Source organism: Schistocerca americana, chromosome 5 (genome assembly GCF_021461395.2).
Source record: "Schistocerca americana isolate TAMUIC-IGC-003095 chromosome 5, iqSchAmer2.1, whole genome shotgun sequence".
Taxonomy (NCBI): Eukaryota; Metazoa; Arthropoda; class Insecta; order Orthoptera; family Acrididae; genus Schistocerca; species Schistocerca americana.
Window position 1 is genome coordinate 371242537 of NC_060123.1, and position 72089 is coordinate 371314625.

Here is a 72089-nt window from a genome sequence, read left to right on the forward strand (position 1 = left end):
TAGTAACTGAACATGGCGTCTTGCTAGGTCGTAGCAAATGACGTAGCTGAAGGCTATGCTAACTATCGTCTCGGCAAATGAGAGTGTATTTTGTCAGTGAACCATCGCTAGCAAAGTCGGTTGTACAACTGGGGCGAGTGCTAGGAAGTCTCTCTAGACCTGCTGTGTGGCGGCGCTCGATCTGCAATCACTGATAGTGGCGACACGCGGGTCCGACGTATAATAACGGACATGTAAGTGATAAGGGACGTAGGCTGCACGACTTCCTCCCTGACATAAGGGAGCGGTTGAGAATGAGACATATCGATCCCAGCCGCGGTATGGTACATTTCTTAACCGGGCACTGACCTTATCCCACGCACTTAAACCGCGTGAGTCTGAGCCAGACACCTACATGCACATGCGGGGAAGAAGGTTCCCCAGAACACACTGTCTTTTTCTGCGGGCAATACACGAACAATAGACATACACTACACGTAGATTACACAGATACAGACATAGATATATACACAGCAATAAGAGACGAAGAACAATGGGCACAATTAAATGCACTGACAAACAGTATTTCAAAAACAACACATGAAGAGTATATGCGGACACGACATCACAGACATGCCTATGTGCAGCGTAACAGAAATCTCCAGAGGATGGACAGCGATACTCACAGTGACAGCGAAAATAGTGAAAATGAGGAGGAACAGGAGGAGGAAGCTGAGATGTGACAGCAAATAAGCAAATTGCTGGCAATCTAGCCAAGAAAACACCAAATGCTGTACAAGGATGCGCACCTAATGTAGTTAATACATAGGATTAGTAACAAATATGATAAGAAACATTATTTCTCTACTAATAACCATTTGTGTGTGTGTGTGACTGGCGGTCATCGGCTCGATGAAACCATTCCGAGGTATTCACCGTCAATCACACTCAGTGATCGTACTAACATATCTCTCACCTATCCTATCTTCTTTTTATATTCTTCTTAAAAACAACAAAATTTTATTTGTATTTCAACCTCAAATTATTATTATTTTGAATCATTCTTTGTAAATGTTGTAGATAAAACAAAAGGAAAGAACTGTAAAAAGATGAAAAACGAAAATTGTAAGATGTACGACCTGTTTTAACATCAGGTAACAGGTCTATAATTTGGCAATAAATAAAAATAAAAAAAATAAAAAATAAAAAATACTAACGGACCGCGGCCGATTTAAAGGCTACTACCTAGCAAGTGTGGTGTCTGGCGGTGACCACATTCCTCCCCCCAAATCGGCGTACGGTTGTGGCATAAGGCTTCCGCCCACCTTGGGGAGGACCCCATGTTGACGTATGCGACGAGGTGGGGAGCCTAACAACAGGCGAGGCTGTGCCACCCGCACCCTGCCATTCGGACCGCGGGGAGCTAGGAAACGCCTGAAAACCTGCTCCAGGGTCCACGCCAACATGCGGTGTATGCGCCCGCAGAGAGACAGGAGGGGCCGAAGGGTCGACCTCCATCGGGCCGGGGCACCCGACGGGCGAAGACGACATATGGTCCGGAGCGGGCAAAAGTTCCATGTCGGAGGACAACCGGTCACGGGAAGCGATCGGCGGCGCGTGACCCAGGGAGGCGCCCGGCGGTTGCAGCGACGCGTCCACTACGGGCGTCGCCGGCGGGAGAACAGGCGGCAGCGGCGACGGCGGCGGCGGCTCGTCGCCATGGGACAAAATGGAAGGCAGCGTCAGTAACACCTGGGGCTGACACGAGCCAGTAGATGGGTCCCCAGAGCGCTGACCGGACGGCACCGTCGCTGAAAGCAGACGCGGAGCGGCAGATCCCGTGCGACGACAGAGGCGCAGCTGATCGAGATGCCGACGCACCTCACCAGAGGCCCCCAATACCAGATACATAGTGCGGCCGAGGCAGCGAAGAATGCGCCCTTCGAGCCAACGGTGGCGGTAGTAGACAACGTCACCTGGGGCAAAAGCAGGTGGCTGACGCTGCACAGGAACCTGATGCGGCGGATGTAGCAAAGACATCAAGGTTCGATGAGGGCGACCGTGGAGCAACTCAGCCGGCGAGCGACCATCTCGGGGCTGAGAGCGATCCGAGGACAAAAAGGGCAATAACACGTCCTCCCGAGAATGCGACGCTTTCGACTTCAACATCTGTGACTTGAAAGTCCTGACCAATCGTTCAGCGGCACCATCTGACTGTGGCGAAAACGCCGCGGACGTCAGATGTTGAATACCATTGGCCTTGCAGAATGACTGAAATTCTGCGGACATGAATTGTGGGCCATTGTCGGAAACAATAGTCTGTGGAAGACCTTCAATGCAAAAGATAGCAGATAACGCTTGGATGGTGGCAGATGACGTCGTGGAAGACATCCGGACAACAAAAGGAAAATGACTGAACGAATCTACCACAACCAACCATCGAGCATTCCAGAATGGACCAGAAAAATCGATGTGTAAGCGTTGCTAAGGGGAAGTGGGTTTTGGCCATGCAAAGAATTTCCGCAGTGGTGCTGATTGTTGTTCGGCACACACCATGCAAGAAGAGCACATATTCGTAATCGCGGCATCGATTCCGAACCAAGTACAGTGCTGACGAGCAAGTTGTTTCGTTCTCACTATACCCCAATGTCCTTGGTGGAGAAGCTGTAAGACAGAGGACTGTAACGAACGTGGGACCACGACCCTGGACTGATCATTATCAGAACGCAACAGCAAAACACCGCGTCGAACAAAAAGTTTCTCTTGGTGAGCAAAAAATCGGCGAACCAACAGGTCCCCGATCCGTGACTTTGACAAGGGCCATTGCGTAGCAACAAAACGCAGAACGGTAGCAAGGACAGGGTCGGCAGCTGTGGGTGTAGCTACACGACGAAAATCAATCGGAAACGATTCGACCACGTCATCGGTTTCCGAATCAATGAACATGCAAGCAAGTTCGGAGGAATCGAATGCTCTATCCTCAGCAACAGGCAAACGGGACAATGCATCGGCGTTTCCGTGCTTAGCAGTGGACCGATACAAAATATCGTAGCGGTACTGGAGACGAAAACAGACCAGCGAATGAATTTCTGCGCTGTACGTGGAGGTACAGGCTTGGTCGGATGAAAAAGCGATGTCAAAGGTTTGTGGTCTGTGAGGATGGTAAAGTGACGACCATACAAGAAATCATGAAACTTTGTAACACCAAATACGAGAGCCAATGCTTCTTTCTCGATCTGTGAATAATTTATTTGTGCAGACGAGAGCAATTTGGATGCAAAGGCAATAGGGCGATCGTGCGAACCATTTTTGTGCGCAAGCACAGCACCGATCCCAAAATCTGATGCATCCACCATCAACAAAAGGGGCTTCTGGGGATCGAATGGCGTAAGGCAAGTATTGGAAAGCAACGCCGATTTCAACTGGCGAAAGGCGCGTTCGTATTCCGTCGTCCAGACGAACGGAACACCTTTACGGCGTAAACGATGAAGCGGAGCTGAAATGGAAGAGGCATCATGGGGAACATAGCGATGATAATAATTAATTTTTCCCAGCACACTCTGTAGCTGCTTCAAATTCTGCGGCGAGGGGAAGTCTTGTATGGCATGGAGGTGCTCGGGACTGGGATGTATGCCTTGGGCATTGAGTACATGTCCCAGGTAGGGTAAGTCACGAGCAAAAAACACACATTTGTCCTTCCGCAAGCGAAGACCATTTTGTCGCAACACCTGAAATAATGTTCTGAGATTGGCTAAATATTCTTCTTCCGTCTTTCCGGAGATCACAATATCGTCCAGATAGTTTGCTGCAGTAGGGACTGACGCACAAATAGTTTGTAGATATTGCTGAAACAATGCAGGGGCGGATGCACACCCGAATGGCAGTCGTTTGAATCGATACAAACCAAGATGCGTGTTAACCACCAAAACGCGCTGGGATTCTTCGTCCACCGGTATTTGCAAGTACGCGTCTGCTAGGTCAAACTTCGAAAAATATTTACCTAGGCACAGTCTGTCAAAAAGATCTTCCGGGCGGGGTGAAGGAAAAGTTGCAGTCACTAGTTGTGGATTCACTGTTGCCTTGAAGTCCACACAAAGTCTCAATTTTCCGGAAGGTTTTTGCAAAATTACTAAGGGTGATGCCCAGAGAGAAGCCTGCACACATTCAATTACACCTTGTGATTCCAAATCGTGTAATGTTTTTGCGACCTCATCATGCAATGCGTGGGGAACATTGCGCGCTCTGAAAAATTTCGGTTGCGCGTTGACTTTCAGTTCCAAATGTGCTTTACAGTTCTTAGTGCAACCGAGGCCCGGTGCAAAAATGTCTGCAAATTCTTCACATAGACGAGAAACACTGTCTGAAGGCACAGTCTGGTTCACTGATAGGACCTGAGTTACGATAGACAAGTTAAACAACTGAAATAAATCGAAACCAAACAAGTTCACTGCAGAAGAAGAATGAAGGACGTAAAATGACACAAGTTTTGTTTGTCCCTTGCATGTTGCAAGAAGGCTGCACTGTCCTAACACAGGGATCTTGTGAGCTGAATAGCTAGTTAACTTAACAGTTGCGGCACGCAGCGGAGGTGTGCCCAGCAGTTTGTAAGCGTCTTGATTGATCAGTGAAACTGCAGCCCCGGTATCGAGCTGGAATGGTATCACTTTGCCGTTAATGTCCAAGTCCACAAAAAGTTTATTGCCCTGCTGACGACAAGAGCGACTGTCTCGTGCAACGTGAACTGACACTGGTGCAACATCACTTGCGACTGGACGGGAGTTCCGGCGATTTCGACTCACACTATTTGTGGGACGAACACAGTCACTGTTAGAGAGAGGGGCACTGGGCAGAGTGGAATGGACTATATGAATTTCCATGGGCGAAGTTTCGCGAGCCTGAGTATCCTTGGTTCGATTCCGATTCCGGCGCGAAGCAAAGGGCCTGGAACGATTTTGAGTTGCTGATCGGAGCTTTTTCTGTCAAACACTCTGAACATGTCCTTTTTTATTACAGAAAAAGCAAATAGCTTGGCGTCACGGGCAATTCTTACGCGAATGTCTAGTAGCACACCGCGGGCATGATTTTAGCACTGCATTTGCTTGCCGGCGCGGTACACGTGGCTGAGAGCCTGGCAGCAGCAGCGCGGCTGGGCGCGAGGACTGTTTACTGTTCCGTGCAGCTCGCCTGGCAGGCCGGTTAACCTGACACATGGGTGGTGAAGTTTCAAATGCTTCCTGAGCAAAGTCAAGTGTGTCCTGCCGATCCAATATGTCCATCACTTGTTGAAGGGAGCGATTGATTAGTTTCAAAATCTGTTCCCTTATAGAACATCAGAAAAGTTCTGTGCAATTGCATCACACACCATAGTATCTGAATAAGGGAGTCCACATTGACACTCAAAAGCATGATCCCTAGTAAGACCTAGCAAGGTTGCAACCCACTCCCGATTAGTCTGACCTGCCGTACGCTTTCCACGAAAGAAGGTATACCGTTTGGCAACTACATTGACTGATTCTTTCAAATATGCATCTAATGCAGACAAAATTTTGTTGTAGGACAGAGTTGCTACGTCGCGTCGGGGAAATAATTTGACTATCACACGGTACGTGGTCACCCCGAAAGAAGATAACAAAAAAGGCTGGTGCTCGTTACCTTGAATTCTGTAGGCGGCGAGATGGAATCCAAATTGGCGTGACCACTCCGTCCAGCTTTCCAGTGCAGCATCAAAAGGACGAAAAGTTGGTGCAACTGCGTGTTGTGGCTGCGTTAGCGGTGGGGCGTCGGCTGAAGCATCATTTTGCATTGCACGTTGACCCTGGACGAGCTGTCCAAGGGCATCCAGTAAGGCCTGCGTCTGCTGATTATGTATGCGATAAAATTCGGACAGTACATCTGGAGATGGTGGCGAAGCCATTACTCAAGTAAATCGGGGCAGTATACTTAAGAACGCAGTGTTGCCTCGTCGCCAATGTTGTAGGTTGGCAGGAGAGCCAACACCGTATTATTAGAGGAAGCCGAAAGGTACGCGTTTTAGCTCACGCAGGCTGGCGTGAGGTCTGGAACAGGACAAGGAAATTAGACTTTAGAGAAAACGGACGAAGCTGGTGGAATACTTAACTTTAATCCATAACTGGTGAACGTCGCTCTTGACTGTACATGATTCATAATATCAATAGTAACTGAACATGGCGCCTTGCTAGGTCGTAGCAAATGACGTAGCTGAAGGCTATGCTAACTATCGTCTCGGCAAATTTTGTTAGTGAACCATCGCTAGCAAAGTCGGTTGTACAACTGGGGCGAGTGCTAGGAAGTCTCTCTAGACCTGCCGTGTGGCGGCGCTCGGTCTGCAATCACTGATAGTGGCGACATGCGGGTCCGACGTATACTAACAGACCGCCGCCGATTTAAAGGCTACCACCTAGCAAGTGTGGTGTCTGGCGGTGACACCACACTTTTTACATACAAAATAACTAAGAACCTTAAGTGAGGATCAGCAATTACATAACAACAGCCAAATATATTAATTAAAACAGAACATTTGCACATATTGGTATTTCTACAAAAAATTATTTAAACAAAATTATTCAATCTCAAAGATAACCAAAGACATTAAGCGAGAAAGACAAACGTATCATTTCCTCATATCGTATATATTACATAGCTCAAACTTCCCACATTCCAAAAGACATCAAGTTGATAACAGAGAAAAGAATAAACACTCCCATGGTATGGATTCAATCCAACAACATTTACAAAAACTCAGTGATGTAATATTAAATAAAACAAAAAGGCAAAATAAATCAGTAGAGCAGTAGAGCTATGGTGTTAGAGGGTCAAGTATTTTATGCTATCGACAGATTAAAACGAGCTCCTCGTCCAAGGCTTGAAGGCCCAACGGATGTCGGCCGACAGCTGTGTCACCCTCTGCCATGCGGATGTGATATCGAGGGGCATTTGATCTACACGCCGCTCGCCGACTTTCCAGACCGTTGTCAATCGATTTCAAAAAAGAAACAGGAAGTGTACAGTACAGGTCATAACATAGCTTTTCAGTGAAGAGTATAGCTAGTTCGTAAACAGATGTTGTAACAATATTACAGTCAGATAACAAACAGATGGGCCAGTCGTTGAGTGACTGGGTAGTGGAGTGCTTTTGGATATCAAAGAACAATGAAAGAGGAACAGTGGAATGCGACATACTGCGGCGCTGAATGCAGGAAGCTTAAACGACAGACAAGCTTAGAAGTATTGCAAATAGCCTCTCGGAGTTGCCGACCTAGTATTGGGTGCTGATTGGATTACAATCAGAAACTTTCTTCGAGTCGAAGAAAATACATCCATCTAGGCCTCGGATCGAAGTTAGGAGTCGAACGTACCGCCCAATCATTAACTTTCACCCCAGGCCAAACATCAACGTCATCTTTGTGCGTTAGGCGAAGTAATCTGTCAATGCTTGCTGAGTCGTGGTTGTAACACAGTGGCGGCAGCGCTAATATGTCTGGCTTGCTACGAGCACCCATTGAATTTTTCGATCTCTCTTTTCGGTCTCGTGGTAAGGAGTAGTAACTTTCTTCAATGATTTTTTTGTTTATTATAAGATACCAGTTCGCTGACTGCAAGTTTCATGTTCTTCAAATAGAACTAGCAAGTCGTCCAACTGCCTCTCAAGTTTGCTCAGAATGTCCTGAACTCAGAATCCGATGGAATTACTTGTAAAGGGTTTAAGTTAGGTAATCTTCATTCCATTATAACCGGTTATGTACACTGAAGACCTGTTAAGCTTCGATGTGTGATAAAGGAGACAGCCCATGAAGCACATCGTCGTTTGTTGAATTCCGTCTGATTTCTCCTAGTCTGATTTAAAGTAGTTGTCACTTGAGAGGCAACGGGCTGCAGGGCTCCCGCCACCAATAAACCAATGGCAGCCGGCGCTGTCGGCTGCCACTGCGTTGCCACTTCGCTTTGCTGAGCTGACTAAGGCATTGTGCCAGCCAGTCCTCAGCGAGCCGTTGTAGACGTGCGGGTGAGAGATTTGAGTGACTTGTAGCTGCGCGTGTTTACGCTGTCTGATGAAAGCAGTCGCAAGAGAGGGAGGCCGAGGCTGCAAACTCATCGGAAAGCTCCAAAAAGTGGCGGACATGGCGTCGTTATACGCAGTCAGGCGCGTGAATACGTGTGTTTCTTATGGGAGTATTTTGAGAGAGAGAGGGATGCAGGAGGGCCTCTCGTTCCTTTGGATAAGGTGGTGGAGCGAACCGCAGCTGCTCTGCAAGTTGGCGAGCGATCAGTAATAAGAATCTGCAAGGAGAAATTCATGAAAGAAGGCTCAAGTGAATCATCTAAATTGGATACACCTGGGAAAAAGAGGCGACTAGAGAAGAGGGTCACAAAACTTGACTCTTTTCAGGAGGATGCCATTCGTCGTCAAATATACGCATTTTATTCCAGGAAGGAGTATCAAACACTCAAGAAACTACATGCTACCCTCACAGCGGCTGACCTGTTTCAGGGTAGTAAATCGTCTTTGTTACGAGTCGTGAAAATGTTAGGATTCCGCTATAAATCCATCTCTGGCAGAAAGTTACTAATGGAACGCCAAGATATTGCAGCCTGGCGATACCGCTTTCTTAGAGAATTAGTGGGGACAAATTTTGATGATATCGTTTGGCTTGATGAACCGTGGATGAATGCAGGACACAGTTTAAAAAAGGCTGGACAGACGGTACCATCAGCGGAAGTATGGCAGCTCCGATCGACAGAGGAAAGAGGATAATTGTAGCACATGCCGGAAATTCAAAAGGTTTCATTCCAAATTGTCTGCTGCTATTCAGTTCAAATAAGACCTCCGACTACCACGAAGAGATGAACCACAATACTTTTGTGAAATGGTTTGAAGACTGTGTGCTCCAGAACTTAACAAAAAACTCTATCATTGTTATGGATAACGCTCCTTATCATTCAGTAACACAAGACAAAGCACCCACAAAGGCAACGAGGAAAAACGACATTGTTAGCTGGTTACAGAAACATAAGGTGCAGTTCGACAGTAATTTTACAAGGGCAGAATTATTAGAACTTGTATCGGAACACAAGCCAAAGAACCCGATTTACATTGTGGGTGAAGTAGCAAAAAAATACGGGCATAAAGTGCTCAGATTGCCTCCTTACCATTGCCATTTCAACGCCATAGAGCTGATTTGGGCTCAGGTTAAACGGCATATTGCTGCAGAATATAAGAAATTCACCTTAACCGAAGTGGAACACCTTTTGAAAGAGGCAGTTGAAATTGTGACCTCGGAAGACTGGCAGAAGGTAGTACATCACGTGAAAGGAGTGATACAGGACGCATGGAACAATGAAGGTATCTTACAACAAAGTGTCGAAGACTTGATTATATCTGCCAATACGAGCAGCGAGACGGATAGTTCCACTGAGTCTGACTCTGAATTAAGCGGTGTTTTCGCATTGTCTGATTAGTGTGTAGTGTACTTACTGCCATTAAATATTGTGTTTGTGAATTTATTTCGATTAATTCTTATTTTTGTTGTGGGACTAAGAAATACTGTTTGGCCAGCTCTCGTCATTTCCTTACAGTAAGTTAGACTGAATTTTAATTCTATTTCATTTTGTATATACACCAAGATGTTATTCAATGTGTGTAATAGTTTTCGAGATTTGCAATCTAAAGAAGAAAACTTTTTCCGGACGCGAAAATTTCTCACACTTCAATAGTTAATGTAACAACGGCCCTAATTAAAATTAAGAAAAGATATTTTATTTCCTTATAGATACCACTGAGACCGATACTGTACGTAAATTTCAAAATATTTACATAATATTTATAGGAGATAGAGATTTTAAACGTCATACTTGTTTCTAGTTCAGTACTGATACGGTTGCTTAAAAATGCTGTTTTCAGAAATTTATATACAGGAAACGTGATGCACTACGAAAACTTTTAAGGATTCTTTGCCGAGTGCATTATTTTGGTAATGAATGGAAAAAAATATTTTGCTGTGACACCAATAGTTTTTCAGTAATGACGTGATAAGTTAGAAGCTGTTTGCGAAATCGAGAATTTCAATGGTTTCAAACAAATTAACATAACTCTTGTCCTAATTAAAATTAAGAATAGATATTTGACAGATCGAGAGACATTGTGGAGATATACATCATATGTGGGTTTGAAATTTTTTACTTACTTTTTGTAGAAGATACAGGCTTTAAAACGATTTTCTATCGCCGGGGGTAGCGATGCGCAGAGGCGGCTGCCTCCAGAACTACTTTGAATCAGTTGGAGCTATAATTTAGACGCACAGGGCCTTTCCATTTCGGAAATCGTTAAGGAATTCAATATTCCGGGATCTACAATGTAAAGAGTGTGCGAGAATACCAGCTTTCAGGCATTACCAATCAGCACGGACAATGCAGTGGTTGGCGGCCTTCACTTAAGTGTAAAGTCAATGAGTCGGATGCAAGTTTTGCAACTGTGAAATACTTTCCTGCCGCCGTTGGATAAGCAGCTGCAGCAGCAAGTCGTATACTACTAGCTCACTCATTTGCTACATAGTTTAATTCTTAATTCCTTTACGTGTTTTTGGTACTTGCATTGTGTAATTCATAAATTTCTGGTGTATTATAGTATTTGAGAGTTGTAGCATCGCGTTTTAGTACCTGAATAGTGTAAATTCGCGTAGTCTCCTTCCGCCGCCGAGCAGTGTGTCATCAGTGCGCAAGTAGCAGCATTACTGCATTTACTACGCAATCTTGTATTTTAATAACCGTTTAAATTTTGTGTCGATTTGTTTGCGCTCTCTGCAGATTAGTTCAGACGTTCTTTGCACAACAGTTTTTAGCATGGATAGGGACTGCAACTGCTGTGTTCGGATGCAGGCTGAGTTGGCATCCCTTCGCTCCCAGCTTCAGGCAGTGTTGGCTTTGGTCACACAGCTTGAGGCTGTTGCCAATGGGCATCACTGTGGGGTTCCGGATGGGGGTTTGTCGGGGACGGCCAGCTCGTCCCACGCATCCCCCAATCGGACTACGACTGTGGTTGCCCGGGATACTGCCCGCATTGAGGCTGATCCCTCACCTGTGGTAGAGTGGGAGGTCGACTCAAGGTGTGGCAGGGGGCAAAGACATTCCGGAGGGCTGAACGGAAGGCCTCTCCAGTTTGTCTGACGAACCGGTTTCAGGCTCTGTCTCAGGCTGATACTGATCTTTGGCCTGACATGGCTGCTTGTCCTGTTCCAGAGGTTGCCCCTCAGTCTGCAAGATCCGGGCAGTCGCAGAGGTTGGGCTTACTTGTAGTTGGGAGCTCCAACGTCAGGCAGGTAATGGGGCCCCTTAGGGATATGGCAGCAAGAGAGGGGAAGAAAACCAATGTGCACTCCGTGTGCATACCGGGGGGAGTCATTCCAGATGTGGAAAGGGTCCTTCCAGATGCCATGAAGGGTACAGGGTGCACCCATCTGCAGGTGGTCGCTCATGTCGGCACCAATGATGTGTGTCACTATGGATCCGAGGAAATCCTCTCTGGCTTCCGGCGGCTATCTGATTTGGTGAAGACTGCCAGTCTCGCTAGCAGGATGAAAGCAGAGCTCACCATCTGCAGCATCGTCGACAGGACTGACTGCGGACCTTTGGTACAGAGCCGAGTGGAGGGTCTGAACCAGAGGCTGAGACGGTTCTGCGACCGTGTGGGCTGCAGATTCCTCGACTTGCGCCATAGGGTGGTGTGGTTTCGAGTTCTGCTGGATAGGTCAGGAGTCCACTACAAGCAACAAGCGGGTACACGGGTAGCAGGGGTTGTGTGGCGTGGGCTGGGCGGTTTTTTAGGTTCGATGGCCTTGGGCAAGTACAGAAAGAGCAACAGCCTCAACGGGTGCAGGGCAAAGTCAGGACATGCGGGGACCAAGCAGCAATCGGTATTGTAATTGTAAACTGCCGAAGCTGCGTTGGTAAAGTACCGGAACTTCAAGCGCTGATAGAAAGCACCGAAGCCAAAATCGTTATAGGTACAGAAAGCTGGTTGAAGCCAGAGATAAATTCTGCCGAAATTTTTACAAAGGTACAGACAGTGTTTAGAAAGGATAGGTTGCATGCAACCGGTGGTGGAGTGTTCGTCGCTGTTAGTAGTAGTTTATCCTGTAGTGAAATAGAAGTGGATAGTTCCTGTGAATTATTATGGGTGGAGGTTACACGCAACAACCGAACTAGGTTAATAATTGGCTCCTTTTACCGACCTCCCGACTCAGCAGCATTAGTGGCAGAACAACTAAGAGAAAATTTGGAATACATTTCACATAAATGTTCTCAGCATGTTATAGTCTTAGGTAGAGATTTCAATTTACCAGATATAGACTGGGACACTCAGATGTTTAGGACGGGTGGTAGGGACAGAGCATCGAGTGACATTATACCGAGTGCACTATCCGAAAATTACCTCGAGCAATTAAACAGAGAACCGACTCGTGGAGATAACATCTTGGACCTACTGATAACAAACAGACCCGAACTTTTCGACTCTGTATGTACAGAACAGGAAATCAGTGATCATAAGGCCGTTGCAGCATCCCTGAATATGGAAGTTAGTAGGAATATAAAGAAAGGGAGGAAGGTTTATCTGTTTAGCAAGAGTAATAGAAGGCAGATTTCAGACTACCTAACAGATCAAAACGAAAATTTCTGTTCCGATACTGACAATGTTGAGTGTTTATGGAAAAAGTTCAAGGCAATCGTAAAATGCGTTTTAGACAGGTACGTGCCGAGTAAAACTGTGAGGGACGGGAAAAACCCACCGTGGTACAACAACAAAGTTAAGAAACTACTGCGAAAGCAAAGAGAGCTTCACTCCAAGTTTAAACGCAGCCAAAACCTCTCAGACAAACAGAAGCTAAACGATGTCAAAGTTAGCGTAAGGAGGGCTATGCGTGAAGCGTTCAGTGAATTCGAAAGTAAAATGCTATGTACCGACTTGACAGAAAATCCTAGGAACTTCTGGTCTTACGTTAAATCAGTAAGTGGCTCGAAACAGCATATCCAGACACTACGGGATGATGATGGCATTGAAACAGAGGATGACACGCGTAAAGCTGAAATACTAAACACCTTTTTCCAAAGCTGTTTCACAGAGGAAGACCGCACTGCAGTTCCTTCTCTAAATCCTCGCACCAACGAAAAAATGGCTGACATCGAAATAAGTGTCCAAGGAATAGAAAAGCAACTGGAATCACTCAACAGAGGAAAGTCCACTGGACCTGACGGGATACCAATTCGATTCTACACAGAGTACGCGAAAGAACTTGCCCCCCTTCTAACAGCCGTGTACCGCAAGTCTCTAGAGGAACGGAAGGTTCCAAATGATTGGAAAAGAGCACAGGTAGTCCCAGTCTTCAAGAAGGGTCGTCGAGCAGATGCGCAAAACTATAGACCTATATCTCTGACGTCGATCTGTTGTAGAATTTTAGAACATGTTTTTTGCTCGAGTATCATGTCGTTTTTGGAAACCCAGAATCTACTATGTAGGAATCAACATGGATTCCGGAAACAGCGATCGTGTGAGACCCAACTCGCTTTATTTGTTCATGAGACCCAGAAAATATTAGATACAGGCTCCCAGGTAGATGCTATTTTTCTTGACTTCCGGAAGGCGTTCGATACAGTTCCGCACTGTCGCCTGATAAACAAAGTAAGAGCCTACGGAATATCAGATTGAAGAGTTTTTAGCAAACAGAACACAGCATGTTGTTATCAATGGAGAGACGTCTACAGACGTTAAAGTAACCTCTGGCGTGCCACAGGGGAGTGTTATGGGACCATTGCTTTTCACAATATATATAAATGACCTAGTAGATAGTGTCGGAAGTCCCATGCGGCTTTTCGCGGATGGTGCTGTAGTATACAGAGAAGTTGCAGCATTAGAAAATTGTAGCGAAATGCAGGAAGATCTGCAGCGGATAGGCACTTGTTGCAGGGAGTGGCAACTGACCCTTAACATAGACAAATGTAATGTATTGCGAATACATAGAAAGAAGGATCCTTTATAGCATGATTATATGATAGCGGAACAAACACTGGTAGCAGTTACTTCTGTAAAATATCTGGGAGTATGCGTGCGGAACGATTCGAAGTGGAACGATCATATAAAATTAATTGTTGGTAAGGCGGGTACCAGGTTGAGATTCATTGGGAGAGTCCTCAGAAAATGTAGTCCATCAACAAAGGAGGTGACTTACAAAACACTCGTTCGACCTATACTTGAGTATTGCTCATCAGTGTGGGATCCGTACCAGATCGGGTTGACGGAGGAGATAGAGAAGATCCAAAGAAGAGCGGCGCGTTTCGTCACTGGGTTATTTGGTAACCGTGATGGCATTACGGAGATGTTTAACGAACTCAAGTGGCAGACTCTGCAAGAGAGGCGCTCTGCATCGCGGTGTAGCTTGCTCGCCAGGTTTCGAGAGGGTGCGTTTCTGGATGAGGTATCGAATATATTGCTTCCCCCTACTTATACCTCCCGAGGAGATCACGAATGTAAAATTAGAGAGATTAGAGCGCGCACGGAGGCTTTCAGACAGTCGTTCTTCCTGCGAACCATACGCGACTGGAATAGGAAAGGGAGGTAATGACAGTGGCACGTAAAGTGCCCTCCGCCACACACCGTTGGGTGGCTTGCGGAGTATAAATGTAGATGTAGATGTAGATTATAGGAGCGAATATTAAATTTGAACTAATACTGTGAAAATTTTGTGCTTGGATAGCTTAGAATGAAAATCTTTCTGTTTATTTCAAAGGAAAACAATTGTATTTCTAAAACATTGTCTATCCTACACAACTTGAAACAGGTCATGTCGATCAAATCGTATGGAAGAACTGACAGCGACGTATATCGGAAGGCAGAAAGATCTCTTGCCTTTTGGTTCAAAAAATGATTCAAATGGCTCTGAGCACTATGGGACTTAACATCTGTGGTCATCAGTCCCCTAGAACTTAGAACTACTTAAACCTAACTAACCTAAGGACATCACACACATCCATGCCCTAGGCAGGATTCGAACCTGCGACCGTAGCAGTCTCGCGGTTCCGGACTGAGCGCCTAGAACCGCTAGACCACCGCGGCCGGTTGCCTTTTGGTTTGGCAGTACTCGACAGCCATTTCTATGCGCAAGTAAATGAAGAAAGGCAGCACGTTTTTGCTATCAAGTAGCGTCTTCATCAATTACTTTAGTTTTAATGTAATCTACAAGTAATTGCTGATGTTTTATATTAACATGAAAAGGATTCCGTAGACAGGGAAAGAACCTGTTCTTGGGAAACTACTTCGGTTGTGACCAAAAGATATTAAATGATCTTCAAGCACGAGTATTCCAGCAGCTGTATGAATAAAATGATAGTAATAATGACGGTAATAATCGAATTATCCGGTAACTTCACACTTCACAGCGGATTTTCTCGAACTAAGAAATTTGCTCAATTTGTGAAAATTCAAAATGGCTTTACTTTCAGCCTATGATGCCTAGAAGAGTCTTTACATCCTGCTGACATGAGAATAGCATAATCTCCGCGTCAGAAGCTTACTTCTACTTAACCATTTAATAGACTCGCATTTTTTCCACCGTGACTAATTATGTAAGCTAAGCACATCATCCGTTTCAGCACACTCTTGAGGCTGGGAAATGTGGCCACAGTGGTCTGGTGGAATGAATTATCACAGGTGCACTGCGTGGGTTCAGGAATTTACTTTTAAGAGGCAGAAACAGATTTATTTTACCTCTGGTAACCTCAATAGAAAGACGTTATAATCCATAGTCCGCATTATACATCACGTTCCTTCATTACCAACTGGGCAGACCCGGTTTACGTTGGGAAATGACATAGCGGAAATCATAGCAAACAGAAATACAGTCGCCAGTAAACTCACTTACATTTGAAAATTTTATTTTATTTGATGAACCGATAGCCATTTAAAGGAACAGGTCTCTTATTTTACTTGTACTTGATTGAACTAGAGACGTTGAAAAATTTGGTGCTGGACATTGATTCGAATTCGTATCTCCTCTTTCGAGGATCTGAATCTCTCAGAACAGTATAGTTCAATCATTTCGCTCCTTTTCCCAAGACTGCAATCTTCTCTAGGTCTCCTCCAAAGGATCCAGTACAAAAATATTCATAATTTCATTTCAAGCCCTATCAAGTGCACACCCACCTGCTAGTGAAAATTAACGTGCATTTTTAATGTATGTTCATGTGTTGCCAACAATCGCAATAGGTGTCGTTATTTCTGGTCACACACGCACACATCTTACTGTTGGTGAGTAAGCAACTGATACTTAAGCTATATTCGTGGGTGCACCGTAGGTGTGCAGTTCCATTGTCGTTTAGGCACAAAACTTTGTATCCTTATTTTAGATTCAAACACCTAGCAGCTCGTAAGAAAAACCGATACGTAACATTTGATTTTTCTTAGTTAACAATCCGATTACGTGTTGGGTTCATATCTCCGTCACAGAACTTCACATCTTGCACTTCATCTTTAAATGCATGCACACTTTGTTACTTCAGAATGGAGGTATATCAGACATCTTTCGTCGTTAGCTAACAGGGACGAAAGGGTCTTGATAGGGGTCCCGATTTATTACAAAAATTGTCGTCTTTTATTTTCAAGTTTAGATTTGGTTACTGGTATTGGCAAAAATTGCGGTAATTCATGACTCTTCATGGCTAGTCATCAACATGATGTGATTAGATTAGATTAGATTAATTCTTGTTCCATAGATCATGAATACGACATTTCGTAATGATGTGGAACGTGACATTTTAAATGAAAGATTTCTTTGCCTATCATGATTCAATTTCTTTACAACAATTTTTTATACACACACTCTCTCTCTCTCACTCTTTTTTATTTCTCTCTCACTCCCCCCCCCCCCCCTCTCTCTCTCTCTCTCTCTCTCTCTCTCTCTCTCTCTGTCTCTCTCACACACACACACATACATTATTTTTTTTTTTTATTCGTTTGTTGTGCTCGACTATCGGCGAGGCACGATAACGCCTGTGAATGAGTTTCTTAGTTTTGAGTACACTTGCGAAAGAAATATAAAAACAACTATGAGAGTTACTGATTTATGATGCTTAGTTTACAGTCAATTCTGAGATTTTCAGTGACTTCGCTCCAGTCCCTAAACCTAGTTACAGAAATGCGAATCAGTCGCATTACGTATTCCAGGCCGTAGCAGCTGCGACTTGGAGACACCAGCTATGGTCACTTTCCAGCCCGCTGTAGGATCACATCGGTTCGTCTTCTTCCTGCTGGTACTGTAACTGAGATTTGGCAACAAGGCAACGTATGTTTGGCAACTCTGTGATCGACGAGTTACTTCCTTGTGTGCACGGAATTAAGCCTCAAAGTTCACTTGATTTTACTTGTCATTTCCATTGAATAATGTCAGTTATTATCACTTGAGGTGTAACAAAAGATTGTAAACTTACGGCTTTCAGCCCAGGAAAGTCGTTGCACATAGAAATCGCAACTAATCTCGTCCTTTAAATAGCGGTTTATGAGTTCTAGCCACTATTAGCTTCGTAAGAGGAAGCTCACGCACATACCTGTTCGCCAGCTCTGTGGTAACGTGCTGACCTGTCAAAAAGCGTCTGTTATGATTCGCAGTTCTAGTCTCACTGACTTAAACGTTATTTATCCCTTCTGTAAAAGAGCTACAAGCAGTCAGATCAAACATCAATAAGGAAACCGCAAGAAAATACTTTCGGATCATAGTGCAATGGTGGAAAACTTACAATGCTGCACAACAGGTAACGCCTCTTTCCGCTGCTGACAAGCAAATTTTGGGTTTCTAGAAATACATAACTATATTTATGAAATGCCACATTTGCATACCTCTTGAGTATGACACAGCATGCCAATTAAACACAGACCCAATAAAAATCTAAGTGAGTAGTATTTTACTAATTCGTGTCAATAGAGGCATGCTTGTGTACAGATACTCAGTTTTATTAAAACAGAATTTCGTCGTAAGGTTATCGTGGGTAGTTTTATTTCATTTCTTATAATACAGTGCACAGTTTTCGTAAGGTTTCCTTTAGTGTTGTTGAAACAATAGTAAACATGAGAGCGAAATTAATCATCAACGATATATGCGAATTCTCTGATGTTATCTATAACAGTCTGACGATGCACATGCAGTTTATTGGTTGGTTGGTTGTTTTGGGGAAGGAGACCAGACATCGAGGTCATCGGTCTCATCGGATTAGGGAAGGATGGCGAAGGAAGTCGGTCGTGCCCTTTGAAAGGAACCATCCCGGCATTTGCCTGAAGCGGTTTAGGGAAATCACGGAACACATAAATCAGGATGGCCGGACGCGGGATTGAACCGTCGTCCTCCCGAATGTGCAGTTTATTGATTACATGCATGTAGAAAACTTATTCTGAGTTAAAGCTGTTAAACAATGTTTGAAGAAGAATAAAATGCCACTACCACACGACAGCTAATGTAGAAAATACTTTCCTGACGTATTTGGGCACGATTCGCTCTCCCCATACATAATACAAAAGCTTCGAGATGCATCTGCTGCCTGGCTGTCTATTAAACCTGAAAAGAACAAAATGTCACAGAAGTTAGCCCTTTTTCCACATACGATTATTTTGGGTTGAGAAGTGAAGGGAATTATGTTCAAAGTTCCATTTGATTGGTAACTTCAGCAGACAGCAGAATTGCGTTTTTAAAAAATTTAGTAGTAAATGTATTCGAACTCGGGATATCTTACCTACGGCGCACAACACTTACCATTACGCTACTAGCTGACACATAGCTCCAATGCCTCCAGAGCTGAACAACAATTCCTCCAGAACTTCTGCATACCACAGTGCTGCGAGATAATGCAAATGGCCAGGTCTAGACTTCTGACAATGAGAGAAACAGTTACAGCTTTTCTTTTGCGCTGCACGACGTTTTTTACAAACAGATAGCGCAATAGAATAGCTCAAGTGGAAAGGAACACTTCCTATTTAAATTTCTGCATCCTACACTGTTGGCAGTTCTGTTTAGGTGGCAGTTACGTGATTTTATTTCGGTGATTACAAAATAGAGTCGAATGTATGCACTGGGTAGCCGAGGCAGCTAGTTCATGGTGATTTGGTCAACCAAGTAAATGAATTTACTGAACATGCTGCAATTTACTACAGGGAGCCTGTGTGTCAGAATTCTCATCCAGTGTGGCGCAACGGCGTTACAATAGAAAAATGAGTCACAGAAAAGAGGGTTTGGTGGTCTGTTGGACTGATGGTAGGTTCTCATAGCTATGATGTGGGTTCGATTCCCACTTCTGTCAATGATTTTAGATAGGGAGAGAAAGATTCCATTCTCTTCTGACTACACCAAGTGAAGAAGATATAATGGCAGTGTGGTCTGAAATTTACATTAAAGATGATATTCCTTCTCTGCCAAGTAGACGTTAGGTTGAACCACAATAAAGTCTGGAGTGGCGACATGTAGAAACTCTATCACCAGTAAACTTTCTTATACTAGTTATTTATTTCTAGTGACGAAACAAACGCTATGTAGAGTCACAGGACACTTATTCTATCTTCTATCTGAGCTTCTGTATGTCGATAAAATTGGTTCTGAACTGAGAATGCAACTCAGACCGCCCTTAATGCGGAATTTGATCCCTTCGTGGCAATACAGCTCGGCTACAATTTGTTGTTTGTTCAAAACCGCAGATTCCTCAACATCTCCACATATTACGTGTGAATGGGTTCGAATCCTGGCCCGGCACTAAAGATTTCGTTATGTATTATCAAGCTCTAGCATGAGAACACCTATCTGCTGGTGGATAATAATTTTGATTTTTAATGTTTTTTCATACGTTGTCAACACTAACGATATCTGACGTTTTTGACTCCCAGTGGGACACAGAACTATTTGCGAGATCACTGTAAGTTCAAGATGTTATTCCGAGCTGCTGGTGGGGAAAAATTCGGTAGCTGACGTCTCTTTGTGTGTAGTCAACAACGATATGTGTGGGGCTCTATTCCCAGTGAGCACTGAACTCTTCTTCATACTATTTCTAGTTCAAACATGCTCACATGTCGCTGCTGGTGCAACAAACTCATATTTAACGTTCGTTTTCTCTAGAATATAACAGCGATAGGTGCCGGGTTGGAGTCCTGGGAAGCAAAAAATTAATGTTTCTTCTCGTCATTTCAGTTAAAACATCTAGTTACTGGCAAGGAAATCCGATATGTCACAGTTGGTTGTGTTTCGATATCAATCCGATTAGGTTCTGGGTTCGAATCCCTGTCCAACACAAAGCTTTACCTCACGGCATTTCAAGTAAGTTACTTGTGAAGAAGCAATATTTAACATCTCTCGTAGTTCGTTAATAAGGACAAGAGATGCTGGGGAGGAATTCGCGTCCGTTAAAAAGTTTGTGTTATGCAATTTAAAGTTGATATTTGCTAACTGATACTTTCTAAAATCGAGGTATATCACTCTCTGTATGCCTAATCAGGAACGACTGTTAGTTTGCGTCAGTCACGAAATCTTTGCTTAGTCTGCCTGACCTGGGTTTGAATCCATATGCAGAACGAGACGGTTCGTCGTGTCATTTGAAGGTCATACATATTCTCAACTAGCTGCTCGTGGATAACCTAAATTTTCAATATCATTTTGTGTTAAATAATAAGTACTGTATGTTACTTTGAAGAGGAAATTATGAATACGAAGAACTTACTACGTGCATTACCTATCTGTCGTAATAATGAGAGTGGTAACATTTCAGGTATGTCAAATGGTTCAAATGGCTCTGAGCACTATGCGACTTAACTTCTGAGGTCATCAGTCGCCTAGAACTTAGAACTAATTAAACCTAACTAACCTAAGGACATCACACACGTCCATGCCCGAGGCAGGATTCGAACCTGCGACCGTAGCGGTCACGCGGTTCCAGACTGGACTCGACTAATGTCTGAAGTAGTGCTGGAGGAATTTGACACTATTAATCCCGCAGGGCTGTCCGTAAATCCGGAAGAGTACGAGGGGGTGGACATCTCTTCTGAACAGCACGTAGCAAGGCGTTCCAGATACGCTCAATAATGTTCATATCTGGGGAGCTTGGTGGCTAGCGGAAGTGTTCAAACTCAGAAGAGTGTTCCTGGAACGAATCTGTAGCAATTCTGGACGTGTGGGGTGTCGCATTGTCCTGCCAGAATTGCCCAAGTCCGTCGGAACGCACAATGGACGTGAATGGATGCAGATGATGAGACAGGATGCTTGCACATGTCACCTGTCACAGTCGTATCTAGACGTACCGGGGTTCCATGTGACTCCAACCGCACACACCCCACACTATTACACAGCCTCCACCAGCGTGAACAGTCCCCTGCTGACATGCAGGGTGCGTGGATTCATGAGCTCGATACAGTTTGAAACGACACTCCTCCGACCAGGCAACATGTTTCCAGTCATCAGCAGTCCAATGTCGGTGTGACGGGCCTAGGCGAGACATACAGCTTTGTGTCGTGAAGTCTTCAAGGGCACACGAATGGGACTTCGGCACCGAAAGCCCATATCGATGATGTTTCGATGAATGGTTCGCACACTCGCATTTGTTGACGGCCCAGCATTGAAATCTGCAGCAATTTGCGGAATGGTTGCACTTCTGTGACTCTGAACAATTCTCTTCAGTCGTCGTTGGTCCCGTTCTTGCAGGATCTTTTTCCGGCCGCAGCGATGTCGGAGATTTGATGTTTTACCGGATTCCTGATATTCACGGTACACTCGTGAAATGGTCATACGGGAAAAATCCCCACTTTATCGCTACCTCGGAACGAGATGTTCCTCATCTGTGTCATCTGTGCGCTTGTTTACTTCGCTCTTAAGCACACCCCATAACAGTAATCTAACTGAATGACATCGGGTGACGTCGTTGGCCAATAAAAGACTCCACGGCGACCGATCCAACGCCCAGGATACCTTTTATTGAGGTACAGTGTCACTGTGCGTATGGAATGTACAAGTGAAGTGCGCAGCCGGCCGCGGTGGCCAAGCGGCTCTAGGCGCTTCAGGCTGGAACCGCGCGACCGCTACGGTCGCAGGTTCAAATCCTGCCTCGGGCATGGATGTGTGTGATGTGCTTAGGTTAGTTAGGTTTAAGTAGTTTTTAAGTTCTAGGGGACTGATGACCTCAGATGTAAGTCTCATAGTGCTCAAAGCCATTTGAACCATAAAGTGCGCATTGAAACCGTCAGCGAAGACAACACTACACAGCCTAATGTTCCTTTGGCTGTATTCGCATTTGACTGCTGGTGAAAAAAGGCAGGCGACTGACGCCCGTGGTTTTCAAACAGCTGTATATCGGGTACAGTCAATAAAAGGGTATACACTGAGGCGACAAGTCATGGGATTCCTCCTAATATAGTGTCGGGCCTCCTATTGCCCGGCGTTGTGCAGTAGCTCGACGTGGCATGGACTCTGTAAGTCGTTGGAGGCCCCTGTAGAAACACTGAGCCATTCTTTTTCTATAGCCGTCCATAATCGCGAAAGTGTAGACGGTGCAGTATTTTGTGCACCAACTGGCCTCTCGGTTATGTCCCTTAAATGTTCGATGGGATCCATGTCGGGCGATCTTAGTGGCCATACCACTTGTTCAAATTGTCCAGAATGTTCTTCAATGCAATATGTTGACCTATGACATGGTGCAATGTAATCCATAAAAATTTCGTCGTTGTTTGGGAACATTACGTCCATGAATGGCTGCAGATGGTCTCCAAGTAGCCAAACGTAGCCATATCTAGTCAATGATGAGTCCATTCCATGTAAACACAACCCACACCATTACGTTGCTACCACCAGTTCGCACTGCACCTTGTTGACAACTTGGGTTCATGGTTTCGCGGGGTCTGTGACACACTCGAACCCTACCATCACCTCTTACCGTCTGAAATTGGATCTGACCAGGCCATGGTTTTCCAGTCGTCTAGAGTCCAACCAATATGGCCACGAGCCCAGGAGAGGCGCTGCAGGTGATGTCGTGCTGTTAGCAAATCACCCGCGTCTGTTGTCTGCTGCCACAGCCCATTAACGCCACATTTCGCCGGACTGTCCTAATAGGTACATTTACCGAACGTCTCACATTGATTTCTGCGGTTATTTCACGCAGTGTTGCTTGTCTGTTAGCACTGACAACTCTTCGCAAACAGCGCTGCTCTCGGTCGTTAAATGAAGGCCCTCAACCACTGCATTGTCCGTGCTGATTGGTAATGCCTGAAAGCTGGTATTCTCGGTACACTCTTTACATTGTAGATCCCGGAGTATTGAATTCCTTAACGATATCCGAAATGGAAAGGCCATGTGCGTCTAGCTCCAACTTCCACTCCGTGTTCAGAGTCTGTTAATTCTCGTCATGCGGATAGAATCACGTCGGATACCTTTTCACATGAATCACCTGAGTGCAAATGACAGCTCCGTCAGTAAATTGCCCTTTTATATCTTGTACATCGTTTACGGACGCGATACTACCGCCATCTATCTGTATATGTGCACATCGCTGTCACATGGCTTTTGTCACCTCACTATATGTCCATTTGAAGTTCTTTTTTCCAGAGTAGTCAGTAGTATCGCCCCCGAAAGTATGTACCTTAGCCCCGGGCTCACCTGTACTTTATTGTGAGCATCAATAAAACCACTTAGGAATGGAGCGTTGGGGGGCGGGGGGGGAGGGGGGGGGGAAGGAGACCCTCGCCCCCCAGCACTAGGTTCTGCATCCGTGCCTGAGTTCAGATACACGCGCGACGAGCCATTAGACAGCGCGTGTGAGGTTAGCGAGCGGCGTGAGGAGGGCGCAGTGACCTGCCCCGTGCCGCTGCTGGCCGCTGGCCGGCAACTCCGCAGACAACCCTGCAGGGCTGCCAGAAAGCGGCAGGTCGGGCACACTGCCACGTGCCGGCGCCATGCGACGCGAGTCTACTGGCAGCCGGGGCTGCGTTCCAGCCGGCAGCACGCGTTCTCGCTGCCGAAACCAGAAGCTCTAAGGACCAGCTAAGTCAACACTAAACCAACTTACGTTCGCGCACCGTTAGGTGATATCGACGTTTCGAAACGTACTTTTTATCTTATTTGATAGTACACTGAGTGATTAATGAGGGCCCTCATCAGCACACTATTAAATCCAAAAAAGACCATTATTGAGGCTCTAAAGAACACAACGGCATTGTAACGGAGGATGATACACAGAAGTAGCAATTCTTGTGTCAGTGAAGAAGATGTACTGCTGTTTCGCTTTTCAGTCGTCGAACGAACTTCGAAATGTTATACACCGAAATAAGCGTCCGCAGGATATAAAGTAAACAAAAATCGTTCAAAATGGTTCAAATGGCTCTAAGCACTATGGGACATCTGAGGTTATCAGTCACCTAGACTTAGGACTACTTAAACGTAACTAACCCAAGGACATCACACACATCCATGCCCGAGGCAAGATTCGAACCTGCGACTGTAGCAGCCGCGTGGTTCCGGACTGAAGCGCCTAGAACCGCTCGGCCACAGCGGCCGGCAAAAATCGCTCAAAAGAGAAAAATTCACTAGACCTGATGGGATACAGATACAACACCGCAATGAGTATGCTCGTCTAGAGCCATCTACGACGGGGCACTGAACAAAAGAAGCGTTCCTAATGACTGGAAAAATGTGCAAGTCACTCCCGTTTTCAGGAACGGTCGTCGAACAGATAAACACAGCTACACACAGGGTATTCACAGTTCTTGTTATACACTTTCAGAGGTCGCGGAGGGGACTTGAAGATCAAATTTTACACACGAACCCATGTCCGAAAACGTCATCCAATGACGCTACTGAACGTCAAAGCTATGGGCACCGGCCCCTGTAAATGTATGTATACACAGGGTCATTCCGTGATGATGTTATAAGCTTTCTACGATGATGCAGAAGAACAAACATATCAATTTGAGGTAAGAGTAACTGTATCGGAAACGAACGAATCCAAAGTTATAAGCGAAAACCGTTCTGAAGCCTCTGATTGTGTGTGTGTGAAATCTTACAGGACTTAACTGCTAAGGTCATCAGTCCCTAAGCTTACACACTACTTAACCTAAATTATCCTAAGGACAAACACACACGCCCATGCCCGACGGAGGACTCGAACCTCCACCGGGACCAGCCGCACAGACCATAACTGCAGCGCCTGAGACCGCTTGGCTAAACCAGTGCGGCCCTCTGATTGTGGAATACGTGTACTGGTACTGTTGTTGCTAAGATTGTAGGGTAGGCGTCTCTCAGAGGTGGCAGTATGGACCAAAACAAGGAAAAAATGTCTAGTAAACATGGGATCTAAAATGTACATCTGAGGAGCCATGAGCTATTTTTCATCTTCGCTACTGTGAAACACATCTCCTCTACTGTAAAAGTGCTCATAGCTCTTGAAGTATGTATTTTAGAGTCTATGCTTACTAGACATTTTTCCTCGCTTTTGTCCATAGTACCACCTCTGAAAGCTTCCTACCCTTCAATCTTAGTAACAACAGTGCCAGTACACGTATTCCACAATCAGAGATATCAAAATGGTTTTCGCTTATAACTTCCGGCTCGTTCGTTTTCGGTACCGGGGCCTTTACCTCAAATTGACACATTTATCCTTCTCTATCATCCCACAAAGTTTGTAACATCCTCACGCAACCACCTATAGATACTGGTGCATATATTTACGGGCACCGGCGCCTATAACTTTCACACTGTAGCGCCGTTGGATGACATTTCCGAGCATGGGTTCCTACGTAAAACTTGATCTATTTAGTCCCCTGTACGACCCCTAGAAGTGTGGATCATGAATTGTGAAAAACCCTGTACGTCCCCTCGCCCGTCTGTTGAAGAATTTTAGAAAACGCTTTATATTCAGGTATTATTATATTCCTGCAAACAGAAAAACTCTTCTGTGGAAATCAACACAGACTCTGCAAACAACAATTGTGTGAAATCTAATTCGCTCTGTTCTTAGTTATCGGCGTCTAAATTGATGCCGTTTTCATTGACCTCCGGAAGGCGTTTGACACACCTCCGCACTGAAGAAAATACGAGCGTATGGAAAATCAGACTAACTGTGTGATTGGACTGAGGGTGACTCACCTAAAACATGCACCGCAAAATTGCGGAAATCCAAGGTTCTATTGTTGTGCGATGTGTACGGAATGGGTTGGTAGTCAGGGGCTCGTATTGTTAGTCAGTTAACAGTTAATACTTAGAAGGTGTATTATACTGCAAACACACACTTTCCAAAATGGAAGAATGTCTATTGACATTAACAAACTAAAAGTGTGGTAAATCAGAATGTTAGTGGTGTTTGTTGCAGGATTCTAGTGCGAATCGTTTACAAGATATCATGTTTTCAAAAGTTTCATATCAATATTCGTTTGAGTCATTAAACATACGTAGTTGTTAGATACGATGTTGTTATGTTTTGCTTACAGTGGGCTCGTGAGTTCCTTGAGTATAATGCGACTTGCTAGTCAGTCAGTGTCTGACAGTCGAAGCAGTAGGACGTGAGTGGATAATGGGGTTTACCAATGCAGAAAAAGCCGACGTGCTCATGGTGTGTGAAGAATGTAGAAAGAATATTTTCCCTGTATGCGGTGTAATTAATATTCGATAGGGTGCCTCTTGGAACACCAAAAACGTTGGCTCCCTTGATTACGGGAGCACCCAAGATGTACATCTACATCTACATACATACTCCGCATGCCCACTGCACGTATACACTTACCTGAGGTCACAACACACGGCAACAGGGCCACTATTGTCTTAGCAATGCTGTACCTATTGTTATGCTGGTTATAACGCAAATTATACGAATGAAAATTACTCCATTTCTTTAAAAAGGTTAATGACTATGACTATGGCTACTATATAATTCAGTATTTTTGTTTTTACTCGGTTATTAGCAGAAATTTTAAAAAAGCTTCTGTATCTGAGACCAAACAAATACCGAAAAATACATTTTATTCAGAATTAAAATCCCAGTATCGGCGTTAACCAGTCGATTTTTCCCATCCCTACTCCGTTGTTGTTGTTGTGGTCTTCAGTCCGGAGACAGGTTTAATGCAGCTCTCCATGCTACCCTATCCTGTGCAAGCTTCTTCATCTCGAAGTACCTACCGCAACCTGTATCCTTCTGAATCTGCTTAGTGTATTCATCTCTTGGTCTCCCTCTACGATTTTTACCCTTGATGCCTCAGAACATGTCCTAATAACCGATACCTTCTTCCAGTCAAGTTGTGCCACAAATTCCTCTTCTCACCAATTCTGTTCAGTACCTCCTCATTAGTTTCGTGATCTACCCATCTAATCTTCAGCATTCTTCTGTACCACCACATTTCGAAAGCCTCTGTTCTCGTCTTCTTGAAACTATTTATCGTCCATGTTTCACTTCCATACATGGCTACACTCCATACAAATACTTTCAGAAAAGACTTACTGACACCTAAATCTATACTCGATGTTAACAAATTTCTCTTCTTCAGAAACGCTTTCCTTGTCATTGCCAGTCTACATTTTATATCCTCTCGACTTCGACCATCGTGAGTTATTTTGCTCCCAAAACAACAAAATTCATCCACTAATTTAAATGTATTATTTCCCAATCTAATTCCCTCAGCATCACCTGATTTAATTAGAATACATTCCATTATCCTCGTTTTGCTTTTGTTGGTGATCATCTTATGTCCTCCTTTCAAGACACTGTCCATTCCGTTCAGCTGCTCTTCCAGGTCCTTTGCTGTCTCTGACAGAATAACAGTGCCATCGTCAAACCTCGAAGTTTTAATTTCTTCTCCATGGATTTTAATTCCTACTCCAAAGTTTTCTTTTGGTCGCTTTACTGCTTGCTCAATACACAGATTGAATAAAATCGGGGATAGGCTACAACCCTGTATCACTCCCTTCCCAGCCCGCATCTCGTGGTCGTGCGGTAGCGTTCTCGCTTCCCGCGCCCGGGTTCCCGGGTTCGATTCCCGGCGGGGTCAGGGATTTTCTCTGCCTCGTGGTGGCTGGGTGTTGTGTGATGTCCTTAGGTTAGTTAGGTTTAAGTAGTTCTAAGTTCTAGGGGACTGATGACCATAGATGTTAAGTCCCATAGTGCTCAGAGCCACTCCCTTCCCAACCAATGCTTCCTTTTCATGCCCCTCGACTCTTATAACTGCCATCTGGTTCCTATTCAAATTGTAAATAGGATTTCGTTCCCTGTATTTGACCCCTGCCAACTTTAGAATTTGAAAGAGAATATTCCAGTCAACATTGTCAAAATCTTTCTCTAAGTCTACAGATGCTAGAAATGTAGGTTTGCCTTTAATTAATCTATTTTCTAAGCTAAGTCGTAGGGTCTGTATTGCCTCACGTGTCCCACCATTTCTACCGAATCCAAGGAGGAGGAGGAGATTAGTGTTTAACGTCCCGTCGACAACGAGGTCATTAGAGACGGAGCGCAAGCTCGATTGAGGGAAGGATGGGGAAGGAAATCGGCCGTGCCCTTTCAAAGGAACCATCCCGGCATTTGCCCGAAGCGATTTAGGGAAATCACGGAAAACCTAAATCAGGATGGCTGGAGACGGGACTGAACCGTCGTCCTCCCGAATGCGAGTCCAGTGTGCTAACCACTGCGCCACCTCGCTCGGTCTACGGAATCCAAACTGATATTCCCCGAGGTCGCCTTCGACCAGTTTTTCCATTCTTCTGTAAAGAATTCATGTTAGTATTTTGCAGCCGTGACTTATTAAACTGATAGTTCGGTAATTTTCACACCTGTCGACACCTGCCTTCTTTTGGATTGGAACTCTAATATTCTTCTTGAAGTCTGAGGGTATTTCGCCTGTCCCATGCATCTTGCTCACCAGATGGTAGAGTTTTGTCAGTGCTGGCTCTCCCAAGGCCATCAGTAGTTCTAATAGAATGTTGTCTACTCCCGGGGCCTTGTTTCGACTCATATCTTTCAGTTTTCCGTCATATTCTTCAGGCAGTATTGTATCTCCCGTTTCATTTTCATCTATGTCCTATTTGCATAATATTGCCCTCCAGTACATCGCCCTTGTAGTCCTTCCACCTTTTTGCTTTCCCTTCTTTGCTTAGAATTGGTTTTCCATCTGAGCTCTTGATATTCATACAAGTGATTCTCTTTTCTCCAAACGTCTCTTGAATTTTCCTGTAGGCAGTATCTATCTTACCCCTACTGATATATGCCTCTACATCCTTACATTTGTCAACTAGCCATCCCTGCTTAGCCATTTTGCATTTCCTGTCGATATCATTTTTGAGACGTTTGTATTCCTTTTTGCCTGCCTCATTTACTGCATTTTTATATTTTCTCCTTTCATCAATAAAATTCAGTATCTATTCTGTTATCCAACGATTTGTACTAGCCCTCGTATTTTTACCTACTTTATCCTCTGCTGCCTTCACTATTTCATTCTTCTTCTACTGTATTTCTTTCCCCTGTTCCTGTCAATCGTTGCCTAACGCTCTCTCTGAAACACTCAGCAACCTCTGGTTCTTTCAGTTTATCCAGGTCCCATCTCCTTAAATTCCTATCTTTATGCAGTCTCTTCAGTTTTAGTCTACAGTTCATAATCAATAAATTGTGGTCAGAGTCCACATCTGCCACTGGAAATGTCTTACAATTTAAAACCTGGTTCCTAAATTCCTACTCCGTACGAACCCTAATCTCTCTAATCTCATCTTCGTAAATGCATACGCGAAATACATGTAGACGCCAGTAGAATCGTTCTGCAGTCAGTCTCAAATGCCTATTGTTTAAATTTTCTCAATAGCGCTCGGTGAAAAGAACACCACCTCCCCTTCAGTGATTCCCATTTGAGTCCCCGATGCATCTCCGAAATACTTGGGTGTTGTTCGAGACTACCGGTAACAAATCTAGCAGCCCGCCTCTGAATTGCTTGGATGTCTTCCTTCAGTGCGACCTCCTGCAGATCCCAAACACTCGAACCGTAGTCAACAATGGGTCGCACTAGTGTCCTGTATGTGGTCTCCTATACAATTGAACCACACTTTCATAAAACCCTCCCGTTCTCTTTCCCTACTACGATCCTTACATGCTCGTTCCCTTTCGTCAAGCAGCACGCTACCATTCCAGCATCAGCAATTTTCTCACATTCGAATTCACTTACCTCCGACATAACGCACAAGTACACCGAGCACTGTTCTGACCACGGCTGACACTTTCAGTGTATTGAGGACACTGCACAAGTGCCGTTCGTGGTCACATCTATACAACAGCGCAACCTGCAGGCTTGGATAGCATCTTGCAGGCTTGGATAGCATCTCAAGCATACATTTCTCGCAGTGTTTTCATGTTTTTGTCCGGCATCCGTAAATCGAAAAGACCATGAAAGTAAAACTAAAGAGATTCGAGTCAACGTGAAAGCATAGCGGCAATCATTCTGCCAGCGAACCATTCGCGACCGGAACAGGAAAAGGGAGAAATGGCTTGCGGAGTACACAGGGTGATCACAAAGTCAGCATAAATTTGAAAACTTAATAAACCACGGAATAATGTAGATAGAGAGGTAAAAATTGACACACATGCTTGGAATGACATGGGGTTTTATTAGAACCAGAAAAACAAAGTTTACAAAATGTCCGACAGATGGCGCTGGACAGCACAACGTCAGTGACTGCGCATGACAATCGTGTATAAAAGGAGCTGTAATGAGAGAGAGAATCAGATGCGCCAGCAGTCGCAGCATGTTGACGTTACCTGAAAAGGCGCATTTAGTGAAGCTGTATTACCAGAATGGGGAATGCGCTAGTTCAGCTTTACGCTCCTATTGCCATAGGAAGGGGATTCGAACGGGTAAAGGTCCGTTGAAAAATGCAGCTGTGGCGAGAATGATTTCGAAGTTCGAAGCCACGGGTTGTTTAGACGATAGACCCCGTAATGGCCGACCGAGCACAAGGCGTAAAGCTGCTGAGACAGTTCTGGAAGGAATGGAGACTGTAGCGGGTTCGTCTATGCACGGGGAAGTCAGCGCTCGAGCAGTCGCACGTCGCACCGGCATTCCATACACTGTTGTTTCGTTGGCACTTAGGCGTACCCTCCGATGCTATCCGTACAAAATGCATCGGCATCATGAACTGCTACCTGGCGATTTAGTGAAGCGGTGAGCATTTGCGGTGTGGGCGTTTCAAAAGATGGCGGAAGATGAGTAACGTGCTGTGGACCGACGAAGCTCATTCCACGCTCCGAGGGTCTGTCAACGCCCACAACTGCAGAATTTGGGCTATCGAAAATCCTAGAACTGTCATGGAAACTCCATTGCACGACGGGAAAGTCACGGTATGGGTTGGATTTACCACATCTACCGTTATCGGGCCTTTTTTCTTCGAGGAAATGCGAGATTCTGGTTTTGTAACTGCTACCGTGACGGGTGAGAGGTAGGCCGATATGTTACAGAATCGCATCATCCCCAGCCTGGCTGATAAACACCCGCTGGAACGTAGAAGTTTATGCAGGATGGCTCTCCACCCCATATTTCTAGACGCGTGAAAGATCTCTTGCGCGCGTCATTTGGTGACGAACACGTGCTCAGCCGCCACTTTCGTCATGCTTGGCCTCCCACGTCCCCAGACCTCAGTCCGTGCGATTATTGGCTTTGGGGTTACCTGAAGTCGCAAGTGTATCGTGATCGACCGACATCTCTAGGGATGCTGAAAGACAACATCCGACGCCAATGCCTCACCATAACTCCGGACATGCTTTACAGTGCTGCTCACAACATTATTCCTCGACTACAGCTATTGTTGAGGAATGATGGTGGACATATTGAGCATTTCCTGTAAAGAACATCATCTTTGCTTTGTCTTACTTTGTTATGCTAATTATTGCTATTCTGATCAGATGAAGCGCCATCGGTCAGACATTTTTTGAACTTTTGTATTTTTTTGGTTCTAATAAAACCCCATGTCATTCCAAGCATGTGTGTCAATTTGTACCTCTCTATCTACATTATTCCATGATTTATTCAGTTTTCAAATTTATACTGACTTTTTGATCACCCGGTAGATATATATGTAAACGTGTAAATGTACTTGGCGTGTCTCACATAGCAGTTGGAACAGTTTTGTCACGGTTGCTGCTCCTAACGATGTTACCAGTTGTGAGGGAACTGTGTCCTGATAAGGCAGCCAGCGAGCACTGGCGTCCAGGCAGATAGCGGGTGCTGCGCAGTAGGAGCCATGCGCCCCGCCGCTATAAATACACGACGGCTCCGGCTCCGGCCCCGCGGCCGCGATGTTTACGCACGCGTCCCGCACGTGGCGCGTTCCCTGGCTCCTTTGTTGCGGGCGAGAGCAGGTGGCGAGGCGCACGGCACTCTTCCTGCTCCCATCAGCGGGCGAACGACCCCTGACTGGCCGCCTGCACTTCAACACTTATCTCCGCACGTGGCGCGTCTGTTTGCATCACGTTAGGCTGTAGCCGGTGCTTGCGGCTATCGCTCACTGCACTTCTCCTTAACTTATCTACATCCTCTCCGCAGGAAAGGTCGCTGTAGCCCGTATTACACAGAGTAGGATTTAAGGAAGGCTGTACTCAGCGGAACTGCACTCCAGCACAGAGGCGCCGCACGATGCGGCTCTATTTATTATGTCGCGCTTGAATTACTGCGCCTGCGACAATACGTAGAAAATTCTGCATGCAAGCCGTTTGGTAACCTCCCAGCAACATGGACTAAAGGGACGTGGATGTGATCATAATTTCTTTTTTTACGTGAGGAAGAGGACTATAAATTTATATATGTAAATGTAAATGCTGAAGATTAGATTGGTAGATCACATAACTAATGAGGAGGTACTGAATAGGATTGGGGAGAAGAGGAGTTTGTGGCACAACTTGACTAGAAGAAGGGATCGGTTGGTAGGACATGTTCTGAGGCATCAAGGGATCACCAATTTAGTATTGGAGGGCAGAGTGGAGGGTAAAAATCGTAGAGGGAGACCAAGAGATGAATACACTAAGCAGATTCAGAAGGATGTAGGCTGCAGTACGTACTGGGAGATGAAAAAGCTTGCACAGGATAGAGTAGCATGGAGAGCTGCATCAAACCTGTCTCAGGGCTGAAGACCACAACAACAACATGTAAATGTTGGTGACCTTGGAAAGAATAGCGATGCAGGGATGTTGTGAAGATATGACATAGCAACAAAATTGGAAACAAATACCTTCAATATAACAGGCCCGAAAGAATTACTATTCAAAAGAATTCGAATGCCTCAGATGATTGTTGGAGACGAAGCTTTTCCACCAACAACCAATTACATAAGACCTTTCCCTGGTACACAATTAGATGACAGTCGAAAAAAGTTTTCGGTTACAGGCATAACAGTCTCCGAAGAGTTTCAGAAACCGCTTTTAGAATATTGTGCCAAAATTTCGTTATCGCAAGCTATGGCTCTTTTCAGAACATGCAGACATCGTGACTCTTGCCACAGCCGGCCGGCGTGGCCGAGCGGTTCTAGGCGCTACAGTCTGGAACCGCGCGACCGGTACGGTCGCAGGTTCGAATCCTGCCTCGGCGATGGATGTGTGTGCTGTCCTTAGGTCAGTTAGGTTTAAGTCGTTCTAAGTTCTAGGGGACTGATGACCTTAGAAGTTAAGACCCATAGTGCTCAGAGCCATTTGAACCAACTCTTGCCATTTGAGTCTCGCACAATTTTCTCAGACACGATACAGTGTTGTTTGACAATGAAGAGACTGAAGAGATACAATTACGAGACCCTCCTCATAATGGAGACAATTTTGTAAATAATTCTATCCAGATATGGGAAGGATTCAAATGTTACTTCATTTGCCCGCAAGGTAGTTTGGTCTGTCAAAACGGCGTAGTAAGCATCGTCGAAGAAAAAATAGATAGCAAAAAAAAAATGCAATAATAAGCATGTAGTCATAAAAAATAAGGACCTAATCGTGTCACAAAACTTTAAAAAAATGTATAGTTTGTAAGTCTCTGTACGTGATTTTTACTCCCATTTCCTTGGCAATTTCTTTCCAAATGTTGATTTTTCTGGTCCTAAACATATAATGTTTATTTTGAAGATCGTATAACTCGATATTCGCTTATACGTACTATTAACTTTTCCTCATCTACTATTTTCGTAAACAAACATTGTTCACGCACAACAATTGAGTTACGATTTGTGTGGCGTGCAGTGTCGCGACACTTAACTATATCGCGTTAAAACAACAACGCTACCCCGCGTCACAGTTGGCCAGCTGGTCAACTTCGCCTCGCCAGAGCTGCCGCGACGCAGGTCCATTGCCGCGTAGTGCGTTCTGCCTCATGTGATTTCATACAAACAATATTTGGTCGCGTGGTGCCGTGCCGCTCTGTTGCAGTGCAGTTCCGCTGTGTACGATCTTACCTTCAGTGGATGGCTCCCGTGACGGATCCGTAGCAGGCGACGACTGCCAGACAGTTTTCCTGCAAGGAGATCGCATGTTTTCGGGTGATCAGCCAGTGCTACACCGAGCAAGGTTTGCCGAAGTTTGCTTGATGGAACTCGTGACTGTTGGCTAACAGGATGCGAAGACGACTTTCCTGCCGAAGCTGTCACTCCGGTGCAATTACTGTTGTTTCGTGGCGAAATCTCTGTTTCAAGTGCAGATGGTCGCCGCAATAATTGGGAATTTTCCCAGTATAAGCATTAACACTACTCTTTCCTGTATGTGTCAATGAAAGGAAAGTACGTGGCTATTGATAGATGCTGAATAAAACGCGTTTGACAATCAAGAGTGCAATACATGAAGCCTTCAATGACTACCGTAGTACGATATTGTCAAGTGACCTTTCACAGCACCCAAAGAAGTTCTGGTCATATGTAAAGGCTCTTAGTCGCACCAAAGTTTTTGTACAGTCACTCATGTACGAGACAGATACCGAAATTGAATGGAGCTTTCTGAAATGTTTAACTCTGTTTCCAAACGTTCCTTAACAAAGAAAAACCCAGGAGTATTGCTCTGGTTTAATCCTTGTACCACTGAAAAGAGGAGTGAAATAGATATTAGTGTCAGTGGCGTTGAGAAAAAACTGAAATCGTCAAAACTGAACAAAGCCCCAGGAACCGATGTAATCCCTATCAGATTCTGTACACAATTCGCGGCTGACTTGCCCCCTTTGTTGACTGGAATCTGTCGTAGATCCCTCGAACAAAAAACTGTGCCCACTAGATGGAAGAAAGCACAGGTCACGCCTGTCTACAAGAAGAGTAGCAGAAGTGATCCACAAAACTTCATCCATCTTTTTCATTTGCAGCTTCTTGTATTGGCCGTGTTTGCAGTTAAAATTTTTGGAGGTGAGGTCCGCCAGTTACGCAAAACACCGTTTTTCTTTTTACCCAAACATGTTTCGGCACCACTGTGCCATCATCAGTGGGTTTTCGTTTTTATTTATTCTGCAATGTGAACATTTGCTAAAAGATTATAAAATTATGTGCATTTTTAGTTCAAACAACAGATCGTTTAAGGGATTTACAAAAAGAAACGATCTGTTGTTTAAACTAAAAATGCACATAATTTTTAATCTTTTTAAAAAACGTTCACACTGCAGAATAAATAAAAACGAAAACCCACTGATGATGGCACAGTGGTGCCGAAACATGTTTGGGTACTGAGAAAAACGGTGTTTTGCGTAACTGGCGGACCTCACATCCATAAAACTTACAGTCCAATACCCTTGATACACATTTGATGTAGAACCTTAGAACATATTTTGAGCTCAAACATGATAAAGTATCTCGAACAGACGATCTCCTCCGTGCCAACCAGCCGGCCAGTGTGGCCGAGCGGTTCTAGGCGCCAACCGCGCGACTGCTACGGTCGCAGGTTCGAGTCCTGCCTCGGGCATGAATGTGTGTGATGTCCTTAGGTTAGTTAGGTTAAAGTAGTTCTAAGTTCTAGGGAACTGATGACCTCAGATGTTAAGTCCCATAGTTCTCAGAGCCGTTTGAACCATGCCAACCAGCATGGATTTCGAAAACATAGATCATGTGAAACCCAACTCGCACACCTGTGATTATTATCAGAAGTACGATCATATGGGGTATCAGATGAAATATGTAACACCACTGAGAATTTCTTGGAAGGGAGCGCGCAGCGCGTTATTTTGGATGGTGAGTCACCGACAGATATAGAATTAACTTCGGGTGTGCCTCAGGTGTGTTAGGTCTCTTGCTGTTCATAATGTATATCAATGATCTTGCGAACAATATTAACAGTAACCTCAGACTTCTCGCAGATGATACAGTTATCTACAACGAGGTACAGTCTGGACGAAGCTGTACAAATATTCAATCAGACTTTGGTAAAATTTCGAAGCGATGTAATGATTGGCATCTCCCTTAAAATGTTCAGATATGTGAAATTGTGCACTTCACAAAAAGCTAACGTAGTAACGAATGAGTATAATATTAGTGAGTCATAGTCGGTATCTGTAAATCCGTACTACGTGGATGTAACGGTTAGTAGACTACGTGGATGTAACGGTTAGTAGCGACAAGAAGTAGAACGATCACCTAGGCACAGTCATTGGTAAAGTAAGTAGCAGTCTTCGGGTTATTGATAGAATACTGGGGAAATGCAATCAGTCTACAAAGGAGAGCACTCACGAATTACTCGTGCTACCCATCCTAGAAAACTGCTCAAGTCTGTGGGACCAGTACCAAATGGTACTAGCAAGGGATATTGAACGTATTATACAAAGAAGGGCAGCACGAACGGTCATATGTTTGATTTGCGGGAGAGTGTCACTGAGACGTCAAAAGGACTGAACTGGCACACTTCTAAAGATAGACACTACTCCGAGAAATACTACTGACAAAGTTTCAAGAACCGGCTTTAAATGATGACTCTAGGAATAAAACTTCCTGGCAGATTAAAACTGTGTGCCCGACCGAGACTCGAACTCGGGACCTTTGCCTTTCGCGGGCAAGTGCTCTACCATCTGAGCTACCGAAGCACGACTCACGTCCGGTACTCACAGCTTTACTTCTGCCAGTATCCTGTCTCCTACCTTCCAAACTTTACAGAAGCTCTTCTGCGAAACCATGCAGAACTAGCACTCCTGAAAGAAAGGATATTGCGGAGACATGGCTTAGCCACAGCCTGGGGGATGTTTCCTGAATGAGATTTTCACTCTGCAGCGGAGTGTGCGCTGATATGAAACTTCCTGGCAGATTAAAACTGTGTGCCCGACCGAGACTCGAACTCGGGACCTTTGCCTTTCGCGGGCAAGTGCTCTACCATCTGAGCTACCGAAGCACGACTCACGTCCGGTACTCACAGCTTTACTTCTGCCAGTATCCTGTCTCCTACCTTCCAAACTTTACAGAAGCTCTTCTGCGAAACCATGCAGAACTAGCACTCCTGAAAGAAAGGATATTGCGGAGACATGGCTTAGCCACAGCCTGGGGGATGTTTCCAGAATGAGATTTTCACTCTGCAGCGGAGTGTGCGCTGATATGAAACTTCCTGGCAGATTAAAACTGTGTGCCCGACCGAATAAAGTACAAACCCCTACATATCGCTCCCATATGGATCGTGAGGATAAGATTATATTAATTGTAGAGGCACAGAGGCATTGAAAGAATGATTTTTTCAGCGCTCCATACGCGAATATAACGGAGAAAAGTCCTAATAAGTGATACAGTGGGATGTTCCCTCTGCCCTGAACTTCACAGCTGTTCAGATGTAGATGCATCTTTATCCTACTGTGCAGACATTCGTTGTGGTGGGAACAGCCGAATGAAAACAATTGATTTAGTCGGTTGTTGAAAAACAATCGTTCATTCCGTTGTAGTTTTACGTAATGGCTGAATTCACTCATTCTTTTGAGTGAAACCAGTCTATCGGAGCAATGGAACGAAAACGGACGATCCACTCGGTTGCAGTTTTACGTTTTAGTGGGACTATTCATTAATTCTTTTGAATGAAACCAGTCTGTGGAAACAGCCGAATGAAAACTGTCAACGCAGTCCTGCGCATTCAGTTCGGAGCATTGTTAAGTTACTATTGTTGACTGCATTCTGTATTCGCCTGTCGTCTCCGTCACTACTGTTGCGATATTTGCTTCTTACTGAATGCCGTTAAGTAGTAGTTCAGTTTTTCTTCCATGTTTATGAGTAGGCATTTTCTTGATAGTGTACTTTGTGTCTGGGTCAGACTGTCGAAGCGCTCAGTGGCGTGGAAATGGAAGAATCGTATGTCTGGATGAAATGTGATTCTTAACATAAATTGAGAATGACGTAATGTAGCTCCAAGAATGATTCATATTATGAAACTACACTATTTGAAGAAATTCAAAGAAAATTAACGAATTATGATAAATATTTCCCGCAAAAAATACTTTCGAAAAGAGCAAGTGATTAAATCACCAAGCAATTGTGTATTAAATGCTCTCTGCTCATGTCACGCCGGCATTTACCGAAATAGAATTATTGGTAATGGGTGCAGTCCAGTGGGAAGAGAGAGATGGAACTTCAGTAAATTTATTTACGTAATTGTTCATTTATTTAAAAACGAATTTATAATGTAACATCAGTTATGGACTTTATAAATACAAATTTGATGTCAGAACTACGAAAAATTCATATTTAAGTAAATACATAAATTCTGAAAATACTTCATTTTTAAAGCTATACCTGTCACTGCTCCTCCTTGACTATAAGATACGTTATTTGTCTCTAAAGTTAGCAACCCTAGTCACTAGGGTCGGAATCAGGAAGGGCATCTGACCTCTCCTTACCACTAAGACTGCCAAATCCAGATCCTGTACAGATACCAGATAAGGGCAGGAAAAAAAGAATATGATCAAGTTCCAACAAAGGGTCTTACCGCAACGATGTTCCCTGTTCCCGTGGTGGATAGATCGGTTTCCGTCAGATCAGCCAAGCTGAGTGCCGTTGACTGTGGCTGGCATTTGGATGGGTGACCATCCTGGCCGCCATGCGCCGTTGCCCTGCTGCGGTGCACTCAGCCAGTTGAGCGGCTACTTGATTGAGAACTGGCCGCTCTCGTCCCGAAACTGACGACGGCCGGGATAGTGGTGTGCTGACCCTAACCCTCCACATCCGCATCTGATAATGCCAGTCGGCCGAGCATGACGGGCCGATCGGTCAGTAACATTGGGTCTTTTGGCCACACTTGCAGGTTGTGTCGTCACACGCCAACAGCGTAAATGATACACAAGTAATCTTGCAAGACTTGCCACCCGAAAACGCCTGAAGCTTCCTGCAGGCAAAAATTGTAGCACTCAACTGCACCTGCAAAGAGCCGTCAAGGAAGCAATCTGGTACACTTCCAGCAAACATTACTGCAAGTGGCACTAACTAGAATTCAGATCTCAGGGGCAGAGCAAATTTTCATCACCCGTGACTGGCTGTAAATGGAAAAGGGCACAGTGACGTACGGTCCTCGGTTAGTAGACACTGTCATAACCTCCTGGGTAAAATCTCACACACTTCCAGTCTCAAGTAACTAGGATGCGAGACACCGCTGATGGCGGTCAGTGTGTGGGCTGCGGGAAGAGCTTCTTTGGTGATATCTGGGTGTTTCGTCACAATAAATAGAGACAGGTTGAAACCGTGGCTCCGCTGAGATAATAAGCCGTTGCCGAAAGAGGGGCTGATACGTTCGGTAGTATTGCCGTGAGCTTGAGACACTTGTTCTGTACCGTTTTCCAAGATTATGACACCTGGTGTACTTGCTACATTCTTGTTACTTTACAATTGCCTCTAACACTGTAACTGGCGAGTCATCACATACAAACATTAATTTTAATTTTTCACAAAAGCTTACAGTAAGTTGACGAACTAGCAAAGTGTACGTGGTATGCTCCATCCAACACTGTCATACAAGTCTGACTTTTATTTCATTATTTGTACCGAGTTCTCTGAAGCAACATATGAACTACTGCGAATGCGGGAACTACAGTTCCTCCCACAAAAGCGACAAGTTCACAACCGATTTAGTTGTGGCCATTGCTCCGAACCATTAGAAGCTACAAAACTGTGCGGAAAAATAAACTGACAAGATTTTCTTCGATACAAAGCAGTACTCCATCTATTTTAAGAAACAGTCAGTATGATCAGTTTAGAAATCATCAAAAGTGAATCTTATCGTCAGCATGTGGCAACCGGTATTCTGTCTTTGTCGATAAGTAGTGAGGTTCTTCTGTATCAAAATAAAACTATCGGAGTTTGATTCAGAGCTCTGCACAGATTAGGACGTTAACAAATACGTGTCTTATATGGAAATACACAATGTTCCACTTTGCTACAGTAGTTTTACGAATCACGCACTCACATTCGACGATAGAGTGCGTGGTACACTTAATCCTTAAAGCACAAATGGCAAACTGAGCTAATTGTGGATCATATTGATTTTTTATCGACAACAATTAACTCCAAAATGCATTGTACGTGTCATTGCCTTTAATTTCTTGTGGTAAATCTCCAACTAGTAAATTCTACAACTAATCATAAATTTTTTGGATTAATTGTTTCGCGCGACAGCTGACGTCAGGGTGCAGCGGTTAAATCCCGATAAATTTCATCCGCCATATAGTAGATCCGCCGGAAGTCGCGATTGGCGTTCTTGAATGCCATAGGCGTCTAGTAAACAGTAAGAACCTCAAAATGACCGAGATCTTACGGACAAGTGCGGAGTACAGCCGAAGAACGGCGATTACCGAAAGTCGCCGCGCTGGGCGTTCGCCCACTGAAATAGTTCGATTCTTCAGGTACTCGAGATCAACTGTTGACGATGTTGTGGTTAAGTATAAAGCTTCGAAGAAGTACGGGGAAGGTTCCGCTAAACCGGCGAGGAAACGTCGTTCGAGTAAACGCGTGTCACGAACTGCGGCAGTCATCGAAAAGCCTCAGGCGCTGATTTCGGAGGACCCTGGGCAATCGCTGAGGAAACTGGCGTCAGTACTGAATATCAGCTAACGAACAATGCGTCGGATGGCAGAGGGGGACGCCATACGAGCTTTTTCGTTCAAAACCTTGATACGTCCTGGTCAAAGGAGTTCCGCCTCCGAATAGCCCGGATTTGAGCCCCCTCGACTACTATGTTTGGAGCATAGTCGAAAGAGATGCCAGTAAGACGAGGCACTCTAGTGTTGCAGATCTACTCACCGCTATCGAAGCAGCATTCCGAATACGGGCAACGCTGTTTTAAAGAGTGCGTGCTGTCGCTTTAGGACAGACTGGAGGAGGTCATTGCGGCTGAAAGGAGTTGGTTACGTCGAATAATGTTACTCTTGAAAGATACAACTACTTATATGTAAAAGGATTTTCATTTGTATTGCGTTTTAATAAATTTGCTTTAAAAAAAGTTTCATTTTCCCGGATTTAAGCGTTGCACCCTGTAGAGAGGGGAAGTAATTATGTTATCCATTTGGTAATATGTGCATTGAAATCAGTGAAACAGTCTGAGGAAGAATTAAATAAACGACTACGAATTTCTTCAACCGTTATCTAAATGCTTCAGATGAAAATATTATCTTAGAGCACCCACTATTCTACACGACAACCGTCCTGCCTGAGAGGGCTGTAGCGCTTTGTGAAAAAAGAAGTTGAACAAACTACTGACATTCGGATTACTGTGCGAGTGAACGTTAGACAGCTCAACAAACGATTGCAATTCGTATGACTGTGCTTACGAACTTCATAGGCGTAAAAGTTATTTGCTATATTGTCATGCCATTGTGTTTGGAGAGACTTAGATGCCGTGCTAAGGTGAAACGTGACACGAGATTTATGATACAACGGAATCGAATTTCATTCCTAACTAATTCTTTGGCTTCGTAGTTTCGTTCAGGTTCAAAAATATTGTTCAGATCACAGAAGCTGTTCACTACTCAGTTTTTATCAGACCTCATCATTTCAAGGCTGTTGCATCAGTAGAATCATTAGTTAAGATATTGAATCTTAATTTACTAAGATTGCTTGCAATTCCTCTTTCAGGCTTCATCGAATGATAGTTTCAATAATAGCTGTAGATTCAGTCTTCTTTCTTTGCACTGTTTTGGCGACAACAGAATCAGTAAATACGTCATTTTAGTACGCCGCCACGTATCTATTCAGCGAATAAAACAATAAAGTGGCTTGAGGGGCAGCTGAAAAGTCATTTCGTGTTTTTTATGAATTTTTGACTTTCAGTCCTTTCCTATTGCTTGCTTGGCTATGAAGAAACAATATTACGTCACAGACTTTACCCTTTTCTCACCAGATAGATCTGTGCACGAATCCTTATGGGCTACTAAGCTTTTTTTAATGTACCGTCGAAACCATACGATGGCGGAGAATGTTCTAAACGTAAAGATGAAAACGGCTACCACAGTACCGCAGCTCGCGGCACGATGTAGCTGCTCAGTGGCGCCAGTCGTTACCTGTACGAGTAGTATATCGCTCGCCTCGTTATACAGGGTGATTCAAAAAGAATACCACAACTTTAGGAATTTAAAACTCTGCAACGACAAAAGGCAGAGCTAAGCACTATCTGTCGGCGAATTAAGGGAGCTATAAAGTTTCATTTAGTTGTACATTTGTTCGCCATTTCAGCCAATAAAGTTTTTGGTCCCTTTTTCTTCGAAGGTGCTACTGTAACTGGACTACAGTATCTGGAGATGTTAGAGAATTGGCTGTTCCCTCAGCTCGAACAAGAAGCACAACAATTCATATTTCAGCAGGATGGAGCGCCACCACATTGGCACTTATCTGTCCGTAACTACCTGAACGTCAACTACCCGAGGCGATGGATCGGCCGCCAGGCAGCCCGTGACAGAGCACGTCATCACTGGCCTCCAAGAAGCCCTGATCTTACCCCCTGGGATTTTTTCTTATGGGGGTATGTTAAGGATATGGTGTTTCGGCCACCTCTCCCAGCCACCATTGATGATTTGAAACGAGAAATAACAGCAGCTATCCAAACTGTTACGCCTGATATGCTACAGAGAGTGTGGAACGAGTTGGAGTATCGGGTTGATATTGCTCGTGTGTCTGGAGGGGGCCATATTGAACATCTCTGAACTTGTTTTTGAGTGAAAAAAAACCTTTTTAAATACTCTTTGTAATGATGTATAACAGAAGGTTATATTATGTTTCTTTCATTAAATACACATTTTTAAAGTTGTGGTATTCTTTTTGAATCACCCTGTAAACAAAAAGTCACTGCATATCTTCTCACTATACTCACTTCAATGTTCTCAAACATCGTAAGGAAACTACAAAGGTCTGTCTAAAAATACGTTAAATATTTCAATTTCTTTCTAGACAAAAAAACATTAGACTTGTAAAACAAGCAGCAAAATACACGCCATTTATCGTAGTACCACGTGCAATTTTTGTTACGACACCTCAATGGTTCCACAAATATTTCATTCTCTCCAATTTCCTGCTATAATTGTATGCGACTCGACTACATTGTAGATTTTACTATACTGACCGCGACGAGAAACACAGCAGCTTTAGCTGCCAATACATTTCTTGGGTTTTCTTCACTGTCACTGTTCACGGGAAAATATTCCGAATCCTTGGTGCGACTGCGGCCTCAGCGCTGATCTGCAGTCAAGATGGATACGCACCTTCACAGGATCGCGTCGAAATAATGACTTCAGTGCTTGCTATGCCGCTTTCTCGTTAAGCCCTTACCGAGTACACAGGAGCCGTCTGACACACTTTCGCACAATTTACATCGCCGATTTCCAAGACAGAAACATACAGGTTGCAAACCTGCCACAGTTTCCAAACGACGCCCCCTGCTTTTGATGCGCAACGGAATCACAACAGTTTACTTTTTGTCTGTGGAAGAAGAAAATAGAGAAAATAGCTGAAGTTTGCAGATTCTATATTCAGTTTTACATTAGAGAGCTATTGTAGTGCGCTCAAAAAGACACACCCATAGAGTATTGTAACCGTGTGCACCTACACTTAGTCCCAAACACAACATTCGAAAAAAGAAAATATCGTTTTCTCCACTAATACTGGAAAAAAAGAGTGAAATTTCAAGGGAGAAATTTTTTTTGATCTCCAGGATTGGGAATTTCTCATAGTCTGTGGGTGCAACACAGTGCCACATGCTTTCACAAAGGTACAAACCAATTGGTAAGATGCAAAATAAGTAAAAAAATACTGGAAACAAGGGGATCATCTTGATGTGCTTCTATGCTGCATAAGCTGATTCCACCAGTCACTTTGAGAGTGGTTTTGGGAAATTCCCCACATTTATCTAGTCTAATTATAGGCCCTAGCCCAAATTCTACTTAATGAAAACAAAAAAATTTAGCTTTCAAAACGTTTTGTACACCTTCCGTTAATGTAGCTGGTACTAACAAAGTTGAGATCATGAAAGTAATGCAATCAATCAATAAATGTGAACAGATGTGAAATTCTGCTTCCTAATAAGATATTATAGTTGGATTCATGTTGAACTGGATAAGCAATTTTTTTTTTTTTCAGATTTATTTCCTTGTTCTAAGTACTTCCTCAGTCGTTCTGTCTTCTTGTTGCATTTCAGATTTTTAATTTCCAGTTTCAGTTTAACTTTATGGGACTATGCATAAATTATTTTTGTGAATAGTTCCTAGCTTTATTTTATAGCACGTTGAATATAGTGAATTTCACCATATGAGAATGTTATTTCACATTCAACTAGGTGGCATTCATATTAAAAATGTAAGATTTACTTTGCACATGCTTTTGAAATATGATTGCTGTATTGCTGTTTACGTACCAAAGCAATCCACCTTGAAAATAGTAAGTATGTAACTATCAATATTTTGAAATACAGTAAACTTTGTGTATTCATTAAATTTAACTCTTTGGCATATTTTTCCTGACTCACCAAATCAGTTGTATTCAAAGTGACAAGTTTTGAATCTTGCTTGCTCTTGGAAAAATTTCAGTGGAAAACCTTTGACTCACCTCATACTTACTATATTCAACTGTACTTCCACAGACCTTTGTCATGGACTCTGATATTACAATCTAAATTGTAAAGTCTAAGTCCCAGTATTTTCAATTAAAAATAAGCAAAAGCAGGAAGTGCCACACTAAATACCAGGACAACTCAATACATTTCTATTTTTGTAATTAACTCTTACAGGAATTCAGGTGACCCTGCCACACACACACACACACACACACACACACACACACACACACACAGCTGTTTTAAAGCCCAAACATGGTTCTCATCTGTGTGCCAGTATCATTGTGTACTCCAATTTATTTCTCAACAATTCAAATGATCATATCACTCTTATTGTAGAGTTCTTATTCACAAATGCTATGAGACTCATCAACTTGGGATTTTAAATTCATGGAAAGAATTTTACTGAATACTAGCATTTAACTCAGTAATCTGAGGAGGAAGAGGAGAACTTGTCTTTGGGAAAAAAAGTCATTTTAAATATTAACATATTTAATATATAATGTACACAAAATTAATGTGATGTATTATTTACAATATAGTATGAGAAATTACAACCTCATGTTCCTTTTTAAAGAGTTCTTTTATACCATCTTTTTTGTACAAATTCAACAGTCATGGTTATAGTTGTATAAACTTCTTTTAAAAATAAAAATATAATAAATATCTACTTTATTGCAGTACTTAGATCACAGTATCAGTTCTTTTTTAAAACCTGAAAATTGCTTAATGCTTAGTCAGTCAAGGTACCCCCCACAATTAGAAGGGTCCACAACTATGCTTTGGTAGGAAAAAAAAGTCCAGTACGTAATACCTGCATACCACTCCCTTACTAAATTCTGCAGAGAAAACTAAACAAATAAGGAACTGCACATTAAATGAAATGAAATAATTGCCCCTGTGTTTTGTTTTACAGCAATTGCAGCAGGAAACTTCCTTAGAAATTTCTCGTACACCACCAACTGTTAAAGATACAAGCCACATATGAAAATTGAGAACAACAATATTGAAATTTCTCCAATAAGTGTATGGTGGTGGATGCAGTTTTCCTTTCAACCTTTGAAAACCAACAACAAATTACTACTACTTCTTGGCAAATTTAGGAACAAAATTCTTACAGCTTGGAATGCTTCAGTGTTTAAATCAAATTTAAGCTTAACCTCAATAAAGCCAATGGTAATAAAAACAAAATGAATCTAGTTACTATTTACTAGATCAGTTTAACCCAGAAACAAATTAGACAATACGTTCAGTTCCTGACATCCACAAATGAAACAATTTAGCATTAACTATTCTGACAAATCAATAATTATTTTTCCTACTCTGGATAAATTGAAGTAAAACTAATACATTTTTGTGCCTCTGAAATCTAAACTAGTGCAAGCAGCCCACTTCATTATCAAAATCAGGTACTCTAGATTACGATTTTCCGAGAGCAAAATTAATTTGATAACCAATGTAAAGCAGTTGGCAGGTTGAGGAAAATACAATGGCAGAAATCCAGAGATCTACAGAGAATGTGGCATGCCACATGGTCATTCATCTGTCTTCACAAACGTTCTTTTGATATGCAGGTTTCTAAACAGTCTTTTGCAGTATTTGCCCCCATGTCTTATGGCAAGGAACATTTGGGCAATCACACTTGCTGCGCAATCGCTTGCAGCACGCTCAACTGCAGTGGCGCGGCTCCCGGCGGCAGCAGCCCGACAGTGGTAGCAGTAGGCCTCGGCGTGCTGTTTGCTGTCACATCCCGCGCGTGCCTCTTCACGTGCTTCGTCAGGTGATCTGACCGCATGAATCGCCGCTGGCAGACCGAGCACAGGAAGCGCTTCTCTCCAGTATGAGTCCGTTTGTGCCTCGACAGCTCATCAGAACGTGAGAAGCGCCTGCCACACTGTTCCCACGCACACACGAAGGGCTTCTCTCCTGCAGACAACAGAAAAAAAGACATTAGTGATCCATAATTCCATCTGCCAGCTGTTTACTTTCAAAGCTCTGCTTCATTTCCACTTTGGTACTCATTGATGACACCATAAAAGACAGTCTAGCAACAATACAGAAATATAGGCAGTAAGTCTTTGTCAAAACTATTCTAATTCATTCTCCTCCACTCCTGTAATGTTCCATGCAAGGAAGCTTTTAGTACCCTTGAGTTACCACATGTTGCACAATATCTGGTTAATCCCTGTCTTGAAAGTTTCAAATACTTAATCTGACTGGAATGCACTTAAGTCTTCCAATGACATTCAAACAGTCACGAGATTTGTGTTCTTGCAGAAACTGAACAGTAGTATGGACGCTGAAATAAGTTTAGGATGAGGAGGGATGAAAGTAGCCCATAGAATGCCTGGAAAATGAAATGCAGTACTTAAAAAATAAACCCCTAGGTGCAGGATAAGCAAGTGGTGTGTTCTGCCAGTTCTGTCCTAAGAATCATTTCACCACCATGTAGCAAACATATAAAAACTGAAATGTATGGGAAACAGCAAGCAGCTGAAGAATATATATAAATGACAACAATGTTAACTTCTATATACTTTACATGATAGCCTGCCAATAGGGGATAAGAAATGACAGAAGATGGTAAATAAACTGGCATCATTTCACTGAAGAGGAGGCAGCAGCCGCAACCCTCATGTGTAAAATTTTCTCTCCTCGGAATGGGACAACTGCCAGGTAAAATTAAACAGAGAAGATGCCAAGGATTTGTTTGTCAGTAGAAGACGATCACACATTTATCCAACTTCAGTATGGACACAAAAAAATCTGAACTATGGGAAAGTTAAGCATCAAAATTTAAAAAAAAAATCCAAAATATGTAAAGGAAATGTTACTGTGTTCCATATGCTTCATATAAAGCAGTAACTAAAATGGAAGAAATTTAAGCCTATACACATCATTACCAAAAATCTTTCTTCCTGTGCACTGCTTGCAAGTCTAACATTAAGCCCAGTGACATAACAATAGTCCACAATATGACATTTGGTGCCTTAACGGGTACACACAATTCTTTTATTAAGGGCTGTTGTAGATGACCCCCTACTGGAAGCGCTTCAAAATTTTCCAAACATGAAAGAAAATCCTTTCAGAGTGGCTATTTGCAAGGAGACTGATAATTAAGTCAAATCGTGAGCCAGCTGACTTAGTTTAATTCCATTCACTGTTCGTAGTATTTGCAATTTCTTGAATAGTCAAATCCACTGTTTAAATATTGTACAGAAAATGGTAATGGCAAAAGGGAAGGATAGAAGGAAATACAGCCTTAACTCAGCCAGCATAGTCTACTTGGTACAATTAATTATAGGAGATGTATTTGAGCTCACCTGTGTGAGTTCTCATGTGGGCCTTGAGGTGCGATGACTTGAAGTAGTTCTTGTTGCAACCTTCGAAGTTGCACTCGTAGACCCTGCGGCGCGTGTCTACCGGGGCCTGGACGGGCTCTTCAGCAGGCGGCGGAGCAGCCAGTAGGACGATGGGCGCCGCCGTTGCAGGGGTGGAGGCCGGTGCGCTGCCCCTAGCGGGACCACCAGTGGCAGAGGGTGGCGCCACGTGCAACAGCGTCAGCGCACGTGGCGACACCGGGATGAGTGCGCCTCCCGCCAAGATGACTGCCTGGGCACCTGCCGTGCGAGGTGCCACTGGCTTGGGTGCAATGGGCACCGGCTGGTGACCGCTGCTAATACTGTGCGAGGACGGCGGGACAGCACACCCGGCCGCCGAGAGATTCAGCTGAGATCGCTGCTGCTGCTGTTGCCGGCCACAGACCACGGGAGGTGGCGACAGCGACTGCCGAGGGGGTACGACAGCAGACGGCAAGTTTGCAGGTACTGGAGAGGTTATTTTCAGTTCCGGTACACTGCTCTCCCGATTAGTGTCCTTGCTGTTCACAAAGATCTCCTCCTTGCGGGTGCTCATCTTGAACTTCAGGCTCTTCAGGATATTGACCTCCCTCTCCTGTGGCAGTTTCGAAGGGTCTGCAGTCACAGGTGCGGGCTCAACGGATTTATCTCCTCCCGTCTTTTCAGTGGCAGCGAATGGCTGTGGTGAGCATGTGCCATCCTTGTTGGCCCTCATGATGACAGAAACTGGCATCGAAGTCACAGCAGTGGCCTCCGGGCTCGGTGTCCTCGGGGGCGTTGGTGCTTGAAGAAGCTGCACAGAAAAGAAACATGCTGCTGTCAGTGAAATACACAAAGTCTATCTCTGAATGCCCTAAGATCATTTTGAATATTGGGTAAGAACGGTACTAACCAGGGAAGACAATAAATTATATAATGAATCATTTAAGTAGACGAGATATTTCTTCACACAATGAAGATTATGTAAAGCTTCATGAATTACAATCCTCAAGATTCCCCTTGTGTGACTGATAATTGCTGGCAGTAATCTGACAAACTTTCCTCCCATTGGCACTAGACAACCAATCTATTGTTCTCAAGATATTTTGTCACAAATTACAATAGTGCAATGTTCACATTTACTGCAACTGTTGTGTTGGAAAATGAGAATTTGCAATATCAAATGAATAATAATATTTCGTCCTAATGTGCGTATAACATTTTGAAATTGAATGAAATGTCATCATATACGTCACTGGTTTTTTACTAACACAATGTTTGCTATATGTAAAATTAACTGGGCGCACGAGTATTGGGGGGGGGGGGGGGTGGAAGGAGGAATGAAAAAGGATCCTCATTTATTGGGAAATCCATTATATTGGGCCTCATAAAATCATCCATATTCAACCCATTTTTATGGCGTTTTCCTCCATATTTCTGCGAACAGACTCGCAGCAGTTAAGCGGATCGATGACTCACCGTGGCATACTGTCTGCAGACCCTCTTGCGAGGTGGCAGGTCAGCAGTGATTGCCACCTCCTCCCCTTCAGAGTCTGATGGTTGTGGTGTGGGTAAGGCAGGTGGTGACATCTGTTGACTGAACTCGTAGGCTGCTATTAGCTTGCGCTTCCGGCAGCCGGCGACGGCGGCGCTGGCAGTCAGCAGCGAGCTCACCGCCTGCAGATCCACCGCGGCAGCGCCAGCCTGGAAATCGATGGAATATTTTAGGTCGACGTGTTGGGCAACACATTCTATGAATATGCGGATACAGTATGTAGCAGTATATAGGAACTACCTAAGACAATTTTACAGTGTCAGACTCCCATATTAACGCAATATTAGCCTACACATTATTCGAATGAAGTGGTAGTCTGAATGTGACCCCCCACCCCCAAAACCAAATACAGAATATCAGAAGAATTTTCCTTTTCCTCACCCTACTATTTCGTAACTTATTAGAGTAAAACTAATTTTTCCAAGTAAGATAATTCCATTTGAATCTCAACTACGAAAACTATAATACACTGGTGTTAACGTCGTGACTCCATTCTACCTTCTTAAGACTATTACCCTGATTTGCAATTTTCTTTTTAGAAGAAGGGCCGTATGTGTTTTGACAAAAACAAATACTACGAATTAACATCTCCTTAAAAGGTATTTTCTGTTATAATGCGCTCAATTTCCAGTGGTTGTTAGCTAGCATTATGAGCATCCGAGAAACAACAAGCAAAATCTAGGTACTAATCAAAAAAATGGCTCTGAGCACTATGGGACTTTGTCATCAGTCCCCTAGAACTTTAGAACTACTTAAACCTAACTAACCTAAGGACATCTCACAACACCCAGTCATGGTACTAATCCCAATACGCACAGTCGAGTGCGTGATTAGAATTACCGTGGTTAGTTTTAAAAAGACATTCCAATCGCTACATCCATAACTTCAAATACACATTTTCGTTAAGAGTTTTCGTAACGACTGAGTTTTCCAGTCAGAGCGAGAGCATTATAATAATTTTGGACCGCCAAAATGTGTGCCTTTAGATCTTTGAAAAGGAAAATGTTCATCTGGTGAAGATATGAACGATAAGAATACGAGTGCACTCACGAGACGGCTATCATTGTTTTTAGTCACTTTAGAATCAGGATTCAAGTTTTCTTCCATTTCCCAAAATTTAAGCTCGACAACAGGGTGGTTCTTCTGATTTGTTTTCTTATTCTTGTCCGATCTGACGTTATAACCCCGCCTTTAAATGGCTCTGTCGATGGAATAATGAACGAAGTAAGTGTTTGGCAATATGATGCGAAAGAACCAAAGCATCTGCTTCGCACTGATCAGAAACTCTGAACGGGGTTTCTGACAACCTCTGCTGTCTTCTAGCGGCAGATTATGGGAAACATAGGCACAAAGAAAAAGGCAGTGTCCAGCGGCTGGATTTGAGCCATCTCCAGGGTCGCGTGTTTCTAAATCGGTTTAGCGCGTCGCACGCGGGCCGCTCAAGGCCAGCGCGCGGCTTTGTTTACAGCGCGCTGTTCACGTGAACACCAGCTGACAGCGCCGTGATTGAGCCGTGCACAGCTGCCCCTGCATGACGCAACCCGTGCCGTCCAGCTTTCCCCGGGACGCCTTTGCTCTCTCCACACCAGACGAACGCTCGATATTCCTCTTTAGTACGGACAAAAAAATCTCCGAAAATCCACTGACAAAAATCCGGCCTCCAGAACTTAAAACTCAACAACACAACTTCCTTATCGATAGTGACACAAAAATGTCGTGACTAACCGTTACAGCACTCAAACTATGACGACTTTTAACAATTTTGCCCTTCGCTGTTACTAACTTCTTCCGAGGACCAGGAACGTGTTAACAATGGAAAGTTTAACTAAGAGAATTTTTGCACAGCTAACTACAGAAGCAAAACTTCCCCAATTTAAATAATACAAAGGAAAGAACGAACCTCACAGAACATTAATTTTTTACCAAAGTTAACTGGATTCACTGAAAAGAAATGGATCGTTGAGACGAAATGAATTAAGATGCTACAACATGAAACAGTATCACTGAAAAGTGATCAGAACATTTGATCACGAAAAGTAATTTTTTCGGGACAAACAAAAATTTGTGTTAGATTTGTTTAGAATGTCTGCCTGGAAAACATTTTCTTAAGCCGCAACTTACACTCAATTCGTCACATCTGACTAATTATAGAAACGCAAACTGAACTGAAAACAATGAAAAGTTCAGAAATTACCGACAATCACCAGTAAACCGCGCTCAGAAGTGACGAACGTACCAGCAACAAAGAAAAGCCAACGTAAGTAGTGAAAACAGTTCAAAACTTAATTTTACTTACATTCCGCTGCTGCGGCGGTGGTGGTGGAGTTGTGGGCGGAGAGAGGACCATACTGGACGATCCTTCCATCCCGCTTTGCGACGAGGAATGTAAAAAAAAAATCTAGCGCTTTCAATCACTCAGTGTGTCTAACTAGTGGTTCTCACGAGCTTCTCAACCATCGAATCCCAAACGAAACAGCGGACTGAGGGTCGCGGGCCCGACGGCCAGCGTGTTATTGCGAACGGGCCGCGGGTGTGTACCGGGGCCGGGCGGCCGCACAGACGCTCGTATTGGGGCGGGAGGCGCGGGCCAATGGCGCGCGGGGGCTCGGCCCGGCCGGCCAATGAGAGCGCGCCGGAGCACGCAGCCAGCGCGTGAACACCGGCGTGCTGTTCACGTGCACACTGGCTGACCGCCGCGCCCCGAGCCGTGATCGTGACGTCACCGGGCGGCGTCAGCGCGCGTCACCACTATCGACTGCGCGCCTGCGGCAGCACCCGGGCCGCTCGCTTCCGGCGCCGATGCGATCCGCCCACGCCGTGCCTTCTGCCGTGCTCGGAAGCGCGCGTTTACCGTATTACCGACCACGTTACGATTTGTCCAAGCTTCCGAGAAGACAGACGCTGAACTAAGCTATCTTAGACCTTCGCAGTATCACTAAAGAAGTCTGTTTTTATTTTTTATTTCATTTACTCACCCAGGGAGCATTCCACAATGATATAAGATTTTTAATTTTAACACAATTGAAATAAATAGCTCAAATATACACACGCAGAATGTACACTGAGGAGCCAAAACATTGTGACCACCTGTTTAACAGTGTGTTGTTCCACTTTTCAAACACAGTGCAACAGAGATTCTGGCAGGATTCCAGAAGTAGGTGGCACCACATGTCTAAGCACAGGTCAAGAAATTCCCGCAAATTGCGGAATGGTTGTTTACGGGAATGCTCCTGGCGCCCAATATGTGTTCCGATGGGTACAGATCAGGCATATTTGATGGCCAAGACATCAATGTGAGTTCACTATAATGCTTTTCAAACCACTGCAGCACCATTCTGACCTTGCAACACGAACAGTCACGCTGCTAGGCAGACTTCAAGCATGAACCGATGCAGCTGGTCCGCAATAATGTTCATGTAGTTTACTGCTGTCAAAATGCCTTCGTTTACCACCACAGATCCCATTGAAGCCAACTCAGTGTGCCCCATAGCATAATTTTGCACAGTTTTGCATCTTTGGCGCAGTGCATGTTTCGTGTAGCCATTCGCCCAACTGACGATGTCGTTGGTCAACACAGGAACACGCAGGGGTCGTGTGATGTGGAGCTCCATTTCCACAAAGAACTTTAAACGGTATGCTCAGAAACAATTGTTCTTGCACCGGTATTGTACTCTGTCCTCAGATCTGCCACTGGTCTCTGCCTATCCTGGATTACACAGCGGGTGATACCGCGACCTCTACGCTTTGTGATGAAACGTGCTCGTCCAATACCATGCCGCCAACTCGTTATTTCACCATCCTTCAACCATTTCCCATCGCGGGCAGTACGCCAACAGTCGACCAGCTTCGCCGTTCCTGAGATTCTCGTTTCCAGCCGCAGGACCACAACGTGCTCTTTGGCAAAACCGCTTTTATCAGTGGATTTTCGCATTTGCGGCCTGCATCTTCGCTATACCGGCTGTCAATTTGTTTCTCTTCTGCTTACTTTCTTTCCTTGCTGTGTAAAGTGCCGTTGCCGACAGCGACAGTTAGTAGACACTTACACAAAGCTTTCGGCCATAGCTCTTATCAGCAAAAGGGAAACAATACCATTCATACACACAAATAAGCGCACCTCACGCACACATGGCGGGCTTCTCGGCTGCAGCACCACCTGGCGAACAACCACTGCTAGTCGAGACACAAGCACGCTGCATTAAGCTTGATCACGGTGTGTAGAATGGGGAAGGAGCGCGATCTATCAGAGTCTGACCGAGGGCGGATTCCGATGGCCCGGAGGCTCGCTACTGGCATTTCGGAAGCTGCACGACTTGTCGGGTGTTCGAGGACTACTGTGGTGAGTGTCTTCAACACGTGGTGAAACCACGTCAAGACGTCGTGGTGATGAGATGTTAGGTTTGTGGGGCACTCAACTGCGCGTTCAGCAGCACCCGTGCAAAGTCCCAAGTTTTACACAGTCCAGTATTTATACACTCCAATCTAGGCACTGTCACCAACAATGATGCTCTGGGGAACATTCGCGTGGACATCCATGGGTCCAGTGGAGCTGGTGCGAGGCACCATGACGGCCAAGGAGTATCGCACGCTGGTTGCAGACTACGTACAACCCTTCATGATGATAACGTTTTCCGACAGCAGGGGCATTTTTCAACAAGATAATACGGCCTGTCACAAGGCCAGGAGTGTGGTCGTGTGGTTCGAGGAGCACATTGCAATTGATGTGTAGGCCCCCAACTCGCCGATATAAACCTGATCGGCCGGCCGCTGTGCTCTTCAGTCTGGAACCGCGCGACCGCTACGGTCGCAGGTTCGAATACTGCCTCGGGCATGGATATGTGTGATGTCCTTAGGTTAGTTAGGTTTAAGTAGTTCTTAGTTCTAGGGGACTGATGACCTCAGATGTTAAGTTCCATAGTGCTCAAAGCCATTTGAACCATTTTTCAACCTGATCGAATACGTCTGGGATATGAAACTTCCTGGCAGATTTAAAACTGTGTGCCGGACCGAGACTCGAACTCGGGACCTTTGCCTTTCGCGGGCAAGTGCTCTACCAACTGAGCTACCCAAGCACGTCTCGGTCCGGCACAGAGTTTTAATCCGTCAGGAAGTTTCATATCAGCGCACACTCCGCTGCAGAGTGAAAATCTCATTCTGGAAACGTCTGGGATATGATTGAACGTGGTGTCACAGCTTATCGCGCCCCCCTTCCCTCCCTAGAATTTACGGGAATTAGGTGACTTGTCTGTGCAGATGTGGTGCCATCTTCCTGCAGCGATCTGTCAAGGACTCATTGCTTCCACGCCACGATGCATCGCCGCTGTTATCCGTGCCAAAGGTGGACATACAGGCTATTGGGTAGGTGGTCATAATGATCAGTGTACAAGCATACATGTTGTCCTTGTTGTTTTTAGACCTCTTTTTTCCGCAGTCGCAGTTATAAAAGTAATCTAAGTTATATACAGTCTTTTGCGACTGTAAAATGTTTACGCAAATGATACACATTTCGCTTTATTTCAAAGCATCTTCAGTGGTCAGATCATTTGCTTCCTATTCATTCCTAACGTTATTTCGCACGTAGAGCTCGATTTTTAGTAGACTGCACCTCATCGACACTGGAAATATTTTTGTGTTTGGTTATGATGGTGGTAGTAAGTTCCTATGGGACCAAACTGGTGAGACTATCGGTCCCCAGACTTACACACTACTTAATCTAAACTTCCTTACGCTAAGGACAACACACACACCCATGCCCGAGGGAGGACTCGAACCTCCGATGTGGGAAGCCGCGCGAACCGTGGAAGCGTCCAAGACCAGGCGGCATTTGTTTTTGTGCCGTGCGGGTACACGAGGTGCAAGCGCATCTACCCAACAAGAAAACACAAACGTATCAAGCGTCAGTGAAGTGCAATCTTCTAAAAATCGAGTAAATATTTGTGAAAGAACATGGGGAATGAAGCAGGAAGGAAAAAAAATTTGACTATTGAAGATGCTTTGAAATAAAGCGAGGTCAGAATCTTAACTACCACACTATCTCATTCGATTGATCCCATTTATGCAGAGTTCTTTGATTTACATACATTTTGGTCCTGATATTTATAATATAAAATATACTTTACTTTCATTGCTGTACACGCTACAGGCAGCCGCTGGTTACTGCAGGCTTGCAGTCTGTTCGGTAAACTAACTCCAGCTTCATAAACATGCATCTACGTCTAATGTCCTCCCTTCAGTCCACCTGAAACACTGTGTCAACATAGCTTTCCTAGACTGCAGGGAAGCATTCGACAATGTCAAATGGATCAAACTAACGGAAATTCTAAAGATGATTAAATTAGACAGGAGAATAATTAAAGAACTATATATAAAAACCAAACAGCTAGAGTAAAGACAAGAAATACACAAACAGTAACTAGAATTTTTATAGGTATCTTATTCAACATCTACACAGAACACACAATAAATGAGTTCAAAGAATACTGCACGACTGTACAAGTATCAGAACGAATATAGGTGCTTAGGTTTGCGAGTGACATAGCTGTGGTAGATCCAGGTCAAAGGCATCTCCAAAAAATCAGATACAGTACAGTACTAAGAACTGACTACAAAATGGAAAGTAACTCGAAAAAAACAAAGGTACGCTTGTGCTCTAAGGAATCAGAAGTAATAAACATCAGAATTAAAGGAAAAAAAATAAAACAAATAACGTCAAATAAATATGTAGGAAATAAGCGAATTGAATGCGGAAAAAGCAAATAAGCTATAATACAAATAATTAGAGAAGCAAAGTCAATGTTCAAAAATAAAGAAAAATGCTTTCTTCAAATGACAAAAATACTGAAGTGAGGGAAAAGGTTGTTAAGATCTGCATTTGAAGTGTACTGTATGGCTGTGGAACCTGGACAATAGGTTAAAATGAAATGAAAACTGTTGAAGCATCTGAGGTACGGTGCTCGAGACGCCTGTTAAAATGAAATGAAAAAACCACCAACCAGAAAGTCCTGCAAGTAACTGGCGATGAAGGGCCATTTAGGAGAGCAATAGAGCAAAGAGGACACAAGTGGACTGTTAACAACCACTGCCTTGTAAATGCGTCTCTGCAGACATGAAAAGGAAAGATGTAGACCACGACAGGCATTTCCAAAACAAAGCTATACATAATGCTGGAGTCTAATTATACTTAAATGATGAAATTAGTTTCTAAATAGATCCAGGTGAAGACCTGCCAACCAATCGAAAGACTGTTAATCAAGAACAAGAAGACGCTTTGTCCAGTTACATTATTCGACGCTAGCTAAAGTATGAATCTAGATCAAGTATCGGGCTTCGCTCGAAAATAAATGATGTAGTCTACATCTAAAATTCAAACTCAAAAGTTTATTTTTTCCTATATTAATTTTTCGTTGATAACTTACCATTATTGTACTTAGAATCTGACATTCTGGTCAAACACGTCTGCTGACTACTAGATTTCAAGACAAAAGTAAGTTTTTTTATTTCATTGGTTCCTTCAACGATATATACGACAAAAGAGCCAGCGTTGAAAATCGTCGATGTCTTATCACTCGCTAATAACGCAAAAAATAATCCTGTGGACAAACCGAATAATGTATTAATTTATTACAAAAGCAGAACAACTCCCGTTCCTGCCGAAAGCGATGTGATATTACACGATCTGTGACCATTTATCAGCACGTAAATCGATGAAAATACTGAATATGTACAGGAAAAGTCATGCCCCATAGGACGAAGTCTACATTGGTGATTTAATAGTCTTGGCCCATAGGGGAAAGTTGTGTTCAGGTATATGATAGGACTGATCATTCGAAGCAAAAATAAATAAATAAATAAAATAAAAAAAATAAAAATAAATTTAAAAAAATAAAAAATCGCACACACACGTTAAAATGGGTTTTAAAGTGCGTAATTGTCTTAAGAGCTGTGAGAACTTCTTTATCTTCGAAGCTGTGAAACGAATACCTTCTACTGTAAACTCTTTGCTTTCCATGTTTTAGTAGGAGGTAATACAAACCAAAACAAGATAAAGTTGCATGGGCTCTAAAATGGTTGCCTTAAGATCTATTGTTCAGTAGAAGAGATGTGTTTCACAACAGCGAAACACTTAAGGTATACACTTTAGAACCCACGTTTACTGGACGCTTTATTTCTTGTTTCGGTCCATATTATTTCTTCAAAAAAAATAGAAAGCAAAGAGGTTGCAGTAGAAGAGATTTGTTTCACAATATCGATGATGAAGTAGTTCCCAAAGCTCTTTAAATATGCATTTTAGAGCCCATGTTTACTCGACATTTTTGCTTCGAATGATCGTTCCTGTCATGCCCCTGAATATGACTTTGTCCTATGGGCCAAGACTATTACGTCATCCATGTAGATTTTGTCCTATGCGACCCTGTATACACCTCTACAATGTTTTCATCAACTGATAGCAGCCAAATAAGTAAGTATTCTGCTTTTTAAAAATTTTTATTTAATGTCATTCATGAAGCCACTAAGAAGACCGGATGAACTTATTTAGTACCATTTTTCGGCAGTTAACCGTACGCAGCGTTTCTTTTTACGTTATTCAGGCTATCCTCTCTCCTGCCGGGTTGTCTTCTCAGGAAATTTATATTCGTGAATTAGAATTTTGAATTCTGATGTTCGAACATTGGATTCGTATTATAGGCGAACAGGATTAAAACCATTGTCAGTCCTCCGTTGCCTCTAAGTTTTCCGTGGTTCTATTACATTGCGTAAAGCGAATCCCGGAATGTGTCATTAGAAACCATCGCGGCCAGATTTCCTTCCTTATCCTTGTCTAGTCCGAGTTACACTTCATCTCCAACAACACCGCCGATGACGGGAGTTAAGCCTTAACCTTCCTTGAATTTTGATTTGTAATTTTTTTCTGGTAGTTGATATATTTCGTGCGATTTCTTTCTCATTCAAATTTCATTTCCGATTCCCACAAGAACTTTATTTTTCTTCTTCACGAGTGTTTCTATTAGAGATCTGCCACCAACCTCGGTGTCCGACGCGTAAATTACTTTGATAACTGTATTAGATTGTTGAAGTTTTGTGACAGATTTGTTTTTTCGTTTTGTCTACTGTAGGTACCCCTTATACTTTTGCAGCCCTTCCTTCGTTTTCTATGTGGGTTATAACGACAATGTTTTTACGTCAAACATTCTGTCATGGTGCCCACACCAATAGCGCAAACCTTGTGACAGTTGTGCGAATAATTCTTGTACGGAGATGGAATGAACTGACATTTCTGCGGATATCAAGACACTTCAGGCAATTTTTTGCTTTCACATTCCTTGGCTTCGCCAAACTTACAGCCAAGCATTTACATTCCAACCTAACCTAGACCACGGGCTAACCTAAAAATCAATCTCTCACCATAATCTGGTTTCTTGCTTTCATATTCGTTGGCTTTGGCAACTCAAAACTAAAGGGTCACATTGCAACCTAACATAGGGTTAAACGACAGCTCAGTCTATTTCTTTCCACATCTGTTTACTTCCCCAATTCATACCAAACTGTGACATTCCAACCTAACATGGACCCCGTCTAAAAGTGGGTAAATCAGCCTGAAACTTTTGAAGCCAAAATAACGTGCCTTAAAAAAGTGAATGGTCTCAGTTTTCTCAACGTTTCGGTATACATTGAAACTAATCCCTAGTCACCCGAGCAGCAGCAAACTGTTCTACATTGCTAGAAAGGAAACAAATATAGTGTGCCTGTCTGCTATCTGCGAAAAGCCATTTATCTTAGCAGGAGCCTGTGGCGAAATAAATAAAAAAACATTTTGATTTTATTGTGTTTTTTAACTTTAGAATTTTTGAAAGGCTTTTTTACGGATTGTATTGACCGGCTTGAATGCGGACAAATACAGTGCTGCGTGAAATATGCCTGTAATATAATTTACCATTCCGATTAATTACATTTTGAATTCTACGTCATTGTTGATTTAATCAGAGTTCTCACCTTAGACGTATGTTTAGTCCTTCTGCCACAATATTAATTCATCAGTCGCCATCGAAGTTCTTCTCTTTGTTGACCGTGTGTATCTTCCTAAGTCGGCATCGGTTCACTTCACGAAGACGGTGGAAACCAAGGAATACAATGCTAAGTTGCTTTAAATAATTTTCGTAACACTTCGATACTTCTCACTATTTTTTTTATTCACAAGACAATAAGACTTGCTCTGCTCGTCGCACAAACCATAATTACTAACAATATGGCTGCCTTTCCGCAGACACCAAAAATTACGTCCATCCTCCACGAGGCAACAATCGAAAGTGTCCCTTAGCTCCTTCTTGGAGTATGAAAGAAAAGAGAATCCAATGTGAACATTACAAAGATTATAACCTACATGCCTCTCAATTTAATCTTTGGCGCAGCCTTTAAGGTATTGTACGTCTCTGCGTCGGAATGTGTCATTACAACTGCCCCCCTACTGTATACTGTCACTAGAAAATTTTATTTGGTTGACAGGATACAGTAGTCGACCTTGCAATTGATAGGTTTGGGGGTCTTTTATTTCCAAACTTCATTTCTATTGTCTCATTTTCATGGCACTGTGAATTCTTTGGTATTACTGAGTGTGTGTCAGTTTTTTGGTATACTTATGTTAATATTTACAAACCTTAATCCTAATATACAAAGTTTTGGTCAATACTGAGAAAACGACATCACGTGGTAAAGTTTGTACAATAAAATATACAATGAATACAACGTTATTTACAAATGTTTCCTTCCTCATCAGAGGTGAAAATTAAGTCCTTGTATTGCCTTCTGTATTTATTCTGGGGCGACGAGCTTTGTTCGCTAGGCCCAGTGTTGAATATGGGCGGGTGATACTCGCGCCTGATTGTTTGGTCGTCCGTTAGCTGGCGACGTTGGTTGAATGCACGCGCCCGTGCACTGAATATACACCGACGTGCGGGTACCGTCGAGACTTCCGAACCTCAGCATGCGTGTGCTTTTTGTAGTTCCTTCCAGTACTTAGAGTGGATACGACGAGGTACATTGGAATATGTGCCCCGCAGAACACACCACACTATGTGCGAGGCGGAGGACGATCCCGTCGATGCAACTCCAGGTAAGAAGCGTACCATGTCAAACTTGTTTGGCATTGTCCTTTCCTATTGTGACGCCATGGGTCGTTTGACGATACAAGCTTCAATTTTCGATGTCACTTGTTTAGGCTAGCTGACACTTGTAACGTAGCACTGCTTTGCACAATTTTAATTTCTACCCACACCACTCTTACAGCGAGTATTGCGATCGAAACTTTCTTTTTCACTACACTTTTTTTTTCGCATTAACCCCTTTTACCTATTGTACCGAGATTCATTTCCCTCAATACTTCTGGTCAATGTACATAATTATTCACAAATTTGTAAGTCACGGGACTTGGCATGAAGTACAACGTACATCACATACAATGGAATAACATATAACACCTACAATACATTGTTTACATTAACTACAGGAAAAAACTATCGACTAAAATTGAAAAAAATTTTGACCACTCATAGTGGCTTCTTCGTCTTGGATTTTACTGACACACACACACGCCTTTTTCCATTAATCTGTTAGAAGGAACAAGTCCTTTGTTTTCCTTCTTGAACTCGAGTATAAGTTAAGGTTTACCTCCGTTACGTATTCTTCATACGCAACGACATGCATCAGCATGCAGAGAATACACCTGTAGCCGCTCCACTGAAGCTTGGGAAGGCAATTTTCTACCTTCTACTTAGGGTAGTGGCAACGACTACGTGTATGCTACGGTTTTTTACGTATAAAATCTGAAAATCCACGAAATAATCATTTATATGCAGCATAACCCTAATATGTACAGTGTTTTGGGCGTAAGCACATTCTGGTGTGCTTGTAAATCATTAACCCTAATAAAACTTCCTACCTTAACATGGACATATAAACATAAAATTTTGAAGTTCAGGTTGTAACTACTATTACTATGTACAGAGTTTCATAATAGCGGCACGCCCTTGTGTGCGTGTATCATCTTCAATTAAAGTACGCTTATAGGCGTCTTGTGTTATCATGGGAGAAAAAATACAGACATTTTAATACATCGGTTGTCATGAAAATCTATGTACACGAATAATCCGACTTTCATAGCTTCAGTGCAGCATGAAATTCTGTATGACTTTTTTTTTTCATAGTTTATTTTATAGACGATTCCTTTGCTTACAGGTCGTCCATCACACTACTTACCCGTTTCTCGTACAGCGGCGATATCATTTTCATTCTTTGTGACTGTAAGTCGTGATATGTATGAAAGATATAATTTTGACATGATTTATCATTTCATGTTTCAAGTGTGTAAAGTAATTCATATCTTCCTTCTGCATACATGAGTGAAGAATCGCTAATGTTGCACTGGGTATCAGGTATTTCGTATTTTCTCGTAAACTCGTAGAGTCTTACGGTTTTAATTGTTTCTTGATGTTAGGTATACATGTTTATAAGAGGTTGTCTTAGAGTTTAATTTTCCTTAAACACTTCTATGTTTTTAGGTTCCGTACATGTACAGAGCTTCTTTCGCCTTCCGCACATTCATACATACGTTTATACACACAAAAAATATCTACCACTTAATATACACATTGCTGGTGGGGCCCTTTTTCGGTACGCTGCACCATTCCTTCAATATTCCAAAATAATTCAGGGTGTGCTGAGCATCGTCCCCTCATACTAATAATACTTACAACTAAATATTTCTTCTTACATACATAACTGCCTTACGGTCCATTAATGCGCAATCATTCCATATTTTCCTCCTTTACACTTTAGCTTTCGTACATGTACCCTCGTGTATAGCTTATATATTCTACAAAGTTGTTTGCTGAGTGCTTTAGGTGTTTCCTAACGTTAATGTGTTTCTCCCTCTAAAAAGCCTAGGTATTTGTTTTGAGGGCGATTCAGTTCGTTACTCACGTTGCATAGATCTGTTTATTATTTTCCTATTTTAAAGCTTGTGTCAGTCTCTTCCTTAGTCACAAAAATTCACACGTTTACCTTGTTGTTCACTCTGAAAATCGCTAGCTACTGTGTAATGTAAATGTATGCGTTATCTCTTTGCTTTCCTCTTTGCTGCTTTTTCCCTATATGTAATTGTGTGCTGTTCTCGTGTACATAGCCTTTCTTCCGGTTATATATCTGCATTATTTATCTATTTATTTTTTTCTATTTTCTTTCTCCTTCCGTACAAGCTAAGATTTTTACTCAGTATAATATAATATTACAATACCGCCCATGACCAGTATGTACTTGTATGTTCACTTTTATTACGTAGTACCAGCTTATAATTAAATTTTCTAAACTACTATTTACAAGACTTGTGTACCATTTTCTTTCTTGTTTTTGAATGGCTTTCATCACTGTGTCTCATAGTAAGAGTGGTCTCAAAACTTTTAAACGTTCCGCGCAAGTGCGCTTATGTACCACGACTGGACTGTAGGCGCGGGGAAAACTCTGCATTGTTGGTGAACATTATTCGTGATAGCCACCATCGTGTAATAGAGTCACGTGACGCCTGGACTCGACCGCGCATGCGCCTTCGCGTTTTGTATACACTCAGCTGATCGGACAGGGAAGGGGGAAGATTTCTCCCCAGCTCGCTGCCTACAGCGCGGCCAATGACCTCGTCTTGACATGCAGCTATCGCGTGCTCATGAGCTGAGCGTTGGATTGCAACTTCGACGCGTGGTTTGTTGCTCGTCTCAAGCGAACAAACTCTGACCTAATTTGTCTTCGTTCCTCTCTCTTAAATAACTGAGTTAGACTACAAAAGTACCGTATGGTTTATTTTATAGTGTTAAAGACTCACAGTAACACATGTTTCATTAGGTGTGGTTAACTATGCGTTGTTCAGCTGGCATATGCCCCCAGTTGATTACTAGTTTCGATGTTTAACTGAAATTTCAGTTATGTTTTCTATTTTAATGCATGTTTTTCACTAACTGACTGTCTTTTTCAATGTACTTCTTAAACTACGAACACCAGACTTAAAGTATTTATTTTATTTTATTTTTTGTGTTCGCAAGTTTCTTAGGTTAATGACAGCAATTTTACTATGTGATCCAAGGTTGTATAATTTCAATTTTGCTAACATAATATATAACCTTTAATGAAAAAGTTCCTTGATATCCTTGTGGGGGTTAACCCTTTCATCTTGCCCGTTCGTGTGTTACCTAACAGATAACATCCTGGGTGGGGTTTGTCTATTATAATGAAAGGGCCATCATACAACAACTGCCACTTTTTGTTTAATGCCTTAATTTTAGAGGATTTTGGGTGAGTATGTAATAGTACTTCCTGTCCAATGTTAAATTCTGTAACCTTTCTTATCTTTTTGTTGAATTGTTTTTTCCTTATTTCTGCTTGTTCTTTCATCTGTAGTAATGCTTGACGTACCTTTTCGTCTAATGTTTCCTTTGTGGCTAATTTAGGTAAAGGTTTAGCCCATTCGTCAAGTTCTGTGCCTTGAAACACTCTGTAGGTGTAAAGCCTGTTGAAGTATGAATTAAATTATTTGCAATATGCTGAAAGGGGGCTATGTATTCTACCCACTTTGTCTGTTTATTTGGTATATAAGTTCTTATAAAGCGATTAAATTCTTTAAAATTTCTCTCAACCGGGCTCGATTCTGGGTGAAATTTGGATACCAATATATGTTTTATGTTTTGAAATTCGAGAAATGTTTTCCATTTATTACTAGTGAACTTTGTTGCATTATCAGTTAATATAATTTTCGGTTTTCCCACTAGTGGTATGTAGTCTTCTATCATGCGTTTGATTATTGATCCCGACTGTACTGCTTTTATAGCATACATTTTTAAGTACTTTGTGAAGACATCATAAAATGCAATCACATATCTAACTCCTCCCCTAGCTCGTGGATATGGTCCTGCTGCGTCCACGGAAACTAGTTCTCTTGGTCTAGTTGGAATGATAGGGTGTAATACGTCCAAACAAGATCTATTAAGATGTTTAACCTTCTGACATACTGTACACTTTTTTATTGTTTGTTCAATCCTGCGTCTGAGGTTCGGGAAGTAACAATACGTTGATATTTTCGCTGTACATTTTGATACCCCATAGTGTCCCCATACTCTATGTGTGTGTCTTATCAAATTGTCTATGTATTCTTCCGGGATGCAGACACACCAGGTGTTGGATTGTGGATTGCGCCTGTAGAAAAGAACATCGTTTGACATTGTGTAATATTGTTTCAGTGTACTATTGTCATCTGCCTGCAGTTTTTGTATAACTTGTCTCCATCTATTGTCTTCCTTTTGTAGTTTGCTCATGTCTTTACACATCTTTCTGTAATATGGTTGAAATGTGCCATCGTGCATCAGAAAAACTCTAAAATCGGAAGTCTGTTCGATCAATTCATTGAACTCGCTCAAACCTTGTGGCAAGCGCGATAATGCGTCGGCAATTACATTCTGTTCACCCTTGATATAAACTATCTCGTAATCAAATTCCTGGAGGAATAAACACCAACGTGCAATCCGTTTGTGCAACAATTTGCATGTGAGTAAAAACGATAATGCTTGATGGTCACAAAACACTCGTGTATGCCTTCCCCAGAGATAGTACTGGAACTTGCGGAAAGCCCACACTACAGCTAACGCTTCAAGTTCAGTTGCCGAATAGGCTCTTTCACATTCCGTTAACGTTCTACTGGCAAAACTAATTATGTTTACTTTCTGTTTTCCATTATCATCTACTAATTGGAACAGACAGGAGCCTAATCCCTGACATGAGGCGTCCGTGCTCAAACAAAAGTTGTAGTTCATGTTAGGATGCTTCAGAATGGGTGCGTTTATGAGTGCTTGTTTGATTTTTACGAAATCTTCCTCTCATTTTTCTGTCCACAACCATGTGTGGTTTTTCTTTAAAAGGTTGAGTAGGGAATCACTATTCAGTAACGGTTTGGGCACGAATTTTCGAAAAAATGGCGTGAGCCCCAGAAAAGCTTTCAATTGTTTACGTGTTTGTGGTGAGGGGAAATATTTTATGGCATCAAGCTTTTTTGGATCTGGTAAAATTCCGCCTGGTGAAATAATGTGGCCTAAAAATTTTATTCGATCCCTTCCGAATTCGGACTTCTTAAAATTTGCTGTGACGTCATATTCTCGGAACTTTTGGAACACTTTGTGTACCAATTCTACATGATCTTGCCAGGTCTCCGTGGCTATCAAGAGATCGTCTACATACAACGTCGCTTTGCTAATCAGTTCTGGACCCAAGACTCTGTCTAAAGCCTCTATAAACACCCCAGCACTCACGTTGAGTCCAAATGGCAGTACTTGGAATTGATAGCTTCTGCCAGCATGAATGAACGCAGTATATTTTCTGCTATCACTATGTAGGGCTATTTGCCAATACGAAGCCTTCATGTCAACGGATGTTAAATACTTCACTCCATGAAATTTAAGCAATTGCTCATCTAAGTTCTCCGGCCTAGTGCGTATTGGTACGATGATCTTATTAATTTCCCGCTCATCAAGTACTAATCTGACTGACCCGTCAGGTTTGCTGACAGCTAGGATGGGACTGCAGTATGGTGAATGCGAAGGTTCTATCACCTTCCACAGAACCATTCTATCTATTTCTTTGCGAACCACTTCCTTCTTTGCCCATGGTATCGCAGTACTTTTTATGTGGGTAGACTTCCATTTTGTATTCATACTTTTTGATTATTGTCGGCTGTTTTCTAAAAATGTCTCGGTATTCATAAATAAGATCTGCTGGTTCATTTTGTTGAGTTTCTGAAACACAAGTGGATTTTCCTACCTTCTCGTGGGCGGCCTGTTCGTTAATTATTTCCGTGTCTAATTGTTCGGGGAAAGGAATATCTATCAATAAAACTTGTGGGTAAACTAATTTTACTTCAGCTTGTTTCTGTAATTGGCCATTACGATCTATTGTTGACTTTACAAGATTTACCTTCACACTACGACCGCCCACTCGGAAATAGCAAAGTCCACTGCCTATGTCGATGTTTATTTTATACTGCCGGAAAACTTCCATACCTAAAATACAATTGACGATTAACTTGTCAACGATTAAGAATGTACAGTTTATCGTGACATCGCTAATGGTAACAGGTATTTGCGTCTGCCACTTAATACTTTTTGACTTGTTACGTACAGCTGTCAAGATTTTACAATTTTCCGTTGGTAACACTGGTACTTTTAATGCTTTCGAAACTTCTTTAATAAACTGTTAGAAATAATATTCGTAGATGCGCCTGTATCTAAAATTACGTTGGTAATTATAGTTCCTATCTTTGCTGTTATTACAGCCTGCACGAGGTCACTTACCTTGTCCGGTGCTTTCATCTCTTCTTCACATAGATCATCTTCTACGGTCGCATCCTGATCATATCTTAAAATAATTGTCTAAGATGTAATGTGTGCTTGTTTGCGCCCCCTGTTGTCAAATCGGTCGGCCGGTGGGGGCTCATTACGACCGATTGTTGTTTACCGCGGGAGACAACGGCGTTGCTTCAGTACTGTCCGTTACCTCTACAAAGTGTACTGAGCGGTTATTCTGTCGCCAATTAGTTTCCGGACAGCTGCGTGCAACATTTTCTTGCGACCGGCCGTCGCTATTCCTCCTTGGTCTGTCATTCCTATTACCGTAACTATTGTAATTTTCATTTGTGTGCCGCCTTTCATCACGCGGGCCTGACCAATCATTCACGTGATTTCTATCATTTCCATACCGGCGTGGACCGTAATCTGTACTATACCTTCGGTCTTCACGTCTCTGTGGCGCCGAATTCCTCCGATTTCCGTAATTCCAGGTTCCATTATTTGGCCTTGTCGCATACGGATGCCAACTGTGTGCGTTTTGTCCACTGCCATTAAAATGATATCCGTTACCGTTGTTTTGATTGGTTCCGGAATATTCATTCCGATTACTTGTGCTCGGCTCTTCTTCGTATATTAGATCAATTGAGTTCGCGGGTAGTCTGTTTTTCAGAATTTTGAGAACATCTACGTGCAGTATTGGATTGTTCCAATAGCGCGTCTTATTCAAGTACTTTTCGAAATACTTTCTCAACCCGCCGTTTTTGAGGTTGATCGGTTGTGGGTTGAATACCTCACGTCGCAGTCTTTCTTGGACCCCAGCAGACCAATATTTCTCCAAGAAAGCCCGTTCAAATTGTTCGTAGGTGATGCACTGTTCAGCCATGTCTGTGGCCCACAAAAGTGCGTCGCCTTGTGTGAAGCCTACTACATATCTAATCTTCTGTGCCTCAGTCCAGTTTCTTGGCAAGACATTTTTAAATGCTCTTACAAATACGACTGAATGAGTTTTTCTGGATTCTGTGGAGAAAACTGGAAACTGTCTATGTTTCAACAGGCTCTCATCGACTAGAATCGTCGAGATGCAAGGAGACACGCCTACTGTCTCTTGCAGCACCGCGTTTGGCGAATAGCCATTGTTTGCCTGTGCCGGTGCGTGCACATACGCCGGACTGGGCGCCTGATGTTCTGCGTTATTGACATCGTAATCTGGCACGGGCGAATAAGTGTCGCGCTGCCTGTTGCTTGACGTAGGCAGGTCATTTGAAACATTCAGTCTACCAGCTACTTTGGTTTCATTACCTAATTTTTCAAAAAGTTTTGTTTCCCGGTCAGTTATTGATTCATTTACATTACCGTTTTCTAAAGTTTCATTTATTTTGATAATGTCCGCGTTGATACGTCGAGTCTCCTGTTTCAGAAAACCGACTTCTTCGTTAACTTTATTAACTTGGTCAGGTATTTCTTCACATGCAGACTGTACTCTTGTTAAATTTAATAGAATAGCCTGTACGTTTTCATGTATTTCTTTTTGTACCGTTTGTGTTTGATGGTGTGCTTCTACGATTTCTGACAGTTCCTGTTCCTGTTTGTTTGTAAGATCTGACAATTTCTTTTCTAAGTAATTTGCCAATACATTGTATACACTATTGACGGTTTTTATGACTTTGTCTTCGATCTTTTGATCGATTTCATTGGTGAGTTTATTTAAGCGTTGATCGAAATGTCTGTGTATGTTTTCGAATTGCGTGTTTACACTTGAAAACTGCTGTTGGAACCCAATTTCCATGTTTGACAATTTTGTGTTTGTCATGTTGTGGCTGATTTCTAGATTCGCCAGTTTTGTGTTCGTTGTGTTGTGGCTGACTTATAGATTCGCCAGTTTTGTGTTCGTTGTGTTGTGACTCATCTTTAAATCAGATAATTGCTCGCTCACGTTTGACATCAGACTATATAATGCCTCAAGCGTAACTGACGAAGCTTGTGTGTTTGTATTTATGCCATTATTTGTTGCCATTGTTTCTATGCCACGGTCTGATTGAATCGAAACCGGGCAAGATTCACTGATTTCACGCGAAATATTTTCATCTGATCTGGTAATCGATGCTTCATCGACTGTGCACAAGGTTTCATTTGCAAGTGGTTCGTTATTGTTAATCCCTGTGGAGTGCAATTGAATTGTATTTACTTCTACATTATGTTGTGCTGAAAAACTAATTGCGTCATCATTTACGTCACTATTGTCAGAATCGGTGACGTGTCCATGAACATTTGTCAAATTAAAGTTCTCCGATTCCATTGCGGAGATATTATTTTTATCTGTACTTTACTGTTAATCTAAATCTTTAAATTCTCTCGCAGTTGAATTAATAAAAGTATCTCGCGATTGTTATTTGCTGCGCGTCGGAAATTTACAAGATGGCGCACTACGTCTTCTAATTCTGCGATTGTTGAACATAAAAAAGTAATTATCAAAGTGTAATTGTGTGTTGCCACAAACACTACCAGGATTTTAATATGGAAAGGAAAAGGTTCTGCTTCAAGTGGAGCTAAGCCAAGGACAGCCACTGCATGCGTTTGCGCTTTCCTACCTTAATTCCGGCTGAGCTGCGTCACTCACGATTACGTTAGTTTTGTAAATCCTTGTCCTTGTTCCTTCAGGTTATTGTGCCATCCGTTTATACAGTTAATATTGTTTCACCTTATTCGTCATTTTCCTTGTGCGTCATGTAACAGAGAAACAGTAATTAGTACAAGTACATTTGTAGTACAACAATGAACTACTTACTCTTTGTTCCACCAGCATTGTCCCTGTCAGCGGTCGCCAGTGTGGCGTAATAAATAAAAAAACATTTTGATTTTATTGTGTTTTTTTAACTTTAGAATTTTTGAAAGGCTTTTTTACGGATTGTATTGACCGACTTGAATGCGGACAAATACAGTGCTGCGTGAAATATGCCTGTAATATAATTTACCATTCCGATTAATTACATTTTGAATTCTACGTCATTGTTGATTTAATCAGAGTTCTCACCTTAGACGTATGTTTAGTCCTTCTGCCACAATATTAATTCATCAGTCGCCATCGAAGTTCTTCTCTTTGTTGACCGTGTGTATCTTCCTAAGTCGGCATCGGTTCACTTCACGAAGACGGTGGAAACCAAAGGAATGCAATACTACGTTGCTTTAAATAATTTTCGTAACACTTCGATACTTCTCACTATTTTTTTTATTCACAAGACAATAAGACTTGCTCTGCTCGTCGCACAAACCATAATTACTAACAATATGACTGCCTTTCCGCAGACACCAAAAATTACGTCCATCCTCCACGAGGCAACAATCGAAAGTGTCCCTTAGCTCCTTCTAGGAGTATGAAAGAAAAGAGAATCCAATGTGAACATTACAAAGATTATAACCTACATGCCTCTCAATTTAATCTTTGGCGCAGCCTTTAAGGTATTGTATGTCTCTGCGTCGGAATGTGTCATTACAAGCCACAGGCTCCGTAGAAATGTCCCTCAGCAGAAGTGTCACTCGGTGCAAGAGTTCCAACCCCACCGGCGCACACAGAATGTCAGCTGGTCCGCTGATAGGTGGCTGTCTCACCGGAAGCCCTTTAGGAAGTGCTGTCTTCGGCCCTCCTTTGTCCCCACGTCTTGCAACTCTGCCCTCAACTTCATGCATCAATGTTTCTCTCCTATCCACACGCTAAACATAGCCTTCTACTGTTCCGAGTCACACATCGTCTTACGCCATGCACAACAGATATTACTTTCTTAAATGATGAGGATTTTATTTAAAACTCATTAGACAGCTTCCAGACCCGAGCGCTACAGTTCAGCCTAAACGTATGTTCGTTTCGTAATTTGGCTCGGCTAAATGACTGCATAAAGGGGCCCGGAACGCGATGCAGCGTGGCGGCTCGGGCCTTCTTTGCAGTAGACGTTAACAGATTTTCAAATTTTCAAATTTGTGTGAATTCCTAGGGGACCAAACTACTGAGGTCATCGGTCCCTAGACTTACACACTACTTAAACTAACTCATGCTAAGAACAACACACTCACACTCATGCCCGGGTGAGGACTCGAACCTCCAGCGGGAGCGTCCACGCAATCCGTGACATGGCGCCTCAAACCACGCGGCTAACAGATTTTCACAACACTATTACTAAAGGGATTTTTTCCCATTTATACCCTTTTTACATGACTCGGCAACTGTTTAAAATCATTAGCTTCCTTTTAGCGTGTTAATTTAATACTTTAGGCAAATCAAAATATATTCAAATGGCTCAAATGGCTCTAAGAACTATGGGACTTAATATCTGAGGTCATCAGTCCCTAGACTTAGAACTACGTAAATCTAACTAACTTAAGCACATCACACACATCTATGCCCGAGGCAGGATTCGAACCTGCGACCTTAGCAGCAGCGCGGTTCTGGACTGAAGCGCCTAGAACTGCTCGGCTACAGCGGCCGGCAAAATGTATGCAACTGGCCCATTACATCGTTAGTGATATACTGATTACTCTTAGTACAACATCTGCAAAGTAAGATTCATGAGTTATAGGACGCAAGTGGCCTATTACGATGCTCATCCATTTTCCTATGTTATCATATATTTTTGAAACATTAGTAAAACATCTACCACCTACATTTTTCTCTGTGACTGTCCTTGTGTCGGTAGTACATAGGCTGCTTGAAACTAATTATTTATTTTACCAATGAAACTAGCGCTGTGGTCATCCACATGACTCAATTGTTTCACTCGCAACGGTACTGATTAACAGTGAACTAACTTATCGTGGCAGTCAACTAGTGTATGTTTATAGAAACCT

General features: G+C 43.1%; 1 protein-coding gene across 1 annotated transcript; it reads right to left on the bottom strand.

Moving 5' to 3' along the window:
* Positions 1-45471: 45471 nt before the first annotated feature.
* LOC124615712 (Krueppel-like factor 3) lies at positions 45472-52421 on the bottom strand. The gene is made up of 4 exons (XM_047143764.1): positions 52187-52421; positions 49815-50039; positions 48321-49149; positions 45472-46923 (listed from the first exon to the last, which is right to left on the bottom strand). The coding sequence occupies exons 1-4, from the start codon at positions 52253-52255 to the stop codon at positions 46634-46636; spliced, it is 1413 nt and encodes a 470-aa protein (XP_046999720.1). The 5' UTR covers positions 52256-52421; the 3' UTR covers positions 45472-46633.
* Positions 52422-72089: the final 19668 nt, after the last annotated feature.

Coding starts and splice junctions, on each gene's coding strand:
- LOC124615712 (XM_047143764.1), bottom strand. CDS start 52,255: ATGGAAGGATCGTCCAGTATGGTCCTCTCTCCGCCCACAACTCCACCA. Junction 49,150..49,814: donor TCTGCAGACAGTATGCCACG/GTGAGTCATCGA, acceptor TTTTCTGTGCAG/CTTCTTCAAGCACCAACGCC. Junction 46,924..48,320: donor CCACATGAGAACTCACACAG/GTGAGCTCAAAT, acceptor TGTTGTCTGCAG/GAGAGAAGCCCTTCGTGTGT.